This window comes from Callionymus lyra, chromosome 3, assembly GCF_982586985.1.
Source record: "Callionymus lyra chromosome 3, fCalLyr1.hap1.1, whole genome shotgun sequence".
Lineage (NCBI taxonomy): Eukaryota > Metazoa > Chordata > Actinopteri > Syngnathiformes > Callionymidae > Callionymus > Callionymus lyra.
The window spans coordinates 10,249,965-10,322,053 of NC_141820.1; the positions used below are offsets into that span (position 1 = coordinate 10,249,965).

General features: G+C 37.5%; 3 protein-coding genes across 5 annotated transcripts; 2 read left to right on the forward strand and 1 right to left on the reverse strand.

Moving 5' to 3' along the window:
* Window positions 1-1,266: 1,266 nt before the first annotated feature.
* Window positions 1,267-9,637, forward strand: dclk3 (doublecortin-like kinase 3). Its single transcript, XM_087785945.1, has 8 exons — window positions 1,267-1,327; window positions 3,426-3,724; window positions 3,812-3,943; window positions 6,512-7,144; window positions 7,253-7,666; window positions 7,730-7,862; window positions 8,939-9,106; window positions 9,174-9,637. The coding sequence occupies exons 1-8, from the start codon at window positions 1,267-1,269 to the stop codon at window positions 9,635-9,637; spliced, it is 2,304 nt and encodes a 767-aa protein (XP_087642071.1).
* Window positions 9,638-18,361: 8,724 nt separating this feature from the next.
* Window positions 18,362-32,533, forward strand: zftraf1 (zinc finger TRAF-type and ring finger containing 1). Of its 2 annotated transcripts, none has more exons than XM_087786418.1 (7): window positions 18,362-18,686; window positions 20,023-20,325; window positions 22,778-22,872; window positions 23,774-23,917; window positions 25,792-26,003; window positions 27,044-27,222; window positions 29,904-32,533. In XM_087786418.1, exons 2-7 carry the CDS (start codon window positions 20,035-20,037, stop codon window positions 30,114-30,116), a joined length of 1,134 nt encoding a protein of 377 aa, XP_087642544.1. In that variant the 5' UTR covers window positions 18,362-18,686; window positions 20,023-20,034; the 3' UTR covers window positions 30,117-32,533. The 2 variants fall into 2 exon arrangements, with proteins under 2 accessions (XP_087642544.1, XP_087642542.1); XM_087786416.1 differs by having other exon boundaries at window positions 18,363-18,850.
* A 1,395-nt stretch (window positions 32,534-33,928) lies between these two features.
* arpp21 (cAMP regulated phosphoprotein 21) lies at window positions 33,929-57,683 on the reverse strand. 2 transcript variants are annotated; one of them, XM_087786415.1, is made up of 19 exons: window positions 57,597-57,683; window positions 46,506-46,640; window positions 46,288-46,419; window positions 45,002-45,040; window positions 44,878-44,943; window positions 44,704-44,815; window positions 43,170-43,308; window positions 41,928-42,065; window positions 41,771-41,870; window positions 39,779-39,874; window positions 38,975-39,012; window positions 38,845-38,901; window positions 37,713-37,897; window positions 36,163-36,297; window positions 35,927-36,084; window positions 35,687-35,851; window positions 34,694-34,784; window positions 34,369-34,460; window positions 33,929-34,308 (listed from the first exon to the last, which is right to left on the reverse strand). In XM_087786415.1, the coding sequence occupies exons 3-19, from the start codon at window positions 46,414-46,416 to the stop codon at window positions 34,156-34,158; spliced, it is 1,893 nt and encodes a 630-aa protein (XP_087642541.1). In that variant the 5' UTR covers window positions 46,417-46,419; window positions 46,506-46,640; window positions 57,597-57,683; the 3' UTR covers window positions 33,929-34,155. The 2 variants fall into 2 exon arrangements, with proteins under 2 accessions (XP_087642541.1, XP_087642540.1); XM_087786414.1 differs by having other exon boundaries at window positions 46,288-46,423.
* Between the last annotated feature and the right edge of the window lie 14,406 nt (window positions 57,684-72,089).

Consider the following 72,089-nt stretch of genomic DNA (forward strand, 5'->3'; position numbering starts at 1 on the left):
GTTTACTTCAGATCTGGCCAGTGATGTGGAAAATAGAATTAAAGTTAAAACATAACTTGTATTGTATAATAATGTTTTAAATAAATATTTAACATGTACTTGACCAACTTCTTTTAAATCTGAACATGCATATTAATACAAGATAACTATTTATTTTTTACCTTATAACCTTTTTTTTTCCTTTCATGAATCTGTTAATTTAAAGGCTGTGTTTTTAAAAACTTCTTTATTAGACATATTTGTTGTTATGAGACAACACTGCATTTTGCACGAAAAGAAATTGGAAAAAAACTGACAACATGTGAATGAAAGACGGAAACAAGTACCCCAAAAAAAAGCACATAGGATAAGAAAAAACAAATGACTCATTATTGGAACATATCATGAAACAGAATAAGTAAAACATACTAAAACTAAAATAACTCGGGGAAAAAAAACAAGAAAAAACAACACAAAAAAGCAAAAACAAAATCCAAAAATGAGTCGCGCAGAAAAACTGAAATAATTAGCCCCCCCAAAAAAACAGTAATTAAATGGTAAAAAAACAAAACACGAAATAAGTAGGAACAAAACAAAACAAGATAATAAGTATTGCAAAAAATAAAATAAATGACTGTAATAAATAAATAAATGAAAAAAAGAAACGACTAACCCTCAAAACAAACCAAATAAAATGCATAGAAATACAGAAATAATTGAGACAAAAATACAATTTCAAAGAAATAATGAAAGCATTAAGACAAAAAACAAATAAAACAAAAAAAACAAACAACAGAAAACAGAAACAGAACAGAAAAGAAAAGCTACTAATAAAACAATTCATCAGAAAAACGGAAAGATAATTAGTAACACAAACTAAACAAAAAATACCCGCCAAAATAAATACATTATTTTGAAAAAAATAAATAAAAATAAGCACAAAAACAATGAGCACGAAAAAACAAATGAAATATAAAACGCTTCCGTATGTATACGTGTAAAAGTATTCTGAACTTCTTTGATCATGACTTTTCATACAACGAACTGTCTACAGTGAAATAAATCCAGTTTAAAATGTTATTTTTATTCCGGGTACAAACAATCAACTTCCGGTTCTGCTGCCTAATCTGTCAGGTATCCATGGCAACCCGAGTACACCACGTCTGAGTCAGTCGCGCACCTGTATATAGAGACAGAAGGCGGTCGGACTACGCAGTGACCACAGGGACCACATCTTTCAGGGGCCAGGACTCCTTTTTATTTTTGTATCCGGGTGTGTTGATGGACATGTCGCCCCCGCAGAGACCCCGACACGGATGTGAAGCGTCACGGAAATGGAGATCGGCAGGTAAATTAAGTTTGATTGACAGTTCAAGTTATAAAGTGTGACAGTTATAAAGTTTTGAATATGAATGAACTTATAAAACAAACTCTTAAACAAACTTTAAGTTAATCGTTTTCTCATTATTTTGAAAAAAAATTCTACTTCATTTATACATAAAATTTAGATAATAAAGAGTATATTTGTGGTATTTAGTGACTTCATTTATACATAAAATGTAGATAATAAAGAGTTTATTTGTGGTATTTAGTGACTTCATTTATACATAAAATGTAGATAATAAAGAGTATATTTGTGGTATTTAGTGACTTCATTTAGTTAGTCTGCTGTGAGTTTGTGTGTCTGCCCTCACAGGGGTGTGTGTGTGTGTGTGTGTGTGTCTTCTTTAAAGTTGTCATGTTGTGTGTCCGACACCAAGTCAACATCTCTCTGCGAGAAAGTGAAACGTTAATGTGTGTGTGTGTGTGTCTGTGTGATTCATATTACATGCAGATTCAGCTGCACTCTAACCAGGTCATGACGCCTTTGTGTAAGAGTGTGTAAGTGTGTGTGTGTGTGTGTGTCTGTGTGTCTGTGTGTGGCTTTGCATGACTTGAGGAAGCTTGAATTATTTACACACGGAGCCTGAAGAATCTCAAATGGCTCTTACACCCTGTGTGATGGAAACCATTCAAATCTGATCGGCAGGATTTGTTTACACACACGCTGCCAGCACACACACACACACACACAGGTCAGGAAAATTACTACATTTATTTTTCACAAAACATAAGCAACATGTACACAAAAATGTACAAAACACAACACAGAGTAATATATTGGAGGTAATGTTTTTGTTTTTTTGACGACAGTGTTGATATTATTGTATCTTAATGATGTTCAGACACTCAAGAAAAAGTACATTTTCTATCAATAATATACACAATTTGACTCACAACAGCTGCACAAATCATGTTAATCTCACTTAGATACAACCAACAATCATATGCTCTAAACCCCATCAAATTAAATGTGTGTGTGTGTGTGTGTTTAAGTGCATTCATGTGTGTGAGTCTGTGTGTGTAAGTGTATGTGTCTGTGCAGGCATGCGTGTGTCTCTCTTTGTGTGTGTGGCTATGGGTGTGCGTGTCTTCTTTGTATGGCGTGCATTTGTGCATGTGTGAGTGTGTGTCTGTTTGTTTGAGTGTATGTGTGTGTTCGGGCAAGTGTGTGTGTGTGTCAGTTTGAGTGTGTGCTTCCCCACATGTGTATGTCTGTGTGTATGTGTGTGCAAGTGTGTTATGTGTGTGTGAGTGAGCATGTGTGTGAGTGAGCATGTGTGTGTGTGTATGTGCAGGCTAGCGTGTGTCTCTCTTTGTGTGCGTGTCTTGTGGTTATGGCGTGCATTTGTGAGTATTTGTGTGTGCGCCCAAGTGTTTGTGTGTGCCTGTTTTTGTGTGTGCTGGCTCATGTGTGTGTCTGTGAGTGCGAGTGTGTTATGTGTGTGTGTGTGTATGTGCATGCATGCGTGTGAGTCTGTCTGTGTTTGTGTCTGTGACAGTGTGTGTCTCTATTTGTGTGTTTCTCTGTGTGTATCGCAAGCATTTGTGAGTATGTGCAGTCAAGTGTTTGTGTGTGTGTATCTGTTTGTGTTTGTGCTTGCTCACACGTGTGTGTGTGTGTGTGCAAGTGTGTGTATGTGTGTGCATGCTTGAGTGTGTGTATCTGTGTTCCTTTGCCTGTATTGTGTATACGGGCTTGTTTGTGTGTGTGTCATTGCTAATATATGTGTGAGAGTGCATGTGAGCTAGTGTGTGTGTGCATGTGTGTGTATGTGAGTTAGAAACTACTTAAAATCAAAACAAATAAGAAACTTTAAATATTGTTAATTCAGTGTTGAGTTGTGACAGTGAACATGTTTATATACAGTATATATATATATATATATATATATATATATATATATATATATATATATATATATGTATATATATATATATATATATATATATATATATATATATACCTTATATATATATATATATATATACCTTACCTTATATATATATATATATATATATATATAAATATACAGGAGCCTCTGGAGAACCTTAACAACCCGAAGAAAGAATCATCTTCAGAAGAATCAACACACTTGACTCTGATTCGATGACCAACGTAACGTCTCACACACTGAACTCCTTCCTCCTCCTCTCACCCGTCACAGCACCTCCTGCTCCCTCGATGAACAGAACCGGTCTAGCTCCACAACCTTGGCCCCTTCAACCCTCCAGACACAACCCCAAAAGCATGTGTGGCCCCCCGCACGTGTCCCACTTCCACACCCGCCACGCCGAGGAGAGCGCGGAGCGCCCCCATCTGGTCACGGTCGTCCGACCCTGCGGTCAGAGCTCACTCCGGAAGGTCAACTTTCCCATTTGATTTTTATCCCATAATGCAACGGTTGGATTGTTTACCCAGTTAATGTGTTGTTTTTATGTGTTTTTGAAGGTGACGATACTGTTGAATCGTCGAGGTGTGGTCTCCCTGGAGCAGCTGCTGCTGGACATCTCCGAGGCTTTGGGGTTTCCACGCTGGCACAGGTCCAGAGTCACACGTCTGTTCACGACCTACGCCCGGGAGGTGAGGGTCCGAGTGGATTATATCCCCCCTTTGCTAGCTGGGACCTTACCTATGGTCTCAAGTCTAGGGTAGAGACCAGAAGAATAAAGTCGTGGGTACAGGCTTTAGTAAGGGATTTTTTTATTTGTATAGCGCTTTTCCAGACCAGGGTCACAAAGCGCTTAAACAATCAAAACAATATTCAATAAAGTATATACTTTAAAGGTCAAGATAAAACTGATAACAACACAGGAGTTCCAGAAAATCAAGGAAAAGAACAAATAAAAGTGTCTTCAGATGTTTCTTGAAGGAGTCAGTAGATCATCAAACACAGAGATGGTTCCAAAGCTTAGGAGCAACAGTCTGGAAGGATTTCTCTCCTCTGGTCCTGAAGCGTGTTCAGGAACCATCAGTAGATTCTGATCCACAGACCTCAGAGCCCGAGCTGGGGTGTAAGGCTGGATCAGATCAGTGATGGAAGGTCTGACCATGAATGGATCTGAAAGTAAGAACCAGAATTTTAAAGTTGATCCTGAAAGAAACTCGAAGCCAGTGAAGAGTTTTAAGGATCGGAGAAATGTGAGTTCTTCTACTAGAGCGGCTCAGAATTCTCGCTGCAGAGTTCAGAGTTTAGGAAAGGTTTCTCCAGGGGGGTGGCTGGACTCACCCTTAGAGATAGGGTCAGCCACTCGTCCGGGGCGAGGCATGGAATCCGTAAAAAATGCCTTAGGCATCGGACTAGGATGCCTCCTAGATCAGGGGTGGGCAATTAAATCTTTTTAAAGGGCCACATTCCATTCTGTGAATGTTGTTAGGGGCCGTCGAGCAAAAAGAAGGACGAGAAAATCCCTTAAAAAAAAAGGACATTCGTCATCAGGTCGTGACATTTATTAAACTAAATAAGCTGCAATTTTATTCTTGTATATATGAGTTTTTTTCAATACATTTCTTCAACTAACTTCAAAAAAATATTTTGAGGGAATAATATTTACACAAAAAATTACACACAAAAAGGAGGGAAAAAACAAATAAGTGTTATGTGAAAATGTAAATGAATAATAAATACAAAATACACTTTTTAAATGCATTTATACATGATCATACTTTGACATTACGAGGGCCGCATAAATACAGTCACTTTGCCAAGGTATGTCCTAGATGGTCCACTGCAGACGTGATCAAGGCATGTCCCACCTATGAGGTCCACAAGGGGAGACCCCAGGTTACTATGTCTCTCAGCTGGACTGGGAACATCTCAAGGTCCTCAGGGTATGAGCTGGAAGATGAATCTTGAAAGAGTAACTTTTGGCTGAAAACTGTAGTCCCAGGATCTCGACCCCGTATGAAGGTGAAGACGACAGGAAACGAGATTTAATATTTGAAATCAGTCAGCGAGAGCAGTAGATTGGGGGGGAGGTGTAGAAGAGAGTGCAGCCAGGGTGGAACAGGTGGAGATGTTGGAGTTAAAGATGCTGAGCTTCTTGTCGAAATTGACCAGGATACCACAAAAGACAGTTGATGTGGAGCAGTTTGGAGACAAAGTTAAGGAGACTCTGGGATAATACAAGGGTAAACAGATTCAGCACACACCTAGTCTTAGGTAAGATAATAAAATAAGGATCTCTTAAGATTTTTAAATAACATGTACAGTAAATCCTCTGTATTCTTGTTAAATATGAACTTCAGAGATGAATATGTGTCGTCTCAGACCCAGACACACCACAAGGGATACCACAAACATGTTTGTTTTCAGGGATTCGGGTCACCTTGACCCTGAGGCAACACAAGGGATACGACAAACATGTTTGTTTTCAGGCATTCGGGTCACCTTGACCCTGAGGCAACACAAGGGATACGACAAACATGTTTGTTTTCAGGCATTCGGGTCACCTTGACCCTGAGGCAACACAAGGGATACGACAAACATGTTTGTTTTCAGGCATTCGGGTCACCTTGACCCTGAGGCAACACAAGGGATACGACAAACATGTTTGTTTTCAGGCATTCGGGTCACCTTGATCCAGAGACAACACAAGGGATACCACAAACACATTTGTTTTGGGGCCTTTGTTTCACTTGACCCTGGGATAACACAAGGGTAAACAGATTCAGCACACACCTAGTCACGTTTGTTTTCGAGGCCACCTTGACCTTGAGGCAACACAAGGGATACCACAAACACATTTGTTTTCGGGCCTTTGGGCCACCTTGACCCTGAGAAAATACAAGGGATACCATAAACACATTTGTTTTCGGGCCTTCGGGTCACCTTGACCCATAAATAACACAAGGGATACCACAAACATGTTTGTTATCGGGCCTTTGGGTCACCTTGACCCATAATTAACACAAGGGATACCACAAACATGTTTGTTTTCGGGCCTTCGGGTCACCTTGACACAGAGACGACACAAGGGTTAAACAGAAGCGTCATTACCTCACACGACGAAGAGTTTTATTATGTTATTAAGGAGCTACAGGTTGGACTAGGTTAGAAATCAAGAACCAGACAAAGTTTACCCTCATAATCAAACCCGTATCTTCCTCTACTATTCCTGATATTCTTGAACTTGTTTCGTCCTGACTTAGGTGAAGAGCGTCTGCGACTTCTTCCGGGGGGACGTCGCCTTTCTGGCTTTCGGAAAGACTCGTCCGGAGCCGGACGACGTGGCCGAGGCCCTCGAGGAGCTGTTCCCCGATCACCTGCAGTACCGGGCCGACGTGCTGACGGTCTGGGAGAAAAAACTCCGGGGGGCTCAGAACAAGGCGTCCAAAGCCGACAGCGGTTACAGCGAAGGGACGGACGGAGAGGACGGAAGCAAGCGTCAGTATAGTCCGTCCATTATTATACCCTCCTCTGACTTTGAAGACAGGATCAACTCCCAGAAGACCCTGAACAACAAGCTGAATAAGAACTCCTATAGATACCTGCCCAATCACCTGCAGAGGCTCCGGGTCAGGGGTGGGGTCAGGGAGCAGAAGGTCCCTGCAGACGGTCCTTCGAAGCACGGTTCCGACCCCAGGGACGTGGAGTCTCCGACGTTGTGTCGGAATTGCGTGGCGAGAAAAGTCAAGCGAGTTCCCGAACCGGTGAACCCCCTATCGGGGTGGACGCCGCTTCCCCCGGTGGTGAGAAAGCAAAAAGGAAGCTCGAGCTCCGAACAGGAAGTGAGGAAACAGGAAACGGGTACTTCAAGGTCACCGCCCCGAAGCAAAGAGACCGTCAACCCTCACCTGTTACCGACTTTAGATCCACTACCGGCGGTCGGGGGCGCCTGTAAAAACATCCCAGAGAGGTCGAAGGTCGACCTCCTGACGGGCGACCACGAGGTCACGCAGTCCGACGTCGAGTCCTTGTACGTTTTCGGACGCGTGGTGGGAGACGGGAACTTCGCCGTGGTGCAGGAGTGCCGTCGCCGCGACGACGGACGGACCTTCGCGCTGAAGGCGGTGGAACGCTACAAGCTGGTGGGCCGAGAGCACATGATGCAGAACGAGCTGAGCCTCCTGGGGAGCCTGAGCCACCCTCGGGTGGTGCGACTGTTCGCCCACCACCGCACCGCGACGCACTCCTACCTGGTGATGGAGCTGGTGAGCGGCGGGGATCTGTTCGAGGCCATCAGCGCGCGAGGGACGTTCACCGAGGCGGAGGCGGGTCTGATGGTGTCGGACGTGAGCGAGGCCCTGGACTACATCCACCGCAAGAGCATCGTCCACCGGGACATCAAACCCGAGAACCTCCTGGTAAACAGACGCATGATCTTCAACCGTTTTTTTTTAGGGTCTTAGAACTTCCTTTCCTTTCAGATTGAAAACTCTGGCGTTGGGGTGAGCAGGCTGAAGTTGGCCGACTTCGGTCTGGCCATGGTCGTGACCGAACCGGTCTTCACGATCTGTGGAACGCCAACGTATGTGGCGCCAGAAATTCTCTCAGAGACAGGTTTGTGTAAAACCTCATCAAAACCCTTATTTAAGGCTGAAGAGAACCATGGTCTGAATTATTGTAAGTCATAGTGAGAAAACTAACCATCACTCGAAATACTACTTTAAAAAAAATTCAGCCAGTTTCTAATTCTTTCTTGCCTATACAAGGATTTATTATGGTCTGTTCTGTCTGATACTTATTCCAAACACTCTTTTCTTTGACAAGGTGATCGTGCAGTTCTTGAAAAACTTTCTTTTTTTTATCAGATTTTTAAAAAGAATTGACATGGGAAATATATGACTGTTTAAAATGTTGAAATATTTGAAATCAAATGTTGTTTTTTTAAGCAGTGTTTTTACAAATATTTAATTAAAACAATTGTATATTTACTTAGATTCAAAATATATAATTTATATTAGTTTTGGAAAAGGAATGATTTTTATTTTTCAAGATAACGTGATTAAACTTTCAGCCAATCACGCGGCGCGGAGAAGATCACGTGATTGCATCGCTTTCGTATAATCTGGTGGCAATATTTGTCTTATTTTAGATTAAATTAAAAAAGCTACGAATGAAAAATCATTGAGTTTAGAAAATGTTTATTTTAATAATTGTTATTACAACATCAAACTCTATGTGTAAAAAAAAAAGAAGAATTAACCTTTTTTAAGTTTAAATCTTTTGACAAATGTAACCGTTAAATTAGATTGAAAAATGATTGAATTTAATTATTTAATGAATACTAATTCAATCTTTCAATATAAAAATAAAATAATTACAGTTATTATTATAATAATATAATATAACAATATTATTATTATTATTATTATATATTATTATTATCTTATTACTGTATAACCAAATACAATGCTTAAAAAACCTTTTCAATAAAAACTAAACCAAAGTTTCAATTTAAAATGTTAAATTTAACCATCAATATTCTGATGGCACTGATACTTCCATATATACAGTATATAAAGTATATAAATAAAATATATTAATTGTTGAAAGGCACATACTTTATAAGGCAAACACAGTTGCAGATAAAAAAAACGTGATATGTTGGAATGACATCAAATACTTCATATCAGGATACGGGGTCGAGGTGGACGTCTGGGCTCTCGGCGTCATCCTCTACATCCTCCTCTGTGGTTTCCCACCGTTCAGAAGTCGGGATCGCAATCAGGAAGAGCTCTTCCAGATGATCAAGCAAGCTCAAGTACACTTCTTCCCTCCGTACTGGGACCCAATCTCAGAAGGTAAGAAACGTTCCCACGCTCCAGGCCATCAAACACTTGTGTGATTTATTTTATTCAATTTATCCAGAAGCTAAAGATCTGGTCAAAGAGCTTCTCCAGCCTGATCCTACCGTCAGGACGACTGCAGGGAGGATTGTGCTGCATCCTTGGGTCAAGAACATGGCGTCTCTCTGCATGAAGAGGGCGCTGACGCACAACACTGAGACTGTCAAAGACAGTCAGGGATCTCAGTCGCACCCAGAACCAGAGGTGGCTTCAGGACAGAATGAGAAGGAAGACGACCCTTCACCTCCTCAGGAGAGACGAACTCTTGATGACTCTGAGAACAGAGTTGATGTTCATGATGATGTTGATGTTGAAGCTCTGAGTTCTGAACGATCCACCTCTTCACTGACGGTCGTATCGAGTCCTGTGAGCGACAAGCAAACTCCCAACTCCCTGCTGACAAACCCGAGCATCAACCGTGAACTGAGTGCAGTCAGAGGCCAAAAGCAAGATTTGAAAGAGATATTAGAGGCGGGTCATGAATGATTCTCTTTTTTTTTTTTTTTAAGTTTGAAGTGTTTTACAACGTTTATTTCATCCAATTCTTTGTGTTAAAGTGCTGCTAGAAACACTTTTTAGTTTCATCATTTTTTTACACTATTGCATCAGCTACAATGTATTAGTCATGAAAATTAACTTTTTTTTTCACTTTTCTAATGCCTGTAAAAATTGTATTTATAATTTGTCTTCAGTGTTTATGTTGCTCAACCTGTGTTCTCGTGGTCGAGATGAACGACCTCCCTGGCTTCCATAAATACAGTGATGGAGGTCGTTCATCTTGACCCAGAGAAAACACAAGGGATTCCACAAACATATTTGTTTTCTGGCCTTCGGGGTAACCTTGACCCTGGGATAATACACAAGGGTAGACAGATTCAGCACACACCTAGTCTTAGGTAAGATTATCTCTAAAGATAATTAAACAATATATACAATAAATCCTCTGTATTCTTGTGAAATATGACCTTAACCCTTGTGTTGTCTCAGACCCAGAAAAACACAAGGGATACCTCAAACACGTTTGTTTTCAGGCGTTCGGGTCACCTTGACCCAGAGACAACACAAGGGATACCACAAACACTTTTGTTTCCGGGCCTTCGGGTCACCTTGACCCTGAGGCAACAGAAGGGATACTACAAACATGTTTGTTTTCAGGCATTCGGGTCACCTTGACCCAGAGAGAACACAAGGGATACCACAAACACATTTGTTTTGGGGCTTTTGGGTCACCTTGACCCTGAGGCAACAGAAGGGATACCACAAACACGTTTGTTTTCGGGTCTTTGGGTCAGCTTCACCCTGAGGCAACACAAGGGATACCACAAACACATTTGTTTTCGGGCCTTCAGGTCACCTTGACACAGAGACAACACAAGGGTTAAACAGAAGTGTCATTATCAAACACGACAAAGAGTTTTGTTATGTAATTAAATGTTAATTAACTAAGTACATCAAGATACCACATCAAGTGTTGAATATAAGATGTACTTTTGAAGATAAACTGTTGTGAGTGATCTTCAAGTACTTAAATGATATAAAACCCAACAGGCTTCTGATGTTTCCTACTTTCACATAAATTCCACGACACAATTTACATTCTTTGTCCTCACCTGCTTACCTGGGGTCGGGTCGTGGGGGCAGCAGCTTCAACCGTGGAGGCCAAGACTCTCCTCTACGACATACATCGTCCGCCCTCTACTTGACCCTGAGATATATGCTGTGTCTCAAATCACATACTTCTCTTAGTATACTAGAAGTTAGTATGCATCAGGATAGTGTACATTCTAACTAGTAACTAATTCTCCACAGATAGTATGTCTCAAATCAAACACTGCTGCTACACACTAACAGGAAATGACAGCTTCTTCTTCTTCTACTATTAAACGATGATTTCAACCAGCTGTAGGAACACTAGCGACACCTGCTGGCAGCACGTTTTGCAAATTTGGAAGAAGAAATAAAGAAAAGATATGAGAATCTAAATATTCGCGAGATATTTAAGCTGGTATCAGCACTAAAGACGTGTCATCCTCCTACTGCTGCTGAAAATACACCTGTAAGTATATGAATATATATATATACAGTTTATATATATGACGTAAGTTCCGTTTACAACGTAACTAAGATGGCGGCCGTTTAGTGTAGAAAGTGTCGAACCATACTCAGTTTTGTGGGCGTTTTAGTGACAATTTAGTTTGCATGTAGCACTAAATTTCGCATACTAAGAATTGAGACGCACTTACGCACTAAAAATACTAACTTTGAGTACGCAAGTGTACGATTTGAGACCCAGCAACAGTCTTTCCAGTGTGTCCTGGTCCTCCAGAGTCCTCTCAACACAATGGTGGAGCGGCTTCTCATCCTCTCTCTTGCGTTGGTGGTAAAAAGACGACAAAATTTGAATAAAAAGTCAAGAAAAAAAGATTTTTGAAAACGTTATCATGGATGTGCATAATACTGAAGTACTTATTGAAGTCCAACTCTTGTTAAACCAATCTTTAGTTGGTTATTAAAGTTGGGTAATAACTAGGAAACCCGGTGAAGGTCACCGTGAAGGATGCATGAAGGAACTTCAAGGGCTCACACACACACACACACACACACACACACACACACACACACACACGAGTGCACATTCCACGGACGTGGGTGTATTATTAGCTCAGAGACGGCGTCTGGTGGCTTTTTGATGTCCTGCTGAGAACGAGGCAACAACCGCGGTGCGACGGTGCAAAACCTGATCTGTAATTATTGTTATTTGTAAAGCGCCTTTTTCACGCACCAGGGCCTTAAACAACAACACGATACACAGTTAAAAACACATACTTTTGAAAGGCCAAGACAACAGTACTGAGCCTTTTCTTTAACTTAAAAACATTAAGAAACTACTCAACAAATGAGTCGTTTTCTGCCAAAACAACTTCGGTTTTAGTGTCAGAACAGTTGAAAGAAAACACCAGATACGACTCTGGTGACCTCATGAAGGTTTGTCTCAAACCCTGAGCCAACCATAAGTTAAAGTCTAACATAAGGCGCCCCAAAGGCATCCCGCCACCGTGCAGCTGTCATCTTTAAGGGGTACGACGAGACGAGCCCACCAGTAGGACCACTTGGTGCAATCTGCAATTTGTTTGGGCTCCGGTCCAACCTTGAGAAACTAGCTGCCAGGATTCTAAATAACCAACACAGCCCTGGAGCTACACCCCCCCCCCCCCCCACACATTTCTCACCTCGTCCAAAATATCCTGCAAGTCTTGAGACGGAGCGAGAGGTCCTGGAGTGACTTTAAGGACAACCTGGAGAGCTGTAGATCCAGGACACGGTGTCTAAAGTGTACACAGTCCTGTGCTGTGATGTCAACGCGAAGGAAGGTTTATGAGGGAAAGTAAAGAGTCGACCACAAACATCAGTTATCTCGCCAAAATACAAACAGGATTGAAGGGAAGAAGACGTCACGAGAAGCACTTAGCATATATTTGGATGATAATTCTTAACTATAGGATACACTAATCTCACTATACGATTAGATACGATACACTAATATCAAGATACAATAAGATACAATACAATAATCTCACTATACAATTAGATACGATACACTAATTTCACAATACGATTCTAAATGATACACTAATATCACGATACAATTAGATACGATACACTAATCTCACGATACAATTAGATACGATACACTAATCTCACGATATGATTATATACGATACACGAATATCATGATACAATTAGATAAGATACCCTTATTTTACAATACGATTCTAAATGATGCACTAATATCACATTACAATTAGTTACGATACACTAATCTCACGATACAATTAGATACGATACACTAATCTCACGATACAATTAGATACAATACACTAATCTCACTATACAATTAGATACGATACACTAATCTCATGATATAATTATATACAATACACTAATCTAACGATACAATTAGATACGATACACTAATCTCACGATACAATTAGATACAATACACTAATCTCACTATACAATTAGATACGATACACTAATCTCACGATATAATTATATACAATACACTAATCTAACGATACAATTAGATACGATACACTAATCTCACTATACAATTAGATACGATACACTAATCTCACGATATAATTATATACAATACACTAATCTAACAATACAATTAGATACAATACACTAATCTCATGATACAATTAGATACGATACACTAATCTAACAATACAATTAGATACGATACACTAATCTCACGATACAATTAGATACGATACACTAATCTCACGATACAATTATATACAATACACTAATCTAACGATACAATTAGATACGATACACTAATCTCACGATACAATTAGATACAATACACTAATCTCACTATACAATTAGATACGATACACTAATCTCACGATATAATTATATACAATACACTAATCTAACGATACAATTAGATACGATACACTAATCTCACTATACAATTAGATACGATACACTAATCTCACGATATAATTATATACAATACACTAATCTAACAATACAATTAGATACAATACACTAATCTCATGATACAATTAGATACGATACACTAATCTAACAATACAATTAGATACGATACACTAATCTCACGATACAATTAGATACGATACACTAATCTCATGACACAATTAGATACGATACACTAATCTCACGATACAATTAGATATGATACACTAATCTCACGATAAGATTAGATACGATACACTAATCTCACGATATAACTATATACAATACACTAATCTAACAATACAATTAGATACAATACACTAATCTCATGATACAATTAGATACGATACACTAATCTAACAATACAATTAGATACGATACACTAATCTCACGATACAATTAGATACGATACACTATTCTCACGATATAATTATATACAATACACTAATCTAACAATACAATTAGATACAATACACTAATCTCATGATACAATTAGATACGATACACTAATCTAACAATACAATTAGATACGATACACTAATCTCACGATACAATTAGATACGATACACTAATCTCATGATACAATTAGATACGATACACTAATCTCACGATACAATTAGATACGATACACTAATCTCACGATATAATTAGATAAAATACACTAATCTCAAGATACAATTAGATATGATACACTAATCTCACGATAAGATTAGATACGATACACTAATCTCACGATATAATTAGATAAAATACACTAATCTCAAGATACGATTAGGATGATTGTCTGACTTAGATAATCGCTGTGCCTTATCTTATCTTAAACACAAAAGCTACAGTATATAGGTCACTAACATCTCAGACTTTCACTCTGATCGACCACAGTATGTCAGGCTGAAGGACATCACGTCTGACACTGTGGTGTGCGGTACAGGAGCACCTCAGGGGACAGTACTGGCCCCTCTCCTCTTCACCATCTACACTTCATTCTTCTGCTACAACTCCGAGCTGAGTCTCGTCCAGAAGTTCTGCTGACGACACTGCAATTGTTGGACGAGTACAGGAGTCTGATAGGTGACTTTGTGGACTGGAGTGAGAGGAACCATCTGCAGCTGAACACCTCAAAGACCAAGGAGCTGGTCTTGGACTTCGGGAAGTCCAGAACAAAGCCACGTCCAGTGTCCATCAGAGGCGACGAGGTGGAGATAGTGGACAACTATAGGTACCTCGGTGTGTGGATGGACAGTAAACTGGTCCTGCAACACAGACCATGTATATAAGAAGGTTCAGAGTAGACTGTACTTTCTGAGGAGGCTTCGATCATTTAACATCTGCAAGAAGCTCCTCTGCATGTTCTACCAGTTTGTGGTGGCCAGTGTCCTGTTTTATGCTGTGGTGTGTTGGGGTGGAAATGTGTCCAAGAGGAGTGTCAACAGGTTGATCAGGAGGCTCTGTGGTTGAAGCTGGACTCACTGGCGACAAGAGAGCAGATCACTGAACAAATGACTGTCCATCATGGATGATGACATCATCCTCTGAGCACTGTCATCAGTGAGCAGAGAAGCAGATGGAGCACGAATGCTGCTCCCATGATGCAACTCTAATAGACTCAGGGACTCATTCATTCCTTGTGTTATTAGATTGTTTAATTCTGAGTTTAGGTGCAGGAGTGAAAAGATGATATTCTATGTTAATCTTTGTATCCTTTTTGTTATGTTCTTTAACTTTAGACTTAGATTGTGTCATCTTACACTTTTTATCTCACTTTGATCTAGTTCTTATTTTTTATGAATCTATGGTCTGTGTTGTTGTGTGCTGGAAAAACAATTTCCAGAAGGAGACCTTCAGAGGGATGAATAAAGTTTATCTATCCATCTATCTATCTAACATCAACATTAATCTCCCGATACTTTGAGTCACCACCAGGTGGCCTTTTAAAATGAGTTGGCAGCTCATGGACCTTTTCGAGTTAAAGTGTTACTCGTTTTGAATAGTTTATTTTTTAAGTAGACCTGACTAAAACAAGTCCTCTGATGTGTCAAGTGACAGAAGCTTTTTACAAAATACAAATAAATATTGGATTTGTATTAAATGTTAGTTTCCAAGTATTCAATTCAAACTATTGTTATTGTTATTGTTGCAGAATTCTGACCCGCTCTAGTAGAAGAACTCACATTTCCCCTTAAAACTCTTCATTGGCTGCCAGTTTCTTTCGGGATACATTTTTAAATTCTGGTTCTTACTTTCAGATCTATTCATGGTCAGACCTTCCATCAGTGATCTGATCCAGCCTTACACCCCAGCTCCGGCTCTGAGGTCTGTGGATCAGAATCTACTGATGGTTCCTGAACACGGTTCAGGACCAGAGGAGAGAAATCCTTCCAGACTGTTGCTCCTAAGCTTTGGAACCATCTCTGTGTTTGATGATCTACTGACTCCTTCAAGAAACATCTTAAGACATTTTTATTTGGGCTTTTCCCCGGAACTCCTGTGTTTGTCTCATGTGTCTTGATCTTTTAAAGTATATAGTTTTAACTGTGTATTGTTTTGTGATTGTTAAAGTGCTTTGTGACCCTGGTCTAGAAAGATTTGTACAAATAACCATTACTTACTTACTTCTTTCTTTTTTTTTTAAATTGAAAATAACTTGGGAGAGTCTCACGTTTTCACAGACACCATATTAGGCATATATCTGTGCCATCTCTGTGGGAGTGTTTATTAGTGTTTCCCTCACAGACAGCTGATAACCTGCCACGCCTACACCAGCCTAGAGGAATCCTTTCATCATCATCGTCATCATCATCATCACGGTGAAACCTGGAGCAATCTCGCCTCTGAGGGAATAGATAAGGATTTCTCTGCTCACCCGGTTTTTCCTCCTCAAAATACCCAACAAGGCATCTGTATAACCAGTTTGACTGATAGCTGTCACTGAACCATCAACATTCCAATGCAAGAGCTATGTAAACGACCGAGAATTTATTTTTAATAAAACAAAACGACACGAATAACACATATAATGCTGCGGGATTTTTAATACTAAAAAAATGTTTAAAAGGGATCAAAGAAAAACTGAATTTTAACAGCGTTTATTAAATCTAAGTATCGATTAATTTATTTGATTTATATACCTTTATTATTCCCAAGTTGGGGAAATTTGAGTTGTCAATTTGATTCACAGAAAAAGATCAAACAATAAAATAATAAATAAAAATAAACACATTCAGTAGTAAATATTTATATATACATCTTCTTCTTCTTACTTATATTTGAATGTACTTAACATTATTTATAAATTGAACTTCACAGGACAAAACTCCATCATCGATAAGGATTAGAACCTATGATTCACAAGGATATTTTATGACTTTATTGATCACTTTTACAACCTATGATGTTATTGTGTTAACACTCGTTGCTGATAAGATAACTTGAAATATAATTTATTGATCCTATTTTTCTTTTAAGTTGAACAATATCAATAATGACAATACAATAATGATACAACGAAAAACAGTAAAATCAAATAAACACATTAATAAATAATGAATGTATCAAAAACAATAATTGTGTTTACACTTGTTGCTGGAATAATTTGAATATAGAAAGGATTGATCAGATGATGTTTTATTTATTTTTTAAATAGAATAAATAATAATATTGAAATGATAATATAATAATACATTAAAATAAACACAATCATGCATAAATTAATGGGAAACAACAACTTTAGTGTTCATCCTTGATGCTGGCAATTAATTGGAAAATAATGTATTGCTCGGATTTAGTTAATAAATAAACTAAAATAAACAAGAAACATCTTAAGACGTTTTTATTTGTTCAGGCTTTTCCTTGAATTTCTGGAACTCCTGTTGTGTTATCAGTTTTTTCTTGCCCTTTAAAGTATATACTTTATTGAATATTGTTTTGATTGTTTAAGCGCTTTTTGACCCTGGTCTGGAAAAGAATCAGAATCAGAAAACCTTTATTAGTCCCGCGAGGGGAAATTCGGTTTAACAACAGCAAGAGAAATAAAAACACCCAGAAATAAAAACGAGAAAGAAAATCTAAATAGAATAAAAGATAAATCTGCGCTATATAATATATACACAATCATATTTACATAAATAACAAGAGGTGCAGTTAAATAGTTATCTTGGTGTGTTCTTGTTGTGGAGTCTGATGGCAGCAGGGAGGAAGGACCTGCGGTACCTCTCCCTCACACACTATATAAATAAAAATTACTTACTTACTTTCTTACATACATACATACATACATAAAATAATGGAATCTGAATTGTATATCAATAACAATAAAACTAAATTATAAAATAAGCATGCAGGCTCTTGTTCATGTTTTAATCTATGTACTATTATTTACTGAACATCCGGAGACAATTCCTGTCATCAATAAAGGGATTAAAGATAATAGTTTAGGACTTTATTGCTCACTTAAGCCTGTTGATGATATAACAAAATTAAAAGGTCCTTCTCATTAAAAGGCAGCAGATCATGTCAGTTTCAAATTCTGTTTGTTTTCACGTAAAAAAAACACCTTAAGCATGACACAACACTTACATGAAGTATTCATGTGCTAGTGTAATGGAGAATCATTTGAAATGCAAAGTATAGATCCATTTTTAAAAAAAATCTTTTTATTGTTTACATAAATTTGGTCAAACCTCTGACGCAGCCTTAACCCCTAGCGCGCATGCGCACTGGGCCACTCTTTAAATACCCCCCCAAGTCATCTGGCACAACAAAACACTCCGCTGTCAGCCAAGTCTCCAGACTCTCCTCGACACCTCAAGAGTCGAGACTCCCTTCACCATCCAGCCTTTTTATCGCGCGTTCTTAAGACACAAAAAAGGAAGGAGTTTGACCAGGAGTCGCTGCCTGAGCAGGTTGAACTCGAGGGGGGGGAAGAGAGAGCGACGGACAGGGAGGAAAACAAAGATGGCTGTGTAGCCCAGAGAGTGACGAGACCAAATAGAACATTCTCTCGTGTTTTAAAGTCGTCGTCAGGGCCCTTTGTTGTCGGGACATATCGGTAGGTAAGGTGTCGTTTAGCGGGAGAGGAGAGGAGAGAGGAAACGGGGTTAGACTGTTGAAGTATCAGGACCGGGAACAGCTGACGCACAACACCGCTGTCATCGTCACAACAACAGCTGAGTTGTTTTGTTTCCGCCTCAAGCTAGTTCTGCTAACACCACTGTAAGTCCTGCTAAAACTCAGCTTATCTAATTGTTTACACCGCGGTTGTGTTCGGACCCCCCGCCCTCGGTCTCGTTTGTCACAAGGGTCTTTTTTTTAAGTTCTTAAAAAACCTGATGATTCGTGTTATTGACGCTTTCGGAACCGCATTCCTGACGGGGTCGGTTGCTATAGCGTTAGCTTAGCTCGCCTAGCCGTCAGCTGACCGTTAGCTTCCTGCTGTTGACGCGGTACAGTGGCTGCTGTGTGTGTCCCCTCGTGAGGATGATGTAGATGCCAAACTATTTTGTTTTGTGCGTATTTATTTATCGATCATGACGAGTTTAAACTTTGAATGATGATAACAAAATATGTAATATAATAGGGTTTTTGTTTTTAGGCTTAATAACCGTAGAATTTGTCTTTTAATCCCTTCAAATATGCGAAAAAACAACGACATTGTATAAGATATGAAAAGGAAAAACCTGTATTAAGTGTAGTAAAATAGAGGAAAAGATTTAATTCGATTTTTTTCTTTGTAACTAAAAGTGATAGTTCAAGTTTCACTCATTTTCTATTCGCCCTCAATTCGACCAATGGTTGAGATTATTTTCAGATTAATTCCTCCTTTTTTTTAGTTATATAGACAAAAATATATATCCATTTGAACATAGAGTAAGTAAGTAATTTTTATTTGTATAGCGTTGTCTTTAACTTCATCTTCATCCATTAAAAAGACATTTAAAAACATCCAAATACCTCCATAGTGCTCGTCTGTAACGTCCATCTTTTATTTAAGCCTCCATATGAGGTTTTATTCAGAGAAAAAACAAACTTTAAGTCTATATTTTAAGATCGTTTATCGCCGAAGATCCCAGGGTATCAGTGTAGATCTTGCAGTATGGAGGTATTTGGATGTTTTTTTGGATGAAGCGAAGACAAGTGAGCTCCAGTCGCTACATTAAAATGAACATACATTTACGTCTTACTCTGAAAATAATCCCTTAGTCGACATGAGGGTGAGTAGAAAATGAGTGACATTTGAATTGTGGGTGAACTATTACTTTAAGATTTTTCTCCCATTATATATAGGATTTGTTTTCTTTCATTTTCCTCTTTGGTCCCTCGCAACAGTATAAAATGTGGCCCCTGAGAGAAATTGAATTGCCCACCACTGATATAGATATTTCCAGGTAGTCTGAACCATGTCGGCACTGGACGAGAGGGAGGTGGGCATGGCACCGGCGCCCGGCTCCTCCTCGGCCGCCGTGGGAGTCGGTGCTGTAGGGGCGGCGGTTGATCCCGTGGCTGTGGTCGCGGCCATGCAGGACGAGGTCATCAACATACGCCGGGAAGGGCCCGAGAGTGACCTGGAGGAGCCACCCAAGAAGAGGGCAAAAGTCCCAGAGGAAGAGTCAGGAAAGCTGGAGGAGAGACTGTACTCGGTTCTGTGCTGCACCGTGTGCCGAGACTTGCCCAAGGCGTCAGTATATCAGGTAAAAAAAAAAAGAAAAAAAAAAAAGTGTCAACCACAAACAGTACAACAACAAAAAAAATAATGTCAAATGTGTGACCCCCCCCAAGAGTGCCCCCCACCCCCAACCCAACACCGAAATCCTCCGTGCCAACCTGTTGAATGAGCTCCACTTAGAAGTGTTACTTGATCCAACACAGGCCCGAACCCTCCGAGTCTGAGGGGCCACACCCGGGTCTAGTGGTGGTGGTGGTCAGCTGTGCTGGCTCAAGTTTCTCACGATATACTGTGAGTCCAATCGTCCCCAAAACAAACACCTCACTTCACAGAAGTCGACCACGCATCGAACAAACTTGTCCACCACGTAAATCTATGGCCACCGTTTGCACACTTCAAGGTCGACCACCTCATTTTTTAGATAAGTGTGTCCTGACCCAAGGTGACCTCAAACAAATGTTGCTTCATGTTGCCTACATGAGCTGTGTATTAAAAGCTACTGAAGGCAACTATTGCAGCTTAAATATAAATGAAAATCAAGTAAAACCGAGATAAGACTTTTAAGTCTTATAAAAAAAATAAGGCAGAAGCTTATTCCGTATTAAAGCTATCAAAACATCTACATTAAAGTATCCTCGGCCAACAAGCTTCCTAGAATCCAGGCAACATATTCATCTGCATTTATACAAAGTGATCTAGTTTTCTATCTCATTATCATTTTTAATGTGCAACTTCATTTTTTTTTTGGATGAAAAAGGATTGGCAACAACGATGCACTAGTATCCTATTCATGTATTAAAATGCAAAAAGAAATGATCGCGCAACTGTTTGTGAGTAATATAATTTATGATTTTTACTTTTCTTTCTTTAGAATTTCTTTTTTACTTAGAAATTAAGTTGGTCTTATAGAATGTAATATTTTAACAAATATTCACCACCAGTAAAAAAACACTATTCCAAAAATTAAAATGGGATTCTGTATAATAACAATTGCAATTAAAAAAAAAAAAAGAAAGATGAATGGAGGAAAGGACATTTTAGCGATATATAAATGATAAAATGTGTAATCTGGATTAGTTGTGAATGAGAACCATGGTTTCTGATTAAGAGAAGGGGATTCCTATTCTACACATATTTTGAACTGCATTGACTATCATGCAAACATTTTAACCATTTTATTAAAGGTGTAACAATTATTATGTAGAAATGATATCATAATCACTCAAATTTATATTTTTACTCATTTTCTACTCGCACTCATGTCGACTTTCGTATGACAGTCGCGACCATAGATCACATTTCTTCGTCCAAAAAGACAAACTTAAAAACATCCAAATACCTTCGTACTGCTTTAAGCTTGTTTGTAGCAGAAGCTAAAAGGCTAACATGCTACACAGGAAACACATCGGTAAATATCACATGAGCTTCCAATCTACTCCCTACACTAGGAACTAACTTTAAAGGGATTTGGATGTTTTTAAGTGTGTGTTTTTGGACAAGGAGGACAAATAAAAGTGAGTGAAACGATTCCCAACCCTTAGTTGACATGAGGGTGAGTAGAAAATGAGTGAACTTTTGGGCAGATTGTCCCTTAAACATGAAAATGGCAGCACCTTTAATAAAATTGTTTATTTAGTTTAATAGTGGTGTGTAGAATATAAATCATCTTCTCTCAATCAGAAACCATGGTTCTCGGTCATAAAAGAGTGGAAGGTTTGGTCCAGGTTGCTGGACAGATCCTTCCTCAAGTAGTTCAAGTATGTTGGGGCCTTGCTCATGAGTGAGGGGAAATATTGGATTTACCTACTGATTGTCACAGTTCCCTCTATATATTTTGTCATGTTGAAGAAAGAGCTGAGCCAAAAGACAAAGCATTTAGTTTATTTAAATTATAATTTCTATTTAACCGAAAGAGCAGTGGAAAGAAGTTTTCTTTGAACCTCCCTTTAGCGATAGAATGAGACGCCAAGTCATCTGGGAGAGACTCAGTATTGATCCCCAAGAGAAGCCACTTCCACTTCCAGTGGCTCAGGACAGAGACCCATCTGGGTGTCTTACTGTTGAGGTATTGTGGGCTGGCCTGACGGGGCCCAATGGATATCCTTTCCAATGAACACTGACATATCAAAAATACTTTAAAATCCATTTTAATTGACTCAATTATTCTTGCATCACAACCAAATAATAGATTCACCCCGATATACCGTCAATATCATTAAATCATCTTGTTGTGTAAACAAAAAAATACAATTCTATATGATCCCTTCTTTCAATAAATACCCATAATACAACAAAATACAGCTTTTTTTTTTAGCTTTTATAGCTGCTGAATTAATTAACAGACCAATAATTTTCTTGGACTGTTGATTTAAATAAATGCCAATTTAAACAAAGTTTCTTAATGCACAGTAATACTCTTCATTATGTATAAACTGCATTATTTAACTTTTCCCTCTGTTTTTTTTTCCCCCCACCAGTGTACCAATGGACACCTAATGTGTGCGGGTTGTTTTATTCATCTGTTGGCTGATGCACGTCTCAAAGAAGAGCAGGCCACGTGCCCGAACTGCAGGTATGAGTTCACTTATGACCTATTATTATATTATTACATCCACCTGGTGTAGTTACAAGAAATGGACACTGGAGTGACCGAAATGTGACCTTCCCGCAACATTTTTAATAACCTATTGCACTAAACTAATTGATAACACATGGTAAACGTGTAACACAAACTTAAACGGATACATATCCTGCAGTTCTTTGCATTTTTACTCCATTTACTTTTTGGTTTAACTACAAGGATCAGCCATTCTACCCCCATGCATTAATATATTCTCTCTTTTCACTCACTGAAGACAATTATTTGTCCTGATGTCTCCATTTGTTTTAATCACTAAAACATACACTGTCCCTGGTTCTGTTTTTGCATTTATTTTCTTATTATTTTATTCTTTGACTCTTTGTGACCCTGGTCTGTGAAAAGGAGCTTTACAAATAAAGCTTACTTACTTAGACTTAGACTTAGACTGCACTTTATTGATCCCTTTGAGATGACACTCTCAGGGAAATTTCTGAGTGTGCTAGTGTTTAAGATATGATGTGTTACTGAAAACAATTGTACAGAAAGTTCAACTAATGGTAAAAAGTTGAGGAATGTGATGAGTGTTTGGTGAATAAGGTCAAACACAGAGATAACACAATTCATTTATATAAAAGTATATATTTTGTTGGGCCTGCAAGCTTGTTTTTGGCCCCTTGTGTGAATTGAGTTTGAGTTTTTGACCCAAGTTAAACATTTATATTTAAAAAGTATATCCAGCAAGATGATCAATATACATATTTTGTTCAAATATTTCTTCAATTTTAACCAGATGATTCTAAAACCCATAAAAAACATCATGATATCGAGTCACTTTCGTCGTCCATATCTCAGGCTGGAGCATTGACAGGTTGTTGTGCTGTTTTCCCTGCAGGTGTGAGATCAGCAAAAACTTGTGCTGCAGGAACCTGGCGGTGGAGAACGCCGTCAGCGAGCTGCCGACAGAATGTACCTTCTGCTTAAAACAGTTCCCTCGCTCGGGCTTAGAAAGACACCAGAAAGAGGAGTGTCAAGACAGGTACTATACACACACACACACACACACACACACATGCACAAGGCTTTCAATAATGCACACTAAGTCACTCTTCCCCAAAAATGAATCACTTGGAAAGATCTGACTTTTCAAAAGTGCATTTTAGGAAATAAATACTTGATTATTCATAGCATTTTTTCCAGTCTTTCAATGGTAGGGAAGGGGAGAGCTGATGAAAAGATAGATGGATGGATTAATAAAAAACGACAACAAAGTGCAATAAAAAGAAAGTGATGACACAATCTAAGTCTAAAGATAAAGAACATAGATCAAAGAAAAAATAATAAAGGATACAAAGATTAACATAGAATATCATCTTTTCATTCCTGCCCCCTAAACTCGTAATTATAAGGTCTAATAGCACATGGAATGAATGAGACCCTTAGTCTATTAGTGTTGCATCATGGGAGGAGCATTTGTGCTCCATCTGCTTCTCTGCTCAAAAGTTTTTAGAAAAGATAACAATAACATGGCAGCAGCATCATCAGACCGTTGATCTGGGAGACATGGTCCACCATTTTGTTTTCAAAGCAGTTTCTCTCGTTGTTGATGTTTGCCCAGGAAGTGTTTTGCTAGTATTTAGCTTCCCTAGTCAGTCCTCTTGCCTCCCTTTTGAATCATTACACGAGTCTCAATTTGAGGCGTCCAGATATTGGAGGCATTTGTTATCGAGCCATCAAGAATAATACAATCATGGCCATTTTTTTTATCTTGGATTGATTATTACTGTCTGAAAGGTGGTTTGCTTTGTCAAAAGGTGGTGTTTTTCCCTGAAGTAACATTATTTTGCGACTCTTTACACTCTTGTTTCAGTCAAGTTTATTAAAAAAAAATAATCTGTAAACTAGTGAAAATGAGTGAAACATAATCTCTATAAGTGGATAAGCGGTAGAAAATGGATGGTTCGATTTTTATCAGTTTTTATCTGAATCCGTGAATATAATGGTGACCGTTGGTCTATAAAAGAACGGAAAAAGTATTTTTTTGTTGTTGTTTTCTAAAAGCAAGGTGTTAATGTTGTCCTTTTAAAGTTTATACTTAACTGAATTTTGTTTTGATTGTTTAAGCGCTTTGTGACCCTGGTCTGGAAAAGTGCTATATAAATTCAAATTACTTACTTACTTACTTACTTTTCCCCACCCACACTTTTGCTTATTTTAAAATTTGTGCTTGGATTTTTTAGGGTCACATTTTGTAATGGAATTAATCATGAAAAGTGTGATTTATGTCATTGACTTGATTAACTTCCTCGCGCAACAAAAGCCTCTTGAGATGAAAAAATGTCTATATTGTTGCTAATGATCCTTTTGACGCACAATGATTTCACAATTCTAACCTGTTTCTTAATTAGAATATATTTTTAATAATATATTTCAAGTTAAGTGCAGGACAAGGCGGTGTTTACCTCAAAGCTAAAACCCTGGAATATACTTAGTTTTCTCCTGCATCTTAGGAGCGTTTTTTTTTTTTTTCTTAAACTTTGCTCCAACACTTCCAAAGGTCTCTGGAAGGTTCTTCCTTTAGAAGAAGACATGCTGCAATAACACGTCGGAATTTAAAAGCGTGGTAATAAACTGTAATTAAGTGCCGTCATATCGTATTATGAGTTTGGAGGTTGATTTCTATCCCATCATTTACGATTAGTTGTGCATCACCAGCTCGGTTAGCAAGTATGTATGTATATATATATATATAATATATATATATATATATGTGTGTCACTCAATACACAAAGTTCAATTCTTCAACAACGTCATCATTCTGGTTAAATACTACGTGTTGATATCATCAGTAGCTCCACACGCTTTGATTGACACTTTCTTCTTCTTCTTCTTCTTCTGCTGGGGTGTCGTCAGGGTGACCCAGTGCAAGTACAAGCGGATCGGCTGCCCCTGGCAAGGTCCGTACCACGAACTGCCGGCCCACGAGGGCGAGTGCTCCCATCCCACCAAGACCGGGACGGAGCTGATGGGGATCCTGGGGGAGATGGACCAGAGCCACCGCAGAGACATGCAGCTGTACAACACCATCTTCGGCCTGCTGTGCTACGAGAAGATCGGCTTCACAGGTACATCCTCAATGCGATATATCGTGATACTGTGGTAACAAGGATATATTTGTAGTATTGTCGAGTACTTGACTCTGGTGTTGCAGAATTTACAGACCACATGACTCTTGACGAAGTGTTTTGAAACCAAAATATGTCCAAACATCAGCTTTAAAAGCTGCTGGAGTCACTGTATCCTCTCGTCCTCAGTCATCTCCAGGATCTCGTTACATGTCATTGTTTGTTTAGCCTTGAAAGACGTACCTACTGCTGCCATCTAGCGGCCGGAAGTTTAATTGCAACACATAAATCACGCCGTGAATATTTGTATGTTAATTGTAAATTTAAAAATAATTTTATATTTTATAAATACTTTATTGAAATATACACCATAGAATAACTGATAAATCACTTCAGAGCTGTAAAATATTTACGAAGTATCGTAAAAAAAAAATCACTATATTTGTGATTTTCATGCACCCCTACTACAATTGGTAAAACTAGTACTTCAACTAATACTACTATGAAGACTAATTCTTCTATTGCTACCATTCAAACTACTACTACAGTATTAATATTAATACTACTGCTACTACTAACTAATACTACTAACTAACTAATGACTACTATTTCTACTACTACTACTATTAATACTACTACTACTAATAATAATATTACTACTACTACTACTACTAACTAAATAATGACTACTATTTCTACTACTGATAATATTACTACTACTACTACTACTTACTAAATATGACAACTATTTCTACTAATAATAATATTAATACTACTACTAATATTACTACTACTACTAATGCCAACTATTTCTACTACTAATTTTAATACTAATAATTATAATATTAATACTACTAATACTATTACTACTACTACTAATAACTAACTGATCAAAAAAAACAGAAATAAAAAATTAATAAATTGATCACCAATCCATGTATTTTTGTCCACAGCTTTACTTGGTAGATGTACACACTAATCTTAAACAGGATCAATAACTTTGTAAGTACACAACTGAATCCTGCGTCGTCTCCTCGCAGAGGTGCAGTTCAGGCCGTACCGCACGGACGACTTCATCACTCGCCTCTACTACGAAACGTCTCGCTTCACCGTCCTCAACCAGACGTGGGTGCTGAAGGCTCGCGTCAACGACTCGGAGAGGAACCCCAACCTGTCCTGCAAGCGGACGCTGTCGTTCCAGCTCATCCTCAAGAGCAAGGTACGAGTTATTCTGCTGCTCGAGGAAACTATCAGAGTTTCTGCTCTTTCAATCTAACATCTTGAGATAATAAGATCCTCTTTAAGATAGTACATGGACAATAAAGCAGGAGCGAACAGTAATTACATACATCAGCATCAACACATCCATGCAATGGAGGTGAAGCAGGATCTAATCTTGCACGTTTATAGTGTAATTACTGTATAATTACTGTCGCCACGAATGATTCCTACGTTGTGTTTACACAAAGGCAATAAAAGTTTCTGATCCTGATAATTACATCGTAGCAGCGAACCTTCAATCCAGTAGCAGTCGTTGAATAGAAATAGAATAGAAAATGAATAGAAAGATAGCCACACTTGACCTTCCTTGTAAAATGTCATTGTTCATTTTAAAAGGTTTTGAAAATCGTTGACACCATTTTTACATGAAGGGACGATAAAGAATCTGGATTTATTAATTTTTCAAAAAACAAAATGATAAAATCTCTAATCTCTGCAAATTGAAACAACAAATTTACAACCTCTGAAAATAAATGACTGAACATTTTGTTTCAAATTCTTGGAATTTTTTTTTTACAATTTCCTTCACACATTTACAATGTCTTGAAACAAATTAAACATTTCCTGAAACAAATTTACAATTTCCTGAAACACATTTACAATTTCTTATTTCATATTTACAGTTTCCTGAAAACACATTTACACTTTCTTGAAACTAATTTACAATTTCCTGAAACACATTAACAATTTCCTTGAAACACATTTACAATTTCCTTGAAACAAATTTACAATTTCCTGAAACACATTTACAATTTCCTTTAAACAAATTTACAATTTCCTGAAACACATTTACAATTTCCTTTAAACAAATTTACAATTTCCTGAAACACATTTACAATTTCCTTGAAACACATTTACAATTTCCTGAAACACATTTACAATTTCCTTGAAACACATTTACAATTTCCTTGAAACAAATTTACAATTTCCTGAAACACATTTACAATTTCCTTGAAACACATTTACAATTTCCTTGAAACAAATTTACAATTTCCTGAAACACATTTACAATTTCCTTGAAACACATTTACAATTTCCTTGAAACAAATTTACAATTTCCTGAAACACATTCACAATTTCCTTGAAACAAATTTACAATTTCCTGAAACACATTTACAATTTCCTGAAACACATTTACAATTTCCTTGAAACACATTTACAATTTCCTTGAAACACATTTACAATTTCCTTGAAACACATTTACAATTTCCTGAAACACATTTACAATTTCCTTGAAACACATTTACAATTTCCTTGAAACACATTTACAATTTCCTGAAACACATTTACAATTTCCTTGAAACACATTTACAATTTCCTGAAACACATTTACAATTTCCTTGAAACACATTTACAATTTCCTTGAAACACATTTACAATTTCCTTGAAACAAATTTACAATTTCCTGTAACACATTTACAATTTCCTTGAAACACATTTACAATTTCCTTGAAACAAATTTACAATTTCCTGAAACACATTTACAATTTCCTTGAAACACATTTACAATTTCCTGAAACACCTATACAATTTCTTGAAACGCATGTACAATTTCCTGAAACACATTTACAATTTCCTTGAAACACATTTACAATTTCCTGAAACACATTTACAATTTCCTTGAAACACATTTACAATTTCCTTGAAACACATTTACAATTTCCTGAAACACATTTACAATTTCCTTGAAACACATTTACAATTTCCTTGAAACACATTTACAATTTCCTGAAACACATTTACAATTTCCTTGAAACACATTTACAATTTCCTTGAAACACATTTACAATTTCCTGAAACACATTTACAATTTCCTGAAACACATTTACAATTTCCTGAAACACATTTACAATTTCCTGAAACACATTTACAATTTCCTTGAAACACATTTACAATTTCCTGAAACACATTTACAATTTCCTGAAACACATTTACAATTTCCTGAAACACATTTACAATTTCTTATATCATATTTACAGTTTCCTGAAAACACATTTACACTTTCTTGAAACTAATTTACAATTTCCTTGAAACACATTTACAATTTCCTTGAAACAAATTCACAATTTCCTTGAAACAAATTCACAATTTCCTGAAACACATTTACAATTTCCTTGAAACAAATTCACAATTTCCTGAAACACATTTACAATTTCCTTGAAACAAATTTACAATTTCCTTGAAACAAATTTACAATTTCCTGTAACACATTTACAATTTCCTTGAAACACATTTACAATTTCCTTGAAACGCATGTACAATTTCCTGAAACACATTTACAATTTCTTGAAACAAAAAAAACAACTTTATTTAAAGATTCAAATCATAATGAAGTGAAGACACTACATAGTTTAAATAAAAAAAAAACAGTCCTAGCCAATCAGAATGAGCGACAATAGAGCGGAAAAACGGCCTTTTAACAGGCAAAAGCCTTGAGCAGAACCAGACTCGGGGTCTCAGTGTTTACATACCATGTATATGCAAGTACAGTTTTGATTTATAGAAGAATAAAATGTAAAAAATGTCAAAGATAAAATGAAATAAACACAGTATCTCTCTCCTAATGATAAAATACACATTACAAGGATAGCAAGTGCTAACGTTCTCCGCCCCGTGCAGGTGAACTCGGCCCTGGAGTGCTCCTTCCTGCTGCTGAAGGGCCCGTACGACGACGTCCGCATCAAGCCCGTCATCAACCACCACTCCTTCAGCAACGACACCAACGAGACGGAGTACGTGCTGCTGCCCATCTCCGACTCGGTGGAGTGCAACAAACTGCTGGCCGCCAAAAACATCAACCTGCGCCTGTTCATCTTCCAAGTGCAGAAGTGAGACGCCGAAAGCGAGGACGCGAGGACGACACCAAGACAGGACACCGCTGAACCACTGATATACCTCTTGAGCGGCTACACTCTTGACACACACAGACACACAACGCTTCGAGGCCCGAGACGCCGAGCTGTGCCGCCACACAAGGAGGCCGTCGTCTGGTTTTGTGTGTGCGTGTGTTTTTTGTGTCGTATCGGTGGTGACGTCGTGCGACACCCCAACCCGCCCCCCCCCCCCCACAGCCAAAGGTAGCACACACACACATACACACACACATACACACCAGGAGTGCGTCTGTTGCATGTGTGTGAGATTGAGAGTGTGACCCGGTGGAACTCCAGAATATCCCGAAGCATCAAAATGTGAACAGAGTCTGATCTTGTCCGGATGTTTTTTTGAGTTGTGTGCGACCGTTTCTCTCCTCCATCACTTTTAAAACGACACAAAGTTTGTCCTGTTTTAAAAAAGACCGGTTTGTTATTTAACACGTTTATTGTCGACTGGACGTCTTTAATCTAATCCCCTCTGCTGTCGAAAAACACTAACAAAAATCCACCTTTTATCAAAGACTTTTGAGCCCAGGTCAAAGGTCGTAATCATTTAGATTTTCACTAATATTTAATCTCTTGTGTGACATTATTTTAGATTTTTTTTTAGGTGAATATTTACAAATGCCTGCAACGAGATTATAATTATTTTTTTTTCTATTAATCCCTGAAGTTCGTCGCTCTGAGACGGCAGTAGATTTCACGACTCCATTTTTACCTTTTCAGTCTTATTTATACTTTATTTTACTTGTTTTAAATTAATCTTGAATATTTATAAAAAAAAGGACCATTTAAAAAAATTAGATTTAGTGTTTGTTTTCTGTTTTGTTTTTTTTCTCCTTTATTCTCTCTTCAGGTGATGCAATATTTCTCTGGTTAAGAACTTTTGTTTATGAACCAGAACTCGTGATCGTTTTGGGTTAAACTCTGACTCTGTTAGGTACGGTGGCCCATGAGGAGCAAAACGAGTTTACAAAAATGGACATTTTCTTAAAAGGAAATTAAATTATAATTACCAAAAATAAAATGAAAAATTATTATAAAAAAAATAATATAAATTTAAACAACATATTTATAACCTCTGTAAAGAAATGACAATTTATTAAAACAAATTTACAATTTACTGATACAAATTTACTAACTCAAATTAATTTACAAGACCTTGAAAGAAATTTACAAGACCTTGAAAGAAATTTACAAACAAAAAAATACATTTGTTTAAAAGTTTGAAACAAATTTACACTTTACTGATACAAATTTACAATTTCCTGAAAGAAAATTTCACAATTTAAGGAAACAAATAAAAAATGTATTGAAACAAAATTTCTCACTCAAATTAATTCATAATATCCTGAAAGAAATTTACAAAATTGGAAACAAATTTACAATTTCCTGAAATAAAATTACAATATTTCAAAGAAGAGGAATTTGTCCGTAAAATTGTGTGAAATTCTATTTTTTTTTTAAACAAAATTACTTACTCGAATTAAAAATACAATATCTTGAAAGAAATTTACAAACAAAAAAAGTACATTTGTTTAAAAGTTTGAAACAAATTTACAGTTTCTTGAAACAAATTTACAATTTAATAATACAAATTTACAATTTCCTGATACAAAATTACTAACTAAAATTAATTTACAATATCCTGAAAGAAATCTACAAACTTGGAAACAAATGAAAATGAAAATAAAATAATATTTCAAAGAAGGTGAATTTTTTTCCATAAAGTTGTAAAATTGTGTTTCTAGAAATTATAATTTACACATTTTATACATTAGTTTTGCACTCCTGGGCCACCGTAGTCGAGCCCTAAAGATCAAGATGAAATCAGAAGCTGAGCGTCTGTTCGTCTCACTTCCTCGTGACATCATCAGTCGTCACGACGGTTAGAGATCAGACCCCAGATTCTGAGGCGGTTGTTCTCAAACCAAACATATCTACTCTCAAGAGGAAGAAGGAAGCTCTGTCGTCGGTCAGAGACGTGGAGTCCAGCTCCTCTGAAAAAGGGGGTTCGTTCGTCAGCCCCCCCCAACACGAGTCCATTCTAAGAGGCTGATAAAAAGACACAACGGTGACATTCGGAGACACAAACCGTGTGAGTGTGTGTTTGTGTGCGTCAGAGGGGTAACTAACAGTGTTAGTGTTAGACTTACTTGAAGAAGACCACGTCTCTCTCTCTGGTAGTTTGAACTGTGAAGCAGATAGACCCGTCTCTCTCTCTCCGTCTCTCTCTCTCTCTCTCTCTCTCTCTGTCCATCTCTCTCTCTCTCCTCCTGACCTCCTGACCTCTACTGTATTTCTGTGTCGACGCTGACGGACTCATCTCACCATGGCTGTACATGTGCCTTTTATTAAACATCATGGAAAGTGTTTTCGGCTCGACTCGTCACCAATGGTCTTTTTTTTTCTTTTTTTTTTTGGTCCCGATGAATTATTCAAGCCGGCGGCGCCGAGAAGAGTCTAAATTTAATTCCGCTCGTGACGCCGGAATTGAAATTGATGGCGATTCTGTGGACGAGTTTAAAAATGAAGGCGTTCAATAATTCAGGGTTAATTCATATCAAGCAGTGTCGCTGACCCGCCTGGAGCCTGAACCCCGAGTTGATGGATTTATTTCTTCTTCTTCTGTCGGCGACTCATCCTTTACTTCGTCCACGAGGGAAACTTTTGTTCGTCTTCTCAAGAGGCAGGAAAGAAGCAAACAGACCGAACAATCGTTTATTTTGTGATTTAATTTGGACTCCTGAGCCACCATACTTCACAATTTCCTGAGACAAATTCACAAGCTGTCATTTTGTTTTAACAGGTTATGAATTTTTGTTATTTTGTATTAATTTCCTGAAACAAATTTACTAACTCAAAAAATATATATAAGAGTTTCTTTTTTCATTTTTGAGTTTGAAAATTTGTTCCAGGAAATTACAAAATAAAATGAAAATTTTGTCTAAAAACAAGTGGAAAAACTTTGAAAGACATTTAAAAACTCTGAAACAATTTTTTTTTTTTACACAAAATGTACATTTGGTTAGGAAAATTCTACAGTTGTTTAATTAGTTTGCATTTGTTTTAAGAAAAATATTAAATGTGTTTTCGGGTTTTTGAATCATAGTAGTCGAGCCCTAAAGATCAAGATGAAATCAGAAGCTGAGCGTCATTTAACATATTTAAATATGTTAAATGAGTTAAAAAAAACAACATTTACAAACTCCAGAAAAGATCATTTACATTTATTTTACGAATTTGAAATACAATTACAATTTCCAGATACGGTATCAACAGAATTTTGACATAATGTAATCCACTAAAAACACTAACAGTAAATTGATAAAATGTATAAACTCAATGTTTTTTAAGTTTTGTAAATGTGTTTACTGTTTCAGTAAATATTTTATAGGAGATTCTACATTTGTTTCATGAGTTTTAAAATGTGTCCTGAACTTCTGGGCCACCGTACCTAATAGAAAAAACAAAAAATGTTTGTTGCACAAAAAAAGGAACGATGACAATTGCTTAACAACTACAACAACAGCGACAACAGCTGCGAATATAGTTGTGTTGATAGTGACGTCAATTTCCTCCTTATTTACGTACATTTTTCATCCTCTAAAAAAAAAAAAATATTTTTCTGAAATCCACTTTCAAATGAGAAACCCGCAGGAGAACGTATTGTAGTTTGAGTGCTGAGCACCAGGGGGCGCCATAGCAACGCAGTTGGCTCACACGCGTGAATAAAACCGACGTGAACCAAAGAACCAGGAGCCAGAATTAAAACCATGTGACAGCAGAGCCACAGCAGTTTATTCTCTCACACAGTGCATTTCCTTAAAACACAATATATATATATATAATTCAATATAAAAACTCCATTTTGGTGTATAAACTGTGCAATACGATTAGATATTTATATATATATTATGCTTTGGTACAGTGAAACGTCGATGCATGTGACCCCATGCTCGGAAAAGAAATGTGGAAATAAAAAGGGGGGGGTGTCAGTACTGGGGGGCGCCCCACACTGGCACGCCGTGGCCGGTGCACCCGGGGGGTTGACAGGCGGCGGCGGCGTGGTGGGCGGGCGGCGGCACCACGCAACAGTATCCCGGCTCGCCCGCTTTACTTTGGGGGTACGGCAGAGAGACGGCGCCCTGAGAGGAAGATTGAAGCGTTAATCGGAGAAACCTTTTTGAGGGGCTCGGGGTTTTTACCTGGATCATGCTACACTGAGGCGCAGTCATGGCGGGGTACGCCCCCAGCACGGACTGGGGCGCCGGCTTGACTCCGCCCACTGGAGTGTAACCTGCCGCACACACACGAGAAACATGGTGAAAGTCGTCCACGTCACCCGTCACCTGTCACCCGTCACGTCTTATCATGCCGAGTTTTCACCGACGAAGAGAAGCAGCAGGAAAAGAGACCGGTTCACTGTGAGACCCTCAGACTACATCTCTGACAGTGTAACGGCCCCCTCCTCTACTGCCACCACCTGGACAGGTCGCTCAATTACACCCTCACACACACACAGACACTCACCTGCTGGTTGTGTTTGGCTGTGAGAGGGTGAGACAGTTCTGCAGGGCAGCTGACTTGAGGTAGAGTACTGGCTGTAGAAATAGACAGGCACCTGACGGGACATTTGGAAGATGACGTCAAAAATTAAAATTTGATTAAAAATTGCATTTTTACACATTTTTTCCTGGCACTTCATCAGAAAAAGATATATTGAATAGTCATTTATTTTTAATAATTTCGTAAAATGTATATTTATATATTTAAGATTGAATTTTTAAGTATTTTAAATTAATTTAATTTTTTTAAATCAAATATTTTTTTTAATTAATCCTTTTTTAACTCAATTTGATGTTATAATTCCAATAATTCATTAAATTCAATATTGCTTATTTTTTGGCCTTTTAAATTCAATATACAAATGTTGGTATAATAGTTGCACCAGCCAATCACATGACAGCGTTAGAAGCACATGACCAAGTAACTCTTTTGGCACTATTTATTGTAACATAACATTTATATATTGAATATAAATCGCTATAAATTAAAAACTATTGAATTAAGAACATGTACTTTCAAGTGATTGAAATAAAAATGTCAAACTCTGTGTAAAATTTGTTTAAAAAAAACCAAACACATAATATACGACTTTATTCTCTTAATAAATAGAAACTATACAAATTGATCTCATTATAAATGTGTTGCATACAATGTTAATCCCTTAATAAATGTAATATCTACGACTTTAATTTTCTAATGAACGTAATATATACATCTTTAAAAAAAAGAGTAATTATAGTGGTAATAGACATAATATATACAGCTTTCATCTCATAATAAAAGTAATATATACAACTTTAATCTGGTAATAAATGTAATATACCCGACTTTCATCTCATAATATTTTTAATATACTATTTAAAATATATATATTTTAATTAAATTATGAAAAAAACTAATTAAATATTTCATACATATACAATTTATTTAATTCAATCTTTCAAAAAAAGTGTTTACCTGAGGCGAGGGCTGGCAGAAGCTGGGCGGGTGAGGCAGCGGGGGAGGCGGGGGAGGCGGGGCTGCATAGATGTAATGCTGACTTCCCTGGTACTGGGTCGGAGCGTCTGCCTGTGACTGACAGTTGACGGTCACGTGACCGAACTGTGACGACAAGTCTTCCATCTGTCGGAAGAGAGTCCCGGGGTCACATATCGCTGATGCTAATGCTAATGCTAATGCTAACGCTAGGCTACGTACCGCGGCGTAGGGCTGAGCGGAGGCGACGGGCAGCATCTGCGGCGCGGCGTACGACACCGGCGGGAACTGCATCACCTGCTGGGTCTGGCTCCTGATTGGCTGCTCGCAGGGCGGGTTGTACACGACCGGGCTCCCGTCGGGGTTCAGGAATGGCTGCCCTGGAGGTCAAAGGTCACGCTTTTAGACTCAAGACTTCTTGAGACCCCCGGGGGGGGGGGAGGGGCGTCTTCACCCACCTGTGTGGGGGTTCAGGAGGACGCTGCCGGGCGGGATCCCGTTCTCCAGGATGAAGCTCGGCGCCGGCTCCTCCATGATGGAGGGGGAGGACGGGTGAGGGCAGGGGGCGCTCACCCTGTGGAGGGAGATGGTGCCTGGGGGAGGAGGTCGAAGGTCAGGACATATGTATGTCACGTTTACTACGAGATTAACTATAGATAACATGATGATATTACAGTATAATATTAAGTTGTGTATATATTACGTTTATTACAAGAATAAAGTTGTATATTATGTTTATTATAAAATCGAATTGTATATTAATAATACTATGAGATGAAAGTCGTATAAATTATGTCTATTATCAGATCAGAGTCATTTGCAATTAAGGTTTTATATATTACTATTACATTTATCATGAGATTAAAGTCTTAGATATTAAGTTTATTAAGAGATTAACATAGATTATAACTAAATTATTATGAGATCAAAGTTGTATATGTTGCATTTATTACGAGAATATAAAAAGTATGATATATGTTTTCTAATGAGTTAAAAAGTGGGTATATATTACCTTTATTATGAGACTTCAATTGTATATATAAAATGAGATTAATGTCGTGCATGTATATTACATTTATTACTAAATTAAAGTTGTAAATATTACGTTTATTACCACATTAAAAAAAAAGATGTATATATTACGTTCATTATGAAATTAAAGTCGTAGATATTACATTGAGTACGAGATTAACATTGTATGTAACACTTATAATGAGATCAAATTTGTATATTTTCCATTTATTACGACAATAAAGTCGTATATTATATGTTTTTTATCAGATTAAAGTCGTATGTATATTACCATTATTATGTCATTTAAAGTGCATATATTATGTAGATAATGGGATTAAAGTGGTGTTTATTATTTATTTTCATATTATGGTAAAAGTCGTATATTAACGTTTATTACAAGGTTAAAGTCGTTGCGAAAGTAGTAATCATCACAATAACAATAATTATTATTGTCATTACTTTGATTATACATACATATTTCTAAAAGAAAAATACCTTAAATTATCCCAAAAAAGTTCAATACTACACCAATTTTAATTAATTTAATTATTTTTGTCTTATACTAGAAGGAAACCAATGGGCTGCTTTCTTTGTCATAAGCTCCGCCCCTTGAGTGGGCGTACAGAAGGAGTTAAATTGATGGACAAGCTGTCAATCAAAACATCTGCTTGAAAAAGTGAAGCGAGATGATGGGACAATGTCAGGTGACAGGAAGTGAGTCGATGTTTGAGCGACGTCAGGTGACAGGAAGTGAGCCGGTGTTTGAGCGACATCATGTGAAAGGAAGTGAGCCGGTGTTTGAGCGATGTCATGTGACAGGAAGTGAGCCGGTGTTTGAGCGACATCATGTGACAGGAAGTGAGCCGGTGTGTGAGCGATGTCATGTGACAGGAAGTGAGCCGGTGTTTGAGCGACATCATGTGACAGGAAGTGAGCCGGTGTTTGAGTGACATCATGTGACAGGAAGTGAGGTGTCAGGTGACCACGAACGCACCTGCACCGCGGGCGTCCCAGCTGTGGGTCTGGCGAGGTTTGGGGGCGGGGCTCGTCCACTGATGGGACGAATCCGAGTCGGTGCTGCTCCAGGGTCGGATGTCGTTGCTATAGCAACAGTCGGTGTCGGTGCTGCTCTGACCGCTGCTGCCCGTCCAGCTGGAGCCTGAGCTGTCGCGGCTCCCCCTGTGGGCCACACGTGGAAGTACATTTATTTATTATTACTTTAGTACAAATGAACCTTTAATTGTTCAGTATTATAAATGATATTTATTTCAGTATCACATGTTTTTTTCACTTGGCGGGGGAAGGGACTACGTGTATTAGAGCCACTCAAATGTTTTCAACATTAAAATGTATATTTTGCGATTATTACAAGATTAAAGTCATATATATAATACTTTTACTATGAGTTTATAGTCTTATATATTATGTTTATTATGAGATTAAATTCGTATATATTGCGATTATTATGAGATTAAGGTTGTATATATTACGATTATTACTAGATTAAAGTCATATATATTACTAATACATGATTAAAGTCATATATATAACTATTATTACTAGATTATAGTCATATATATTACGAAATAAATCCTTTATTACCAGATTAAAATCATCACAAGATTAAAGTCATATATATTATGTTTATTATGAGTTTAAAGTCGTGTATATATATTATGAAATAAATCCTTTATTATGAGATTAAAATTATAAATATTACGAATAGTATGAGATTAAAGTTGTATATATTACGTTTATTACTTTTCATTAATTCAAATGTGGTGAACCACGATGTTACCTCGATCACCCTGTTACTGAAACTCAATAAAGTCAACTTTAAACGAGAATAAACTTGTAATTAATAAAACTCCTGGTTAACTATTGCACTGATTTATTTGCTCTTCTACCTCTATATACTCCCAACACACACACACGCACACACACACACACACACACACACACACACACACACACACACACACACACACACACACACACACACACACACACACACACACACACACACATACACACACACACACACACACCCCCTGCACCTGGACCAACAGTGGTCAGCTTCATCACGGTCAGCGAGGCAGTGCAGGTCTAGATGATGAATGTCTCACCTGAAGATCTGTCTCCTCCTCTGGGTCTCAGCGTATGGATTACTCTCGTCCACAGCTCTGCTCACACAAGGATGTGTTAGTTTTTAATATAAAGTATTTTAATGAGAAGGAATAGATGTCGAGAGTTCACCTGGTTTCAGTCTGGAGGTTGTCCTGCGAACACAGCAGCTGCAGGAGGAGAAAGAAAAGTGTTTGGACTAAAGAAAGACTTGTTTAATATAAATAATACTATAATATATATAATTCATTATGTTGATAAACATCATTGAAGAACAACTCAACTAGCAGAGATTTTTTTTAAGCATATATTTGAACAATTTCTCAGAATAAAAGTGACTTAATTACTTTTTAACTGTAGTGAACAAGATATAAAAGACAATCCAGATGTATTTTTGATATTTATCAAATATCAAATATTTTCAGAATTAATACAATATTTTTTAAAACATAGAGTTTAATTACATTTACATTGAAATACATATTAGAATTACAATTCAACATATTTACATGTGTAGCTCTTTAAATTAAAAAGAAAAACCAAAGAGTACAGAATAAAATCCTTTTTTTTATTTTGAAAATATTCATTTTGTTTTATTAAAATATTCAAAAGCAAAAAAACGAATCTAACTCAATAGAAAAAAAAAATAATTAAATTTCATTATGTATATAAAAAAGAATAAAAAAATTCAAGCTTTCAATTATGTGATGACACTAATATCTTGAATATTTTTTATTATTAACATTTTAAACTTTTTGAAATTTTCCAATTCCCAAAGTGTTTTCTTAAAATATGAGTTCTTTAAGTGCAGGTTTTCACTCTATTCTACCTCTATCTTAATCTTCAATTGTCATGTACTTTGTTATTCTTCACCTCTGTGTGCAGCTAATTGTGTTTTGACCAAACTCAGAATAAAATAAAGAACAATATTTTTACCTCTGACTTAAAAATCCGATCCCGCGCTCTCTGGTACTCCTCCTCTCGCTCCTCCACTGACTTGCTCTGCTTCTCACGGAACTTGTGGAGTCGACTCTGATGGACAGAGGAGGTGAAGAAATGGTGAGATGGAGGGATGAAGGAAGAAGGAGAGGAGATGGACATGAAGAAGGAGAGGAGATGGACATGAAGGAAGAAGGAGAGGAGACAGATATGAAGGAAGAAGGAGAGGAGATGGATATGAAGGAAGAAGGAGACGAACATGAAGGAAGAAGGAGATGAACATGAAGGAAGAAGAAGATGAACATGAAGGAAGAAGGAGACGAACATGAAGGAAGGAGGAGACGAACATGAAGGAAGAAGAAGATGAACATGAAGGAAGAAGGAGAGGAGATGGACATGAAGAAGGAGAAGAGATGGACATGAAGGAAGAAGGAGAGGAGATGGACATGAAGAAGGAGAAGAGATGGACATGAAGGAAGAAGGAGAGGAGACAGATATGAAGGAAGAAGGAGAGGAGATGGATATGAAGGAAGAAGGAGACGAACATGAAGGAAGAAGGAGATGAACATGAAGGAAGAAGGAGACGAACATGAAGGAAGGAGGAGACGAACATGAAGGAAGAAGAAGATGAACATGAAGGAAGGAGGAAGGAGACGAACATGAAGGAAGAAGGAGACGAACATGAAGAAGGAGGAGACAAACATGAAGGAAGGAGGAGACGAACATGAAGAAGGAGGAGACGAACAAGAAAGAAGGAGGAGACGAACATGAAGGAAGGAGGAGACGAACATGAAGAAGGAGGAGACGAACATGAAGAAGGAGGAGACGAACATGAAGAAGGAGACGAACATGAAGAAGGAGACGAACATGAAGAAGGAGGAGACGAACATGAAAGAAGGAGGAGACGAACATGAAGAAGGAGGAGACGAACATGAAGGAAGGAGGAGACGAACATGAAGAAGGAGGAGACGAACATGAAGGAAGGAGGAGACGAACATGAAGAAGGAGGAGACGAACATGAAGAAGGAGGAGACGAACATGAAGAAGGAGACGAACATGAAGAAGGAGACGAACATGAAGAAGGAGGAGACGAACATGAAAGAAGGAGGAGACGAACATGAAGAAGGAGGAGACGAACATGAAGGAAGGAGGAGACGAACATGAAGAAGGAGGAGACGAACATGAAGGAAGGAGGAGACGAACATGAAGAAGGAGGAGACGAACATGAAAGAAGGAGGAGACGAACATGAAGAAGGAGGAGACAAACATGAAGGAAGGAGGAGACGAACAAGAAAGAAGGAGGAGACGAACATGAAGGAAGGAGGAGACGAACATGAAGAAGGAGGAGACGAACATGAAGAAGGAGGAGACGAACATGAAGAAGGAGACGAACATGAAGAAGGAGACGAACATGAAGAAGGAGGAGACGAACATGAAAGAAGGAGGAGACGAACATGAAGAAGGAGGAGACGAACATGAAGAAGGAGGAGACGAACATGAAGAAGGAGGAGACGAACATGAAGAAGGAGATGAACATGAAGGAGGAGACGAACATGAAGGAAGGAGGAGACGAACATGAAGAAGGAGGAGACGAACATGAAGAAGGAGGAGACGAACATGAAGAAGGAGATGAACATGTAGGAGGAGACGAACATGAAAGAAGGAGGAGACGAACATGATGGAAGAAGGAGACGAACATGAAGGAAGAAGGAGACGAACATGAAGAAGGAGACGAACATGAAGGAAGAAGAAGACAAACATGAAGGAAGGAGGAGACGAACATGAAGGAAGGAGGAGACGAACATGAAGGAAGAAGGAAACGAACATGAAGAAGGAGACGAACATGAAGGAAGAAGGAGACGAACATGAAGGAAGGAGGAGACGAACATGAAGGAAGGAGGAGACGAACATGATGGAAGAAGGAGACAAACATGAAGGAAGGAGGAGACGAACATGAAGAAGGAGACGAACATGAAGAAGGAGACTCACCTGCTCCTCCAGGCTGTTGTCTCTCTTCAGGATGGACTTCCACTGCTGGATCTCTGCCGTCTTGTCCTTGTGGACCTTGTCCAGGAACCTCTGCTCGGGCCTGGAGGACAGAAGCAGCGTCAGGTCCAGAGATCCTGCAGAGACTCCAGAGACTCACATGCGTGTGCTGCTGGTGCAGTTGATGATCACGGACTTCCCCGTCTGGTCCACGTTGTGCTCCATCCCGAAGTAGGCGGCGACTCGATGGACGAGCATCCGATGATATGAAGACATGTGACGGAACTTCTTGAACGGACTGAGAAGAAAAACACGTCTTTCTTGAGGCTTCGTCCTCGTGTTCGGAACAAACTTCTGCGTCAAGACGTTACTATAGAAACTTTACTACATTTTTTTTATCGAACTTTATTTAAAAAGAAAATCTTTTTTCATATAAAGTACTTTAAAGTTTCCCTTAAACAATATTTAAAACCTCTTTTAATTTTGATTTTCACTTCAAAACTTGAACTTCAATAAACAAAAAAAAAGACATTTTTACCTCAAGTAAAAAAATAAATACTTTTTCATAATTATTTGTATTATTTATCCAAAAAATAATTTGAAATCCCTTTACATTTCAAGAAAATACAGTTTTCGCTTCATTCAAAAAAAGATTTCAACACTTTTTTCTATTCATTAAATAAAGATTTCTAACTTTTTTTTTAACTTGGTTTTAAAAAATTCTTCAAAAAACGTTTTCACTTCAATAAAAAATAGTTTTTCTAAACTTTTTCACTTTAATATGAAACAAAAATCTAAAAAAGTGTTTTCTTCAGTAAAAATCTAAAAAACCTTTTTTTTCACTGCGATCCAAAAATGACTTCAAAACCATTTTCACTTGAATAAAAATACAATTTTCTGAAGTTGTTTCACTTAAATCTAAAGGAAAAATCGATATAAAAGTTTTATCTTCATTAAAAAATAATTTCAACACTTTCTTCTCTTTAATAAAAAAAGATTTCTAACTTTTTTTTTACACTTCGATCAAAAAATTACTTAGAAAAACCACTTTCACTTCAATAAAAATAAGTATTTCTAGACATTTTTTTACTTCAATCTAAAAGAAAAATCTAAAACGCTTTTCGCTTCATTAAAAAAAAATTTAAACACTTTTTCACTTCAATGCAAAATAACTTAAAAACTATTTTTATCTTCATTAAAAAAAATAAAACCTGGCATCATTCATTCAAACTGAGAGTGACATCTAGTTCTTCTCTCAAACGAAAGTCACTGTATCATGACACCTCCACTGTTTCATGAAGCCTCGTCAACACATCGCTAAGAAATGCTGTTATTTTATTGCGAGGTTTCCTCCGGGAACTCTGGTTTCCTCCCACAGAGGTTTCCAGAGGAGCGTCTGTACCTGTCACTGGTGATGAAGTCGATCATGTCCTGCTCCAGCTTGAGCAGCATCATGCGGTCTCTAGGGTTGCTGTTCAGGGTCTCCACGATGAACCGGTCCAGGTCTGTGCCGGTGGAGTCGGTGTACTCCACACTGGACTCTGAGGACCGAGATCAAGACGCGTCAAAAACTGGATCTATTTTCTATTGAAGTCAATCAGTGCCACTGGAATATTTTGTGTTTATTTACAGGTTACATTTGTTTTTATCAAATCATTGATTTAGAAAAATTAAAAAATAAATGTATTAAGATTTTTGGGAATATTAAAAAAAAAAAAATGTTTACACATAGAATTAATTATTCTTATTCCAAAAATTAGAAAATAAATGTTCTAAATTCAATATCTTTATAAGTGTAGCATTTTTAATTCAACATAAAAACATTATAATCGTCCCACCAGACTATAATAGACGAGCACAGAGCTGCTCGATTGAAGCCAATCATGTGACTCGCAGATAATCATGTGACCACATCAACTCATAACAAGGGATTTCCAAAGCAAAGGTAATATTTTAGCGATTTGCGACTGAAGGATGTTGGACAGTCTGAAATTAAAAGTTAGAGCGAGTGGCTCAGTGCTCGATTGGATTAGTCTGATTCTACTATTATAGCAACATATTTTAATTTAATTTAAAGCGCTTTGGATAGAAAATGATTGAATAAAAAAAAGCATTTTTTTGAATGATATTATATATGAGAATATCAACCTCTAAAGAAAAAAGAATTAACATGAAAAATATATATATATATATATATATATATATATATATATATATATATATATACTGTATATTTATTCATGTAATAAAAAAAACTACTATATACAAATATTCAACAATTAAAGTGAATGTAAAGCGCTATGAATAGAAAAAGATTGAATTAAAAAAGCATTTTTTAATTAATTATTATGTTTAATTATACAAATTAATATGGAAAGTATATATACTTTTTATTTATTAATGTAATATAAAATGTAATAAAAAAACAAAAAATATTCAACAATTAAAGTGAATGTAAAGTGCTATGAACAGAAAAATTCTGAATTAAAAAAACATTTTTAATTATTTTATATGTTTAATTATACAAACTCTATGGAAAAAAATAATTAATAAGGAATATTAATAATATGTATTCTTTTTATTTATTTATTCATGTAATATAAAATGTAATAATTAAAAAACTAAAAATATTCAACAATTAAAGTGAATTTAAATCGCTATGAATAGAAAAAGATTGAATTAAAAACAGCATTTTTAAATCATATTATATATAACAATATCAAACTCTATGGAAAAAAGGAATTAACATTGAAAAAATATATTTACTCTATATTTATTTATGTAATATAAATTGTAATAAAAACAACTACAAATATTTCAATATAGTAATTAAATTATTAAAAGGGTTTCAATAAAAAAAATGAAAAGTTTCAACATTTGAAGAGTAAATTCAATCTCAATATTCACTGATCAATACTTTTTTCATCAACGCTCACCTTTGGACAAAGAGTTTGTCTTTGGGTCTGAACCGGCGTCTTCCTCGTCGCACGCCGTCCTCTGCTCGTCGTCATGGCAGTCGGAGGACAGAAGAATGGCATCATGGGAGTTCTGTGAGTCACGGTGAAGTCATCAGAACCAGAGTTTCAAAGCGGTCCAAAGAGAAAAACTACCTGGTCGTCTTGGAGAGGAGGATCGTCCTCGCAAACAGCCGAGCTGCGCATCAACTTCCCTTTAGGCTGCAGAAGAAAGACTCGATCAATGATCCTCAGCGACCGCGAGGGAGAATCATCTTACCTTGACTTTTGTCTTTGGTTGCATCTGGTCACAGTGTTTCTGCAACACACACGGATGTTGGTACACAATACTCAGCTGCTTTACTATCAAGAATCCTGCGATACAATAGTGTATCATGATACACTATTGTATCGTGATACACTATGTTTATCAAGATACAATAGTGTCAGGTTGAAAATGACACCAGGTTACATTGAATCAGTAGAACAGAGCCAAATGAAGTATAGAGTGACATCTAGTGGTGTTTCAAAATAAAGTATCATGATACCTCGTCAACTGTTTCATGAAGCCTCATCGACACATCACTAGTATTTTCTAATTCATCATTTATTTTAACACCTTTTAAAATGTCATGAAAGGAGTGTGTATTGGCAAGAGTCTGGTGATACATATCATGATACATGGGCCTTAATACTGTATATTGCGATACTGTAGTAACAAGGATATATTTGTAGTATTGTCGAGTACTTGACTCTGGTGTTGTAGAATTTACAGACCACATGACTCTTGACGAAGTCTAACTACTTAAAATTTGTTTTCAAACCAAAATATGTCCAAACATCAGTTTTAATATACTTTTTTCACTTCAATCTTAAAAAAAGAAAAACTTCAAAACCTTCACTTCAATAAACAAAAAACTATTTTTTACCTCAATAAAAAAACAAAAAGATTTCTAAACTTTTGTCACTTTAATTTAAAAAAAAGATTAAAAAACCTGTTTCACTTTAATATAAATAAAGATTTCTAAAAAGATTTCAATACTGTTTTATTGTTGATAAAAAATATTTTATTTAATACACAAATATAAGATGTAAAATAATGGTGATAATTAGATATGATTTGAAAGCCAAAAAAAAGGATTCAATGCTGTTCAATATCGATGCAGTACCGTGAAAATAAATATTGCTATTATTAAACATATCGATATTTTCTTACACAACCACGACGTAGTGACTGCTGCCATCTAGCGGCCGGAGGTTTAATCGCAACAGAAAAATATGCTGTGAATTTTAATTTTTTATTGTAAATTTTAATAAATCAAAACACAACCACGACGTAGTGACTGCTGCCATCTAGTGGCCGGAGGTTTGATTGCTACACGAAAATTAACAAACGCAGTGAATATTTTCATGTTATTTTTAAATAAAGAAAAATGTTTTGTTTCTTTTTGCGTATTATTTGAAACTCAAAAAAACAACACAGGGCTGTAGAAAATTGCTACATCTAAGTGTATAAATATTACTTTACATCCCTAAAAAATATGATCACGTGGCTCTGAAGCTCACCTTTAGCTCCGCCTTCTCGCCGTCGTCGTAGATACTCGCCTCCTTCTTGCAGCCGAGGGACGAACATGGCGGCGTGGAGCCGCACGTGGACTCCACCCGAGGCGCCTCGTTTCCTACGATCACCTCCATCGTCTTTCTGAGTCCAAGTGGGAGAGAGATCAGGAAACGGAAATGATAATGTGTGTGTGTGTGTGTGTGTGTGTGTGTGAGACGCCCACCTATCGAAGTGAGTTTACACGAGAGCAACACAGGTGAGTGATGACTCTGTATATCCCATGATCCCGCGGGGCGTCCAGAAACACAATAAAACGCCTCCGCTGGAGATCGTCCGCAGCCTTCGATGGGAAATCTTCCTGCGGAGATTCAGAACAAGGGAAGGAAAAACACGTGAGTGACAGATCACACACACACACACACACCGACACACACACACAGGGTGATATCATATCTGGCAAGTGTGTGTCTCCGAGCGCGGCAGATTGAGCTGAGATCTCCGTCACTATGGTGACCGAGCAGAAGTGTCTTCACAGTTAATCAACACGTTCTTCCACCGAAGGAACGAAGCAAGAAAATGAAGATATTTATCCGAATGTGTGCGAAATACCACAATAAATACGGTGAAATGAAGTATTTGAAATAAAAACTCAACCGCAAGCGTCTCAGAATGAAACCCATGATGTCATCAGAGTTCTTGAGCCGATGATGTCATCGTGTTGTGATGTGTTTGAGTCATTCTTACAAACAGAAGGTTTTCACTTTAAGAGTGAGTGGATCGGTCGTCTTCACTTAGATTAACTATCCTGTGGTTGAGCTTGATAGACGCCAGTGTTTAAGATAAGATAAGGAATAAAGATTATGACAACAATTGGTTGTGTGAGGAAACACAGATACATTTAATTATAGCAATATTTATTTTCACGGTACTGTATTGATATTGAACAGCACTGAATCATTTCTTTGACTGAGGACGAGAGGATACAGCAACTCCAGCAGCTTTTAAAGCTTATTTTTGGACATATTTTGGTTCAAAAACAAATGAAAGCAGTTACGACTTCGTCAAGAGTCATGTGGTCTAACACCAGAGGCAAGTACTCGACAATACTACACATATATAATTCTTTGATACACTTAAATATGACTAAAATAAAGACATTTTCTTTAGGGATACAGAGTACTGATATTCAACAGCACTGTATCGTTTTTGTTATTGTCTTTTCAAATCGTATTCTTATCATATTGGTTTATTGGTTTATACTTCAAATGTGTGCGTATAAAATAGAACAATTCCTTGGTGGAAATTATTCACGGGGTCTGTTTATTTTTGTGTTGCAATTTAAATTCTGGCCGCTAGATGGCATTATTTGTTACGTCCACCACGGCTAAAAGAACAATGAAATCCTGCGAGATGACCGGGGATGAGAGGATACAGTGTCTCTACAATACTACAAGTATATGATTCTTCATACGGTGAGGTTATATATATATATATATATATATATATATATACAGTATATAAATTCATATCTATATCGTTTCCTCTGTATCGTGATAAATATCGTCTCAGTAGCTTCTTGCCAATACACCCCCTTTTTAAAAGGTTATACAATAAAACAATATATGCTAAAAGTAATAGCAATTCATCGTGACGTGTTGACGAGGCTACGGTGTATTCATTTTGAAAGACCACTAGATGTCACTCTCTGCTACACAATCTCTTGCTCTGATCTACTCGCATAACTTTCAACAAATTCAACAAAACAGTTTTTTGCTTCATTACAAAAAAAGGATTTCAACACCAAAATACTTCTAAACATCAGCTCTAAAAGCTGCTGCAGTTGACTGTATCCTCTCGTCCTCAGTCATCTCACGGAATTTAATTGTTCCTTTAGCTGCGTAGGACGTAATGACCGCTGCCATCTAGTGGTCATAGGTTTGATTGCTACACAAAAATGAACAAACGCAGTGAATATTTTCATTTTATTTTTAAAAACAAAGACATTTTTTTGTGTGTTTTATTTAAAAGCCGAAAATACTAATCTTCGGGTCTTTGCCAATGCACGGCCCTAACAACAAAGACTTCCAACGGGAGCAACAACCAATCAGGTGTTTGATTGACAGGACCAGACAGCAGACTAGATAGACCTCCACGTATTCAAGCAGCTGGAAAAGCACAAGCGCTCGCTAATCGCTAATTGCCAAGTCTGTCCTCCTCGCCGGCCAAACATTTACAGTCGGTGGCGAGAATGCGAGACACAACGGAGCCGGTGACGGTCCACTCGTACCCGGGGTCTTCATTGACGCACGAGGGGGGCTCGCCTTACATCTCCATTCTGGACCTTCACAAAGAGCCGCCGTGACCCGTGTGATATCAAACAGTTGGTGCTGATGAAAGCTTCCGTAAATAACATCAAGCCTGTGTGTGAGTGTGTTTGTGTGAGTATGTGTGGGTGTGTGTGTGTGTGTTGTAAGTAAGTAAGTGAGTAATTTTTATTAATATAGCGCTTTTCTAGACCAGGGTCACAAAGCGCTTTAACAATCAAAACAATATTCAATAAAGTATATACTTGTATGTGTGCGTTGTGTGTGTGTGCGTGTGAGTTGTATGTGTGCGTTGTGTGTGTGTGCGTGTGTGTTGTATGTGTGTGTTGTGTGTGTGCGTTGTGTGTATGTGCGTGTGTGTTGTGTGTGTATGTTGTGTGTGTGTTGTGTGTGTGTGTGCGTGTGTGTTGTGTGTGTGCGTTGTGTGTGTGTTTGTGTTGTTTGTGTGTGCATGTTGTGTGTGTGTGTGTGTGTGTGTGTGTGTGCATGTGCATGCGTGTGTGTGTGTGTCTGTGGTGTGTGTGTGTGCATGTGCGTGTGTGTGTGTGTGTGTGTGTGGTGTGTGTGTGTGTGTGTGCATGTGCGTGTGTGTGTGTGTGTGTGTGTGTGTGTGTGTGTGTGTGTGTGGTGTGTGTGTGTGTGTGCATGTGCGTGTGTGTGTGTGTGTGTGTGTGTGGTGTGTGTGTGTGTGTGTGTGTGTGTGTGTGTGCGTCCAGCTCCATCCATCCCCACGCACTTGAATGTTAATTGAGGTCTTTAGATGAGTTACTGTAAGAGTTGTGTGTCGCTCGGAACCTGCTCATCGGACGTGGCGTCTGGTTGTGTTTTGACATGTGTGCGTCTCATGTAAACTGTCTGGTGTGTGTGTGTGTGTGTATGTGTGTGTGTCGCTCAAGGTTTTTTCTTAGCAACAGCAGCTGCCGAAGGTATCATCTGATCCGCCTGCACTGATATTTCAAGAATGTCAAACTGAGTATTTGACCCCAGTGGTTAGAATATCTCCGGGTCCAAAGACACACACACACACACACACACACACACACACACGGTGACATACGCACACACACACACACATGAGGAAATGGCATTCAACCATCTTCCCAAAAGTGCCAACTGTGTTCGCAGGGGACAGATTCCGGCGTGGCACGTCGCTCGAGGGGACACTTTTTCCCGCCACACCTGAGACGGAATAATGAGCTCGGAGGATTCTGATCCCCTAACGTGGTTATTTAACACTCGGCTGGAGATGATGGCGCGCCGTGAAAATATGAAAGTGGCGTTTACACGCCATTCTACCCCGACAGGAAGATGAGCAGTGACAACATGAACCGATCGCGCATGAAATATATCTTGAATAAACAAGTTAATATTGAGTTGTTACCATCTAAATCTAAATTTGTTTTAGTTATTAATGGAGTAAAATCATGGTATATAATCAACTTAAGAATGTTTTCTGTCATGATCCCCTTCCTGGGGCTTTTATTTTGTACAGTCCTTTCCTTGGTTTCCTGTGTTTTCTTTGCTCTCCAGCGCTTGGCAAGGGCGGTGTCCCAGATCACGCACTTCTCCGACTGCACTGGTTTATAGTACACATTAAGATAGTGCACGTACTTGCCCAGTGCGCAAATTTTCGACAGTGTAGTACTGTCTCAAATCAAACACTGCTGCTACACACTTACAGGAAATGACTCGACAACTTCTTCTTCTACTACTTTTAAACGCTGATCGCAACTGGAAGTTGGAACTCTATCACCGACACTTGACAGCACTTTTCACCAATCGAAACAAGTTATTAAGTTGTGTTTCATTGTGTTATTACTGTTGTTGTGTTGTTTCGGGGTCTGTTCCGAAGACGCGTCGTCAGTGACGTAGCTTCAGTTTAGCTTCATCTACGTCACTAAGATGGCGACCTTTGAGGGTGGAAAGTGTTCATCGATCCACACTCAATTTTCTGGCCTTTCGAGTGCGCCAATTGAGTGCTCATTGCGCACTACATTTTTGCACACTGCTAATTGGGAAGTGTGCGATTTGGGACACAGCCAAGATCCACAACTTCCGATGATCTGGACATTTAGCTGCATAAAGAGTCTGTTCCTGGCCTGAGTGGTTTGTTTTACATCATGTTTTGTGTGATTATTTTAAGTTCCTTTTGTGAACCTCCCGCCTGGTAACTTATTATCCTCTGGTTCTCGGTCATCTTGCCAACACAACCATTATAGTTTTTTTTTAATTTTCTGCTGTCCCTGAAAGTTCTGGATGGCTCGAAGACTTGAAAGCGAAAGTTATATTCTTTCAGCCCTAAAGCATGCTGGGAACACACCAAATGAACAGCTTTACTTACATTTATACATAAGAGGAATTTATAAGATTTATTTAGATATTTTTTCTCTCTGTTGACATATTGGCTCAATGAAGACACCAAAAGCTTGTAATGTTAAAAAAGAAAAAAGCCATAAAAAAAATACCACAGGAAAAACACAAGAAGCGAATCCAGACAAACTTGCTTGGTGTACTTGCCAAGGCTTGGTGTATATAAACAGTTTTGTGCGGACAGAACAGTACTTTCTATTATTGGAAAATTGAAGAAAACAATTTAAAGATTTGCTGCAGTGCACCATGGGATTAAGGGAGTTTGCAGCAATCGTAAATAAACATTGAATTATTTTGCGGTGATTTTCCTTTTTCAGCCAATTATAAGGAAATTAAAAAATATATAAAATATAATATATATAAAATAATATGTGAAGAAGAAGAATTTTCAGATCAATAGTATACGTCAGCATTATTTCTATATACTGTATATCATAGGTAGATTAGAAAAATATCTTTAGCATCATTTATCTCTGAGCGTTTATACTGATATTTAATCAATACTAGCGTTACAAGAACCGACAATTACGTACCAAAACACAACAAGTACAACGATACCAACTTGTACCAACGTCACTTCTTGTTAATCTTGTGTAAAAGATGCAGTGACGAGTATTACACAAATATAATAAAATAAATAATGGCTTATACACACAACATATAGTGACATTAAATGCTGTTATCTATTATTATTGTATTATATATATATAGCATGTGCAGAGGGTCTACTTTCCTGTCCTGAACGTTTATATTTCCTCATACAGGTACATTTTGATTTTTGTGTTTATTTTCTATTTCATGTATTATTAATAGTAGTTGCATGGGTTTTTGTTATATGTATTTTCTGTGTAAACTACTGTGGGATACTAGACGAACAAGTATGTATAGCGGTGCGCTGCGGAGGAACTTCTTTCCTGACCTGAATGTTTGTATTTCCTCGTACAGGTACATTTTGACTCTTGCGTTTATTATCTATTTGTATGTATTATTTATATTACTTGTATAGTTTTGTGTTACATATATTTTTGTTGTAAACTACTGTGGGATATTTGACGACAAAGTATGTGTAGAGGTACATTTTTAATTTCATGTTTTTTATCTATTTTATGTATTCTTAATATTACTTGCATGATTTTGTGTTATCTGTATTTCCTGTGTAAACTACTGTGGGATACTAGACGAACAAGTATGTGTAGAGGTGAGCTGCGGAGGAACTACTTTCCTGACCTGAACGTTTATATTTCCTCGTACAGGTACATTTTGATTTTTTCTTCATTATCTACTTCATTTATTATTAATATCACTTGCATGGATTTGTGTTACATGTATTTTCTGTGTAAACTACTGTGGGATATTTGACAACAAAGTATGTATAGAGGTGCGCTGCGGAGGAACTACTTTCCTGTCCGGAACGTCTATATTTCCTCGTACAACGTTCCAAAAACGTTCCAAAAAACATCAAAATCATACATAAAGTAAACAATACGAGTTCAACCAGTACTAGGACCAGCCTGTATCTCTGATGGTTACACATGGAATCAGAAGGTACTGTATATCTTATCGGTAACTATCGGAAACTGCCATGTTGGTATCGTGAAAACATAATTCCAAATAAAGGGCGAGAAAAAAAAAGTATTTGGACAGTATTTGAAATATTCAATAAGAATATAAGCTGGTAAAATGTTTTTTCCATTTCGCCGACACCACGACGAACCCTGTCTTGAAAAAGACTTCGGCAGTGACGCCGATAGATGCTGGTTTTTGGGGATTACGGCGGTAAAAATGTTCCTGAAGTTTGGTGCAGAACATTCCAGGATCAATCTCGCAGCAGGAAGCTTCACTTACAACTGATATTCCACATAGAAGAAGAAGATATACAAGCGGCGAGAAGCGTTAAGATTCACGGGGACGACGGCGGCGGCGGCGGAGCCTGCGGGGACCTCAGGGGTTGAGGTTCGAGGAAAAAAAGAAGGGGAGTTTTTTTCGGGGATGTGAGGAATTAGCAACGGGGAGGATTGCGGCAAGAATCCGTCTGCGAGGCTTTGCAGCGGTGGCGGCCGCGAGGAAAAAAAAGGGGGGATTTTTTTTTTTTTTTAAGCGCAGCAACCAGTTTTTTGAGCTGAGCGTTGCAGAAGCGTCCGGGCCACCCGGGGAGAAGGTGTGACACGATCATTAGTGCGTGACGGATGGCGGCGGGAGGCTAGAGAGCGCCAGCGCCGGCTACATCATCATCCATCTGCTGCTTCTTCGCTGAAGCCTCCAGCCTCGGAGCTACTTACTCACCGGGACACCTTTCTTCCGCGGCCAAGTCAGCCGGGGCCCCCTCGACGGCCACAAATAAGAAGACGTCCTAGAGGCTTCTATAGATGATCTTCGTCGCCCCCCCCCGAACTATTATATCGAAGCTTCGTGTAAACACGATCGCTCCAGTTGATGGTGTAACATTTTATGGAACCTTTTTATAGTCTTAATAAAAAAGTATCACAATGGATATCTCTGCAGCCTAAACTAGTCTTTTTTTTTTAATCGTAATGAACAACATTAATTTAAGGAAAATTCCGCGAGGGAAAGAAGCCGCAGTGCCCGTCAAATTAAAAACGTATTACAGTGCCCCCAACCCCCCCCCCCCCCATTTTGTAGTTCACCTTCCGCAATCTCACCGCATTCTTTTTTTTGGGTACCAAGTACTTAAAGGTATCTTTGTTCAAACTGTTACAAATATTTGATTTATTCTAACAACCACAACGCTAACCGGGAGTTACTAATTTCCCAAACAATTTCCCCCCGAGGGATCAATAAAGTTCTACCTTACCTTACCTTAATTACTGCACCCGACTTACTAATAGTGCCAACGAAACGGTGAATTCCCATGATGCATTTCTGCACGCTGCTCTATTTACTGACGGCGGATTGGTCGCTACAATACTGTATTTGAATTATACGTCTGTTGCTTTGTTGAAAGTGATCCGCAGCTGTGATTGGTTGGCTGGGCGGCAAAGCATTACGGAGGCTATTCCAGTCACTTAAAGGTATTGCAGCTCATATGCAATGTTTAAATAAGAGTTAAATAATGCAAGTTTATTTAAACAAGTAAACAATGAAATTAGTTTAATGCAGAACCACCTAAAAAATAATACGACATTTTGGAAAAACTTTTAATTTATATTTCAGTTATTTCTTTAGGTTATGTTTGATATTCGAGCTCGTTTATCTTGCAACGACATCCATTCGAAACTAATATCTCTTAGTTATTGATCGTTTTCCATCCGTTTATTTATTTGCTCGTAGGATACGTTAACTCATCAAGGTTTGGGTGATAATCTAGTAGTTTCCTGGTTATAAATGTACATCTCGAGTTGAATAAAGAGCGTCACGAGTGTGTACGTCATCCATATGAGGAAGATCTTAGCAAATAAGATTCATCTTAAAAGCGTCTTCTCAGAGCCTGTAATCATAGAAAAACTGATGCTTTTCCCCGGGCCTGATGGGATACCGTCCACTTACACATTTCTATACACTCTCACGTGCAGTTTTCTGTCGTTTGAAGAAGATAGAAAGCCTTCCATCTCTCTAATCCCGATCCATTTTGAGTCCCGGGAGCCGCCGTTCGTGGGGACTTTCATGTTTTTTTTTCCCGATCTCACCGGGAAATGATTCAAGCGAGAGAGCGTCTGTTTTTCAAGTGATGGCAGAAGATCTCAGCCGCCATTAGTGGCTTGTTTATCCCACGCCCGTGATAGATCCCTCTCGTATAAACGCTCTTTACTTCGCGTCAGAAGACGGAGAGAGTCGTGTATTAATGAGATCATTACGAGGCTTTAACCGGCGCGCCTCATTAAATAACTGTAGCGGCGTTTTTTTGTGTTAGCGTTGTTCAGATTCATAAAGGGATTTTGTAAGTAATTAGCTTTTGTTTGTTCGGCTGTTTATGTCCTGACTCGTGTCGTACGGTGGTCCCCAGTCCAGGGACCGGAACCAGAACCAAAACAATAGTCTTATATAATGTCTGTTCTATTGATCGTTAATGTCCGAAAGGTGTTTTATTTTGAAAAAAATTAAATAAAGATGGCATTTTCTGAGGTAACAAAGCCTGTGACCTGACAAGACTCTCGAAAATAAACCTTTAAACTGGTGAAAATCAGTGCAAAAATAATCTATATGATTTATTTTTACTGTTTTTATCTGAAGGATGTACCGTGAATATAATGCAGACTTATTCACCCGTGTTGCAGGAAGGAGAGTTTTGCCAATCCTTCCTTTCGACTGCTAACAGTATATATATTAAAAAAAATGTTGTTTTTTGAGTTTAATTCTCTGCATTCTCTACTGTTTTGTTCTATTGTTTATTGTCGTTTTTATTTTTTATTATTATTTTACAAATGATTGATTTGTCTAATGTATGTTGACATTATTTTGGGGGGACTTTTACACCGGGGACAACGAAGAATAAAGAAATGTCTTATCTTGTCAAGATTAGAGTTAATGCACGACAACTACTGGCATTTCCTCGCCGTAGCCGCACAGCTGTTATCATCCTCCGAACCATTGACGGCAGATTATTTCCCCTTCGTTGCGTAAGTCAAGCGCAGCTGACATGAAACGCTATTGTTTGTTTACTGTAACCAGAAAGCAGTAGCAGTTACACCTCATCAACAGGAAGTGAAAGAGGAGAAGACTCTGTGAGGCGCTGAACACATCGCTATGGTAAAAATATAGTTTGAATTTCAAGGTATAAACGATTGACACTAACTACAAAAAAACACTTGTATTTTTCTTGATCAACATTAGCATTATGACATCACTCTGTGGAAAATGTGTATCATAAAAAAAAAGAAGATTATTTTCATCATCATTTCATGGTTTCGTTTTTACACAGTGTATACTGGGAAAGTCCCAGTATTGTTTAACACGGACTATATTACGGATATGACACTCAAAGCACGACAAAGTATATTCTGTAATAAATGCATAAATAGAATCACAGTCCAAAGGAACATATTCTAAAACCAGTTTTGTATTATTAGACATAATTATGTGATTTAGAAAATGTGAACACGGAAAAGAAAGTATGTTCTTGACTCGTGTTCGACCTCATCAAGCAAATAAAAAGGACCAAAAAGTATAAAAAAAATCAATTGATAAAATAGAGCTGTATCTGATTTAAAATATTATTTAATTGTATTTCATATAACTAAAAAATAAAAATATGAAATGGCTTTTTGTAAAGCAGATATTTTTAAATTCACTTTTTCATCCTTTAAAAAATAAAAATAACAGAGGAACAACAAAAGTCATAAAACCAAAACGTATAGTCATATCTAGGGATTAGTAATGAATAAGATTAATAAATAGGAAATAAAATGGTTAGTGTCTGTGTCCATCTGCTCATCCACAGACGTCATGTAGTGTATTTTGTTCAACCTTTTTTAACCGAACATTCATGGTTTTAATCTGTGAACTGATGTCAAAATAAAATATTCTTATATAAAAAAATTATGGCATTTCTATTATTGATCAAATTATTTGGTACAATTGAAATTACAATTGTTGTCCATTTATGTCACATCTAAATAGTAAGTAGTTTGTGTTGTGCTATTGTTGACGTCATACTTTACAGCAAAAATAAATATTTTGCTTTTGTTTATCGCTTTTGTTGTATTTCTTAATAAAGAAAAATCATAAAAAAAAAACACAACACATCGTGTGTTGTTCTCACGTTAACGCAGAATCTCCTGTCATTCAAAAAACACATCGTGTCTATTGTGTGTCTTCAAAACAAGTTGTGTGTCTCCTAAAGCGGTTGTGTGTCTGCTACACGTTAAACGAGCGGAAAAAACTCCACAAGAAAGAACCGTCGTGTCATTAAAACGCAAACAGGTGTCATGCTTAACTTATTGACCCACATAAAGAATAGATATATGTGACCGAGACATGCATGTGTGTGAGTGTGTGTGTGTGTGTGTGTGTGTGAGTCCTAAAAAAACTGACACACAACCACGCTATTTTTACACAGAGGAGAAGAGGACCTGCTGCTGTGGGACTTCATGGTGCTGTCATGTGGAGAGGAAACTATACACAACAGTGTCTTCAACGCGAATTTAAAAAAAATTAAATTAAATTAAATCTTTAAAACAAGTGTAACGTCGTGACAAGTTTACACTTAAAAACGCGGGTGATGGTGCGTTCAGGCGCCGTCAGGTACGAATCAAATCGCACCTTTTTACACGGAGAATTTACAGAGAACTACACGTATTCTTTTTTAAACAAACACCTAATACTTCGAGTAATACATGAACAGGGCGATTATTACTATTATATACATTTATTTAAGATTAAAAAAATAAAAATAACGTTTGCTAAGAACAGCTTGGCTTCCGATAGTCTCTCGTCAGGCAATGACACTCCTTTATCTTTTTAAAAACAAGCTTCTTTTTTAATTTATTAAGAGATGAATTGAAAATACATCCATATTTCAATAGAAGCAGCGACACGAGCGTAAATAAATAAATAAATAAATAAATATTTAAATAAATAAATGCATCCCTCGATGTCGGTTTGAAAACGAAGGGACAATAACGGTTTGTCAGTGAACGTCGCAGAGGAAAGATGGAGGTTCTTACCTGTCGAGATGCTCTGGTTCTCCTCCCCTGGACTCTCTGGATCCTCCTGACCTGCTGCTGCTGCTGAGTCTGATTGTGAGACTCGATGCTTCTCCTCTCGCCTTTAGTTGCTCTCCAGGAGGAGGGAGGAGTCGAGGGGGGGAGGCAGGAGGGAGGGAGGGGGGAGGAGGAGGAGGGGGAGGAGGGGAGGCAGGAGTAGGAAGAGGCGTGATTTCTGGTCCTCGCGACACGTGCGAGAGAGTCCGACTACGTCACGCACACGTTAAATGGAGCCAAGAAAACAAACCTTGTTGACCCCCCAGATATTTCACGACTGCACCCCTTAAAACTTGGGTATGCTTTTGCAAAATGACCCGGATGTAGCGTCTGCACTTGAGATATGATTCGCAACATGCATTTTTTTTGGTATATTATTCTATTATTATTGTTATTCTATATTCTGTGTGGACCAAAAATTCAAAATCCTTAAAGAGTAGAAGAGATGAATTCCGTGTATTTATGGGGGCCTCGTAATGACAAAGTATAATCATGTATAAGTGGTTTTAATGCATTAATACATTTATTTTGTATTTATTATTCATTTACATTTCAACATTAACACTTATTTACTTTTTGTGTGTAGTTTTTCGAGTATATATTAATCCCTCAAAACATATTTTTTTAAGTGAGTTGAAGAAATGTTTTGAGAAAAACTCATCTATACAAGAATAAAATTGCAGCTTATTTAGTTTAATAAATGTCACAACCTGATGACGAATGTCCTTTTTTTTTTAGGGATTTTTAAATCATATTTTATTTTTATCACAGTTCTTTTATGGTTTATATTTCAATACATTATGTCTAAAATACAATAATTCAATTTAATAATTAAAATGCAAATAAACACAGTATTCATTTTTTTGTGTTGCAATTTTTGTGTTGCAAGCAGCGTTCATTACGTCCTACGCCGCTAAAGGAACAACGAAATCCTCCTAGCGATGACTGAGGACGAGAGGATACAGTCGACTTCAGCAGCTTTTAAAGCTGATGTTATTTACAACATCAGCTGATATTTATTTGCTATCAAATCACATTTCACCTTTTAACAAAGTTCATTCATGGTTCTAATTTAAATAAAGTAAAAAAAATTGTTACATCTATTTTACAATTTACAATTAACATAAATATTGAAGGCTTCTGTTCATTTTTGTGTTGGAATCAGCCTCTAGATGGCAGCAGTCATTGCGTCCTCCGCTGCTAAAGGAACAAAAAAATCCTCCGAGATCCTAGTGATGACTGAGGACGAGAGGATACAGTGATGACTGAGTACGAGAGGATACAGTCGACTCCAGCAGCTTTTAAAAGCTGATGTTTGGACATATTTTGATTTCAAAACCAATGAAAACAGTTACGTCTTCTTAAAAAGTCATGTGGTCTGTAAATTCTGCAACACCAGAGTCAAGTACTGGACAATACTACAAAAACATCTTTGATATACGCATGGTAATACGTCAGATACTTGCCAATACAAACCCATATTGGTCTGGAAAAGCGCTATATAAATAAAAATTACTTACTTAATTACTTACTTATATACTGTTGATAAAGGAGGACAAACACACAGATAATTAAGATAAGTTGAGGCTCAAAGAATGAAGAGACAATATACTTTATATTACTTTCTTGTGTGATTGAGAGTGTATTCCTCAGTAGAATCCTTTTGTATTTTATTTATGGCATTTAATGAACAAGATAGCTTTTAAAATAACCATAAATCTGAACTTTTGACGCGTCCTTTTTGTTATTTTATCAAAACATGGATACTTGGATACTCGATAAACCAACACTCTGTCATTGTTTTGAGTGTTTTTTAAATGTCAGTATCACCTTCTCACAGGGGTTTATTTATTCATTAGTATTACACAGTAGGTGAGCTTTCACTGACCTCATGTTACCTTCCTAGGGCTGACCTCACCCGAGCTACAGTTACATGACCATCTTTTCTACCACGATCTGATCAAATGTGTGGATTAAATCTCCCCTGTTTACATAGTGCTGTGAGGTCATTTTTGATTTAAACATGTCATTTCAACTGAACCACCGTGACTGGTGCTGTATTGGAGATTATATAGAAAAGCTTTGGAGACTATCCTTCCACGTGATACTTAGACTAAGTGTAATATGTATGGAAGTATTTATTTCAATATAAAATTTTCTGTTGAATAATTTCATTCAATAATTTCTATATTTAAAGGTTGAATTATATATATATATATATACTTTTTTAGAGTATATATATAGAGTATATATGTATATATATACATAGGACTATAATTCAATTACATTTTTTAAATTTTTTTAAAACGAATTAATTAATTTTAATTGAAAAATAAACTGTAAATAAAATGTAATATTTTAATTTTATACTCCAATAATTCAAAATAAATTAAAATTAAAATACAAATTTAACATTTTGACAATTAATTTTTCAATTGAAATTAATTTATTAGTTTTAAAAATATATATTTTTTTTAATTGAATTGTAAAAAAAAACACCCATTGACTTAAAAAAAATGAAACATTTTATCCTTTTTGTTGTCTATGGGTCAAGGTGACCCAAAGGGATGAAAGCAAATGTGTATGTGGTATGCCTTGTGTTGTCTATGGGTCAAGGTGAAAGACCTGGCTTCTATAAATACATGCATTGGTGGAGGTCGTTCACCTTGATCCATAGACAACACAAGGGATACTACAAACACATTTGTTTTCGGGCCTTCGGGTCACCTTGACCCAGAGACAACACAAGGGATACCATAAACAGGTAAAAAAAACAACTTTATTGATCCCTCAGGAGGTCTCCTTCAGGAAATTGTTTCTTGTTACACACCGCCTTGTTTAATCAGGACAAGATATCTGAAATAATTGGGTTGATTTAAACTTAAAAATTCATTTTCCTCATGAACCTGGTGACACTTGCACACAGAGGTTTTGTCTCAACTCTAAAGAGTTATTTCTGATGCTTATCTTCGATAACGTGGTCATCTGTCCACGGTGTCCTCTGTCTCATGCCTGAAGTGACTGATACGAGGAGTGACCATCGCTCAGATCCAAACCTTCCTTTTGCCAGGTCTGGACTTACAGATGAAAGATGGATGGGGTGTTGACATTCTCCTCAGATGCCACAAGTACCTCGACCAAAAACAGTCTCTGGGGTTACTGGTTGAAGTACTTCCCAACCATAAACTTCAGAGGGAGTGGCTACATACCAATGGTAGCTCAATTCACCGTCTTTTTTCCACGATACTTGGAGAACAGAAAGTGTATCTTCGGTGTCGGAATTCCTCCTAATCTGTCTTTGCCTATAAAGGTTCATTGAACTTTCCAGTGATGATATAAAACATTAAGTATCTCTGTAGTGTGTCTAGGTCTCGTGTTGGTTTTTGTCTTGGTCTCATGTTGGTTTTTATATTGGTCTTGTGTTGGTTTTTATATTGGGCTCATGTTAGTTTCTATCGTTGTCTTGTGTTGTTTTTATGTTGGGCTTGTGTTGCATTTTTATCTTTGTCTTGTGTTGGTCTTTATCTTGGACTGGTGTTGGTTTTCATTTTTGTCTTGTGTTGGTTTTTGTCTTGGTCTCGTGTTGGTTTTGATCTCGGTCTTTTGTTGGTTTTTATCTTTGTCTTGTGTTGGTTTTTATCTTGGACTGGTGTTGGTTTTCATCTTTGTCTTGTGTTGGGTTTTTCTTTGGTCTCGGGTTGGTTTTCATCTTGGTCTAGTGTTGTTTTTTGTCTTTGTCTCGTGTTGGTTCCTATCTTGGGCTCATGTTGGTTTCTATGTTTGTCTTGTGTTGGTTTTCATCTTTGTCTTGTGTTTGCTTTTGTCTTGGTCTCGTTTTGGTTTTCATCTTGGTCTTGCGTTGGTTTTTGTCTTGGTCTCGTGTTGGTTTTTATCTTTGTATTGTGTTGGTTTTTGTTTTGAACATGTGTTGGCTTTTATCTCGGTCTCATGTTGTTTTTTTTCTTGGTCTCGTGTTGGTTTTTGTCTTTGTCTCGTGTTGGTTCCTATCTTGGGCTCATGTTGGTTTCTATCTTTGTCTTGTGTTGGTTTCTATATTTGTCTTGTGTTGGTAGTTATCTTGGGCTAATGTTGGTTTTCATCTAGGTCTGGTGTTGGTTTTTCTATCTTGGTCTCATGTTGTTTTTGTCTTGTGTTGGTTTTTGTCATGGCATTGTGTTGGTTTTCATCTTTGCCTTGTGTTGGTTTTTATCTTTGTCTTGTGTTGGTTTTTATCTTTGTCTCGTGTTGGTTTTTGTCTTGGACTTGTGTTTGTTTCTATTTTTGTCTTGATATAAAGTGTCTCTGTATTGATCATTGACAATAAGATGCAACGATACTAAATCTTAGTTTCTTTGTTGACTATGTATTAGTCATAAACTATGCTGCCTCGGGGCCTGATGATGGAACCTCCTGATGAAGGAACCTCCTGATGAAGGAACCTCCTGATGATGGAACCTCCTGATGATAGAACCTCCTGATGATGGAACCTCCTGATGATGGAACCTCCTGATGATAGAACCTCCTGATGATGGAACCTCCTGATGATGGAACCTCCTGATGAAGGAACCTCCCGATGATGGAACCTCCTGATGATGGATCCTCCTGATGAAGGAACCTCCTGATGATAGAACCTCCTGATGATGGAACCTCCTGATGAAGGAACCTCCTGATGAAGGAACCTCCTGATGATGGAACCTCCTGATGATAGAACCTCCTGATGATGGAACCTCCTGATGATAGAACCTCCTGATGATGGAACCTCCTGATGATGGAACCTCCTGATGAAGGAACCTCCCGATGATGGAACCTCCTGATGATGGATCCTCCTGATGATAGAACCTCCTGATGATGGAACCTCCTGATGATGGAACCTCCTGATGAAGGAACCTCCTGATGATAGAACCTCCTGATGATGGAACCTTCCTGATGATAGAACCTCCTGATGATAGAACCTCCTGATGATGGAACCTCCTGATGATGGAACCTCCTGATGATGGAACCTCCTGATGAAGGAACCTCCTGATGATGGAACCTCCTGATGATGGAACCTCCTGATGAAGGAACCTCCTGATGATGGAACCTCCTGATGATGGAACCTCCTGATGATGGAACCTCCTGATGATAGAACCTCCTGATGATGGAACCTCCTGATGAAGAAACCTCCTGATGATGGAACCTCCTGATGATGGAACCCCCTGGTGATGGAACCTCCTGATGAAGGAACCTCCTGATGATGGAACCTCCTGATGATAGAACCTCCTGATGATAGAACCTCCTGATGATAGAACCTCCTGATGATGGAACCTCCTGATGATGGAACCTCCTGATGATAGAACCTCCTGATGATGGAACCTCCCTCTTACTAAATTAACCAACATATTGAAAGTGTACTTTCGTCACTACATGGAAACATCAATCATTCACGATCTCGTCTTCCCTTCGGATCATAATAAAAAACTTAACTCTGATTTAAAACCTACACCAGGGATGTCAAACGAAATCAGTCCTTCCAAAATAAAGGAGGTAGTGAATGATTAAGCTTTTAATTTGTTGGTTAATTAGGTTTCGTGAACATAATCTGATCGTGTTATTGTCTTTTTATTCTCTGTTATTTATCTGAGAATTATTCTCTATTCACCAAAGAATCCCATCAAACACTCCATGATGATGCACACTACTACTCCTTCACTGAGCTTTAGTCCCGATCAAATTTCCAATAGATGAGAAGGTGAAACTTAAGACCCACGAAGGTATTTTGGCGTTCTCATCTTGATCTGTTTATTTTGGTCTGATCACAGAGCGGTCCAACTTTTTAAGTAACCTTCGCCCCCCCAGACAGAAAACTACTCCAGCTGAAATACTCAACACACAGTTGCGGCGTCAATCGTTAAGAGTCTGTGCCAGTGACAATAAAACAAAGTGTGGTCATTAGACGTAAACCAACTTAGCTTGTGTAATAAACTCCAGAATAGAAGTTCATTTGATACACCCATGGGGTCACATTAGACCCGGGGCTCTTGTTAACACTTATGGCCGGAGATTATTTGTGTGGTTGTGGGTGGTTCAAGGTTGACATGTGCATCTAGAATTTGTCTCCAATCTCAATTGACGTCGTCAAAATAGATGCAAATGTTCTTCGACTGTTTGTCTTGGTCTCGATCTGGAAAAGTCTTGGTCATCGCTGTTTTTGCCTCGTTCTTTGTCTTTGTCTTCTCCCGGTCAGTGTCCCGCTCTATGTCTTGTCTTGTCTTGTCTTGTCTTGTCTTGTCTTGTCTTATCTTCTCCTGGTCAGTGTCCCAATCTTGGTCTCGCTCTATGTCCATGTCCATGTCCATGTCCATGTCCATGTCCATGTCCATGTCCATGTCCATGTCCATGTCCATGTCCATGTCCATGTCCATGTCTTGTCTTGTCTTGTCTTGTCTTGTCTTGTCTTGTCTTGTCTTGTCTTGTCTTATCTTATCTTATCTTATCTTATCTTATCTTTTCTTTTCTTGTCTTGTCTTGTCTTGTCTTGTCTCGTCTCGTCTTGTCTTGTCTTGTCTTGTCTTGTCTTGTCTTGTCTTGTCTTGTCTTGTCTTGTCTTGCCTTGTCATTTCTTGGTCTTGGTCTTGGTCTTGGTCTTGGTCTTGGTCTTGGTCTTGGTCTTGGACTTGGTCTTGGTCTTGGTCTTGGTCTTGGTCTTGGTCTTATTCCTGGTCTTGGTACTTGTCTTGCTATTCGTCTTGTCTTGTTTTTTTTGTTTTTTTGCTTTGCCTTGGTCTTTTTCTTGGTCACTGTTTTGGTCTTGGTCTTTGTCTTTTTCTTTGTCTTTGTCTTGGTCTTGGTCTTTTTCTTGCTATTGGATTTCATCTTGTCTTATGTGTATTTGTTTTGGCATCTTCAGCTTCAGTCAACACCATTCAATATTGTCTGCATCAGGAAAACAAACCAACAGCAATAATTCCCTCTGAACTGATCACTCTCGATTTGTGTTGAGTCATCAAAAAAGCGATGACATAATGACATTTTAGCAATTCTTTACAAACTGATCGTTGCCTCCGAATAGAAAACAGAATCACCAACGAAGGGCAAAGACGAAGCGAGCCTGCGGTCGGAAGGACAAACGCATCGTTAGATTTTAAAGCTCAATTCCCAGACAAATTAAAATGCATTTAGATTGTGTTGAAGTGTGTTGCAACAGAAGCGCACACCTGTCCGGGCCTCAGTATGGCTGGCATGTGCACAGAGGGCAGCGACACACTGGCACTCATTTCCCGTTTTGAGCATGCACAGAAATACCAGTGATGTTGTGGTCGGTTATATAAACTGGCATGATTGGACAGTGCACAGCTGAGATTGTCCTGGCATGTGTGTGTGTGTGTCATAGTGTTACATCAGTGCCGCAGACTTGTTAAGGTTTCAGAGACGATTGCTGACGGATGTTACTGGCAGAGGGATTAAAGCGCCGAGAAGGGACAGTGAACCAAGAACCAAATGTGTGCAATAGAGACGTGAACCAGCAGGTTAACTTACACTGATGTGAAAGAAGTTACTCACTGAAGATCTAAAGACAAATATTTTTATTTTGTTTTCATTTCTTCACTATTTCACATGAGCACATAACCCCGGTTCTAAAGCAACACTGTGTAAACGTATGTATGTTTATATATATATGTTAATTATGTAACTTATAAACACTCATAATTATATATTTAAAAAAAAAAAGATAACCTTGTACAGTGGGGTCCTTAAATCCCAATCATTTCATTTTTTTGTTCTTGTCCTTGTCTTTCTTACCTGTGGGTTTGACCTTTTTTTTAAATTTTTATCTTCGTCTGGTGTTGATTTTTTCTATATTGTTCTCGTGTTGTTGTTTTGTTTGTTTTTTTTATCTCTGTCTTGTGCTGGTTTTTGTCTTGGTCTCATGTTTCTTTTTGTCTTGGTCCTGTGTTGTTTTTTGTCTTGGTCTGGTGAGGGTTTTTATATTTTAGTCTCATGTTGGTTTTTGTCTTGTGTTGGTTTTTGTCTTGGTCTCTTGTTGGTTTTTATCTTGATTGTTATGTTGTTTTCCTATTGTTGTTTTTTTTTATCTTGGTCTCATGTTGGTGTCTATGTTGCGCTCATGTTGGTTTTTATCTTTGTCTCATGTTGGTTTTTATCTTTATCTTATGTTGGTTTTTATCTTTGTCTTGTGTTTTTTTCTTCTTGGTCTCATGTTGGTTTTTATCTTGGTCTCATGTTGGTTTTTATCTTTATCTTATGTTGGTTTTTATCTTTGTCTTGTGTTTTTTTCTTCTTGGTCTCATGTTGGTTTTTATCTAGGTCTCATGTTGGTTTTTATCTTTGTCTCGTGTTAGTTTTTATCTTTGTCTTGTGTTTTTTTCTTCTTGGTCTCATGTTGGTTTTTATCTTGGTCTCATGTTGGTTTTTATCTTTATCTTATGTTGGTTTTTATCTTTGTCTTGTGTTTTTTTCTTCTTGGTCTCATGTTGGTTTTTATCTTTGTCTCGTGTTAGTTTTTATCTTTGTCTTGTGTTTTTTTCTTCTTGGTCTCATGTTGGTTTTCATCTTGGTCTCATGTTGGTTTTTATCTTTGTCTCGTGTTAGTTTTTATCTTTATCTTATGTTGGTTTTTATCTTTGTCTTGTGTTTTTTTTTTCTTGGTCTCATGTTGGTTTTTATCTTGGTCTCGTGTTAGTTTTCATCTTTGTCTCTTGGTTGTTATATTGATTTCCTCTTGTTGTTTTTTTCATCTTGGTCTCATGTTTGTTTCTATGTTGGGCTTGTGTTGATTTTTATCTTTAAATCATGTTGGTTTTTATCTCAGTCTCAGGTTTGTTTCTATGTTGTGGTCGTTTTGGTTTTTATCTTTGTCTCGTGTTGGTTTTTATCTTTTTCTCATGTTGGTTTTTATCTTGGTCTCATGTTGATTTTATCTTTTTCTCATGTTGGTTTTAATCTTGGTCTCATGTTGATTTTATCTTTTTCTCATGTTGGTTTTTATCTTGGTCTCATGTTGATTTTATCTTTTTCTCATGTTGGTTTTAATCTTGGTCTCATGTTGATTTTATCTTTTTCTCATGTTGGTTTTTATCTTGGTCTCATGTTGATTTTATCTTTGTCTCATGTTGGTTTTAATCTTGGTCTCATGTTGATTTTATCTTTTTCTCATGTTGGTTTTAATCTTGGTCTCATGTTGATTTTATCTTTTTCTCATGTTGGTTTTTATCTTGGTCTCATGTTGATTTTATCTTTTTCTCATGTTGGTTTTTATCTTTTTCTCATGTTGGTTTTTATCTTGGTCTCATGTTGATTTTATCTTTTTCTCATGTTGGTTTTAATCTTGGTCTCATGTTGATTTTATCTTTTTCTCATGTTGGTTTTTATCTTGGTCTCATGTTGATTTTATCTTTTTCTCATGTTGGTTTTTATCTTGGTCTCATGTTGATTTTATCTTTTTCTCATGTTGGTTTTTATCTTGGTCTCATGTTGATTTTATCTTTTTCTCATGTTGGTTTTTATCTTGGTCTCGTTTTGTTGTTTTTTTTGGTCTTGTGTTTGTTTTTATCCTTGTCTTGTATTGGTTTTTGTCTTGGTCTTTTTTTTGTTCTTGTTTTTTCATTTCTTGGTGGTTTCCCTGCCGACCTGGAAAAATACCAACTTCCCCATCAGGTCCTGATGCAACAAACCGTAAACTATCAGACGCTAAAGTTGAACATTTAATTATTTAAGTTAAGCAGGAAACAACAACTCAGGTTCTAAACTGGGATCTTAAGTTGTTTTACTTTAGACAACCTTAGTGTCCGCCTGCGTCTGTGGGAGTCATTACTATGTAATGTAAAATGAAAAATGTATACTAATTTAATTATTGACCATTTTTAGAATGAGGTTTTTAATTATATACATTTAGTGATTAAACATTTAATTGATTTCGATGTTTTGGATATATAAGTAAATAAAGTGCTTCATAGACAAATAAAGAAGTCAACTTCTGCTGTTTGACTGCGTTGTTAATATTTAATCCTAATATACGTTCAGATTTATCGAAGTGATTTTCCTCTTATTGTCTCGATCGTTTCAGCACAAAAGCCACCGTCGGACGTCCATAACCTCGATCGGCGGCTCGTGTAAAAGCTGGCGTGCGGACGAGAGATCGAATGACACCTCAACAAGTGAAGGTCATAAATATTAATAGAGGCCTCATGCATATTCAGAGGTCGGGTTATGAATATTTAAAGGATGATGGAGCATGTGGCCGAGCGACTAGACAGGCGCAGGAACGAAGAAACAGACAAATAGACCTTGTTGGAGAACCTTTTCTTCTGAGGCTACAACATCATTTCTAATTAAGAATACAAAACAAAAAAAAAAAATGTCCATGGATTTGTTCTGAGGGTTTTCGTCTCCGGACAAGAATAATAGTCCTCATTACGTCTTCCAGGAGCTCGGAGAGAAAAATCCTGCTGCTGCTTTCAAGGCGATACAGAGTTTTATTTAAAAGTGAAGGTGAGTTTCATTCAAGTGTTTCATCATTTTTCCTTTTAACAAGCGAGCGCCACATGAGTCCCCCCCCCATCCCCCCATCCCTGACTTTTGTCATCCCTTTAGGGAAAACAATTTTGGGAAAACGCACCGTCACCGAGAGGGTTTTAACAGCGGCGGCACCGACGGATCCTTGGATGGAGCTGTTCCTAAGTCTCCGGTGACGACTATTACTCTGGCCATCATCAAGTACTGAGAGACATAAACGCCATCTGCTGCTGGATTAGCATCTAACCGGGACACGGCAACACATTCCCTCGACCGGCTCTGATGTTCCGCTCGTGAGATGCTATTGCGGTGCTTAGAAACGTCTGCTGCGGTGGCGGCGGAGGATAAACTTGTTGTGGTATCAAAAGTTCTGAAGGGAAAACGACTCAAAAGGGATTTAAAATGGGACATTAAGGCTGGTGGTTTAGCCGCTAGCTGGAAGTACAGATTATTACAATCATATTTGTTAGGACTTATTTAAACAACATTGCGTTGTTTAAACATATCAAAGAAGGTTTTATGTAACTACCTTATGAAATAACAAGATGTATAGCTTTTATAATATTTTACGCCATAACATTTTTATGGGGGTCTTCTGGTCCTCCTTGTGCCCCCTTTTCTCTAACCCTAATCGAGTGGTCTTCCCCCCTGAAACCTTCACTAAGATGTCAATAGTTTACGTTTTAATTTTCAAACAATTTTGTCTTCATCAATATTAGACATGTTGGAATTTTCATGGGGGTCCTCTGCCCCCTTTTCCGGCCCCCTTACAATAAACGAAAGTGACTGAAATCCTGGAAATATCTCTTACTTATTGAATATGGTTTATGTTATCCAAATTTGACATGTTTGAATTTCCATGTGGTTCTTCTGCCCCTCTTTCCGCCCCATTACAATTCATGAGAGGGGCTGAAATTCTAAAATAATTAGTATTAATTTTATTATTTTTATTATTTTATTATATTTTATATAGTGTGTAGTAGTATGTACTAGATATGGTTTGTGTTTCATCAAAATTGGACATATTTGAATTTTCATGGGGGTATTTGCCCCCCTTTCTGTTGCCAATATATTGGAAAAGGTGAAAAGGTGGAAATCTTCTTACTTCGTATGTACAATTCATAAAAATTAGATATATTTTGAATTTAATGGGGGTCTTCCCCCCGCTATGTCCCCTTAAAATTAATGAAAGTGTCTGAAATCCTGGAAATCTCTCTTGCGTAGCATTTAGTAGATATAGTTTATGTTTCATTGAAATAAGAGTCTTCTTCCCCCCTTTCCACCCCCTAATATCTAACAAAAGGGGCTAAAATTCCGTAAAGGTTCCTACTTAGCATGTATTAGATATGGTTTATATTTCATCAATATTGAACATGTTTGAATTTTCTTCTGCCTCTCTTTCTGTTGCCTTAATACCTTTATAAAAGCTGCTTAAATTCTGGAAATCTTCTTACTTAATTTGTATTAAATACATTTTACTAAATCAAAATTCTATATATTTTGAATTTAATGTGGGTCTTCTGCCCCCTCTATGCCCCCTTACAATAAATCCTGAAATTTCTGAAATCCTGGAAATAAATCTTAATTATTGAATATGGTTTATGTTTCATCAAAACAAAAAACATCTGCCACCATTTATGCCCTCTTAATATTGAACAAAAGGTGCTAAATTCTGGAAATGTTCTCACTAAGTATGTATTAAATACGTTTTTCTTACGTTTAATCAAAATTGGATATATTTTCTAATTTCATGGGGGTCTGTTGCCCCCCTTTCTACCCCCTTATTATCGAACAAACAGTGCTAAAATTCTCTAAATCTCTCTTACTTAGCATTTAGTAGATATAGTTTATGTTCAAAATTAGACATTAGACTTCATCCCCCTGTTCTGTCCCTTTAATATCTAAGATGTTTTATATTTCTTCAAAATTAGACATATTTATATTTTCATGGAAATCTTATACCTCCTATACGCCCCTTGCAATGAACGAAAGGGGCTGAAATTCTGGTAATCTCTATATTGTGAATTAAATATAGTTTACATTTATCAAAATTGGACATATCATATTTCAATTTTCATGGGGTCTTCGGCCCCCTTTATTCCCCCTTACAATAAACAGCAAGGGTTGCAATTCTGGAAATCCATTTTACTTAATATCTATTAAATATATTTCCAATTAAATCAAAATTGCAAATACTTGAATTGTCATGGTAAGTAAGTAAGTAAGTAAGTAATATTTATTTATATAGCGCTTTTCGAGACCAGGGTCACAAAGCGCTTAAACAATCAAAACAATACTCAAAAAAGTATATACTTTAAAGATCAAGTTAATACTGAGAACAACACAGGAGTTCGAGAAATTCAAGGAAAAGCCTGAACAAATAGAAACGTCTTAAGATGTTTCTTAAAGGAGTCAGTAGATCCATCAAGCGCAAAGAGAGAGGAAGATCGTTCCAAAGCTTAGGAGCAACAGCCTGAAAAGATTTCTCTCCTCTGGTCCTGAGCCGTGTGCGTGGAACCATAAGTAGATTCTGATCCACAGACCTCAGAGCCCGAGCTGGGGTGTAAGGCTGGATCAGATCAGTGATGGAAGGAGGAGCCTGACCATGAATAGATCTGAAAGTAAGAACCAGAATTTTAAAGTTGATCCTGAAAGAAACTGGAAGCCAGTGAAGAGTTTTAAGGATCGTGAGTTCTTCTACTTGAGCGGGTCAGAATTCTCGCTGCAGAGTTCTGAATCAACTCCAGGCGAGACAGATCCTTCTTGTTAAGACATGAAAACAAACTGTTGCAATAGTCCAGACGAGAAGAAACAAACGCATGGATTCTAAGATCCAGATCATGTTCCGACAACATTTTCCTAAGTTTAGAGATTTTTCTCAGTTGAAGGAAACAGTTTCTGGTCAGTTTGACAGACTGACCCAAGTCACCCAAGTACTGACTCAACCCTGGAATCTTATCATCAGGAGCAATCACCAGTGTTTCAGTTTTGTCCACATTTAGCTGTAAAGTGTTTTCACTCATTGTTTGATTTCTAGCAAACAATTGACTAAGCTGTTCAGCCTCTGGGGCTCAGTTGGATCAAAAGAGCAGTAGAGCTGGATGTCATCAGCAAAAATGTGATAAGAAACATCTGGAAATCTCTGAATGACTTTCCCGAGGGGAATCAAGTACAGCAAAAACAGGACCCAGAACAGAACCTTGAGGGACTCCACACAACAGATCTGCCGATTCAGACCTCATTTGATTGGCAGATACACTAAAACTGCGGCCAGAAAGGTAAGATGAGAACCATTCTAACACAGACCCAGACAGTCCCACTTCATCCCTCAGTCTTCTCAGCAGGATCTGGTGATCAACTGTGTCAAAGGCTGAGGACAGATCCAAAAGAACCAGAACAGTGAATTTACCCGAGTCAGCTGACATCATGATGTCACTGGACACCTTCAATAAAGCTGTTCTGCCCCCCTTTCTGCCTCCTTTGCGCCCCCTTACTATAAACAAAAGGGGTGGTAACTCTGAAAATCTATCTTCCTTAGCATATATTAGATATGATTTATGTTTCATCAAAATGGGACATATCATATTTCAATTTTCATTGACCTGATGATGTTACCCATACTATTGCTATTTTTCTAACAATTTTATGGAATGGTTTGGAAGTCTATAAGACATCGGGAACAGACAAACAAAAACACTCAGAATGAGAAAATAAATGAATAAGGAAGGAAATGTTTAATAGTTGGTTTACCAATATGTACATAGTACAATTCTAGATTCTTTAAAAATGTATTTAAAGATGTATTAAAATCACAATGAAAATACAAGTAAAAAGCATAAAGTAATGAATGCGACCTGAAACACTGAGTGTGATCATGTGACCCATCGAGGGCCACATGTGGCCCCGGGTCTGTTCTAACCTTGTTCTTGTTAGCATTAAGATGGA

Bases quoted from the DNA above. Each gene is read 5' to 3' on its own strand.
- zftraf1 (XM_087786418.1), top strand. From the start codon at position 20,035: ATGTCGGCACTGGACGAGAGGGAGGTGGGCATGGCACCGGCGCCCGGC. The intron at 23,918-25,791 runs GTACTATACACA...GGGTGTCGTCAG, and splicing joins AAAGAGGAGTGTCAAGACAG to GGTGACCCAGTGCAAGTACA. The intron at 27,223-29,903 runs GTACGAGTTATT...CGCCCCGTGCAG, and splicing joins AGCTCATCCTCAAGAGCAAG to GTGAACTCGGCCCTGGAGTG.
- arpp21 (XM_087786415.1), bottom strand. From the start codon at position 46,416: ATGGAGGTGATCGTAGGAAACGAGGCGCCTCGGGTGGAGTCCACGTGC. The intron at 36,298-37,712 runs GTGCGTTCGTGG...CTCCTCCCCCAG, and splicing joins CTGGGACGCCCGCGGTGCAG to GCACCATCTCCCTCCACAGG. The intron at 34,461-34,693 runs GTGAGTGTCTGT...TGTGTGCGGCAG, and splicing joins CAGCCAAACACAACCAGCAG to GTTACACTCCAGTGGGCGGA.
- dclk3 (XM_087785945.1), top strand. From the start codon at position 1,267: ATGTCGCCCCCGCAGAGACCCCGACACGGATGTGAAGCGTCACGGAAA. The intron at 1,328-3,425 runs GTAAATTAAGTT...AACAACCCGAAG, and splicing joins ACGGAAATGGAGATCGGCAG to AAAGAATCATCTTCAGAAGA. The intron at 3,944-6,511 runs GTGAGGGTCCGA...GTCCTGACTTAG, and splicing joins TCACGACCTACGCCCGGGAG to GTGAAGAGCGTCTGCGACTT.